Source organism: Coptis chinensis, chromosome 1 (assembly GCF_015680905.1).
Source record: "Coptis chinensis isolate HL-2020 chromosome 1, ASM1568090v1, whole genome shotgun sequence".
NCBI classification, from domain to species: Eukaryota; Viridiplantae; Streptophyta; class Magnoliopsida; order Ranunculales; family Ranunculaceae; genus Coptis; species Coptis chinensis.
The window spans coordinates 71,889,597-71,961,685 of NC_141456.1; the positions used below are offsets into that span (position 1 = coordinate 71,889,597).

Consider the following 72,089-nt stretch of genomic DNA (forward strand, 5'->3'; position numbering starts at 1 on the left):
AGGAGGCCCCATCTAAAGGGAACCCTCCTGAGCTCATTACTGTTACAACCCCACCAGTTGCTGCAATCAGGAGCTCAAATGTTGACGCTGCAATCCAACAAGTCCAACTTCCAATGGAATCTCCTCAAAGGAACAAGGCCACTTTCGCGGATAAGGTCAGAGGAGCACAACCTCAACACCTGGACGTTGAGGATCTTCCTGTTCCAGAAATAAAAGGTAACATGCCCTCAATCAAACTACCTAAGAAAGCAATTGAAAGGGGTAGACTTTACTGCAGATACTGCTTGGTGGGTAGGTTGGATACGCAAAAATCGGGATGGATGAGATCAGTCCATAGCAAAGCAGCTAAATGGAGCCCGCAAGGGTGACCGGAAAATTATCCCACTAGGAAAAGGATTCTTCATCATTCAACTTACCACTGAGTCTGATTGGAGGAATATATGGGGAGGGGGGCCATGGAGGTTTGGTGAGCAAACTCTTCGGCTCTCGAAATGGACACCAGACTTCGACATTGAAGTCCACACCAGAACAAATGCTCTCATCTGGATTAAGTTTCCGAAGTTGGGTCAGCAATACTGGGATTATGAGATCCTAATGTCTATGGGTAAAATGGTCGGCTACCCTATAGGAGTGGACAAACACACTCTTGAAAGAGATTTTGGCTACTATGCTAGCGTGCTGGTTGATGTGGATATTTCCAAACCTATACCGAATCAGATTTGGGTGGAAGAGGAGGAAGGCATTTCCTTTGTGCAGGACGTTGAAGTAGTGAAAATGCCTAAGTTTTGTGGGCATTGCAAGTCAGTGGGCCATTTGGTTGCTGAATGCAAAGTACTTCAGAGGTCTAACAGTAGGGAGGCAGCAGCAAAGGAAGCGCCAGAGCCTGCTCTTAATTCCAGGAAACAAAAAAAGAAAAATAGAAGTAAAGGAAAAAACAAGCAGCATGAAGGTACAAGCGGTACTAAAGACTCAAATGGCGAACTCATCAATACTCCAGCGGCCGCTCAGCCCAGAGATGAAAATGTTATTGAGGTAGAGAAGGAAGCTCTACAAAGTAATAGAGCAGATACAGAAGATACATATGGTGGGGTTCACACCTCCAAAAATACACAAGCATCTCACCTTGGTGATGGGAATGCAACTGACAAAGAGCAATCGGGGTCTGCTGACATGTCAGCCGAGACCATTAGGGCAACTGATGATGTCCCCCTTTTAGCTCTGGATGGGTCCCAAGGAGCCGTAAAGGTATTTTCTGGGACAACAGAAGGGTTAGGACGTGTACAAGCTGAGTCTCAGGCTCATGGCTTGGGAATCATTAGGGGCCCTGAAGCTGTCCCCCCTTCAGCTTTGGTAGTTTTCCAAGCTGCAAGAGAAAATGAATTTTCTGTCTATGCTCCCTCCGATAGCATGAACCTGGACAGAGTTGAGGCAGATCTAGCTTCTAGTCTACCCATCACACTGAATCGGTTTCGGGCTCTTGAGGAAGCAGACACTTTGTTGCAAGGAAATTGGGCGGACCAGGTCGATGAGTGGCAGGTCAGCTCAAGGAAGGGATACAAGCCTCAGTGGCAGGTCCAGGAACTAACTGCACCGAATACTAGGGCTAAGATCAACACTGCCAAACAGAAATGAATACAATATACTGGAATGTGCGGGGAGTCAGACGACAAGAACCTTGGTTTCATATTGAGGAGCTGATGTCAACTCATAACCCGGATGTTATTTGTATAGCAGAACCACTTATTAAGCCGCCTACATTGCTACCTCCAGTGATGTGTAGACAAGGCTTTTCAGCAAACTTCTTGCATAATGATACCCCTCACAGGGTAGGGAACATCTGGGTGTTTTGGAGGGAAGGGTTGGTCGTCTCTTTAGTCAGTCTTTCCCACCAACAGATCACAGTTCGTGTAAATAGTTTCCTTATATCCTTTGTTCACGCTAGCAGTTCCTATGGTCTCCGCAGAGAACTATGGCAAGATCTTTCCCAGTTGCGGATGAATAATGAGGCATGGGCGGTTATAGGAGATTTCAATATAGTCAGTTCTGTGGTAGAACGAAAAGGGGGCTGCCGACCTTGTCTTACGGCTATGAATGAGTTCAACTCTTTCATCCACTCTAATGCACTTATAGACTCAACCACTTTGGGCTATAAATTCTCATGGTGCAATAAAAGATGGGGAAGTAGGAGAATGCTCCAGAAGCTTGATAGAATGTTGGTAAATCAAGAATGGCAGCAGGGGAATGTGGGATGGCGAAGCAAAATTCTCACACGAAAGCTTTCTTATCACAGCCCTATTGTGGGCTGGAACTCTTGCATCCCCAAACCCCACAACATCCCTTTTCGGTTTAGAAAGGCTTGGACTCACCATGAGTCACTAAAGGCAGTGGTAGAAACCAGCTGGAACGAACCTCTCTATGATGTGCCCATCAGGAAAGTGGTCAAAAAATTAAAAAGACTCAAGCAAAAGTTGAAAATCTGGAGTTCTGAAATTTTTGGAAGTCAAGCTCAGCACATCAAAGTCCTTGAAGAGGAACTAGAGCAAATTATCAAAGCTCAGGAGAGTGATCCTTTAGACCCCACTTTGCACCGAGGAATTTGACAAGGCCTCGAAAATTGAGGAAGTCCGTCAAGATGTCCACAATCTCGCCAAAGAGAAATCTAGAGTATCGATGCATTAGAGGGGAATGGAATTCAGCCTACTTTCATGCCATTATTAAAATGAGACTTTTGAGATCGCAGATTACAGAAATTAAGAACCGGGAAGGTACTATTCTCAAACGGCAAGACCTCATCAAAGAATACATAGTGGAAGCCTACCAAGAGAAGTACAAGCACCAAACAGTAGAGATGGATGAGGGCCTCATGAATCTGATTCCTAAGCTGGTAAGATAGGATGACAATGCCTCACTCTCAGCCATTCCTTCTTGTGAAGAGGTCAAAGCCGCGGTCTTCTCTATGGATCCAAACAGTGCCCCGGGGCCAGATGGATTCCAAGGCATATTCTACCAGTCTTACTGGACCATTATTGGACGAGATGTTAGCTACGCTGTTATCTCCTTCTTTAGAGACAATGTTCTCCCAAAAGGCATGAATTCTAGTTTTCTTGTTCTAGTGCCTAAAGTTACAAATGCTATTGATGTAAATCATTTTCGGCCTATATGTTTAAGTAATTTTCTGTTTAAGATCATTACTAAGATTTTATCCTTGAGAATTAAATTCATTGTAGGCAAGATCATTAGCGGGAACAACTAGCTTTTATTCAAGGCGAGCAGTGCACGATTGGGAATTGCTCGGCCTCGGAGATGATCAACGAATTGGATAAGAAGACCCGGAGGAGGAAATGTGGGCATAAAGCTAGACATCACTCAAGCTTTTGACTCTCTCACGGAGTTTTGTTGGAGGTCCTCAAAAGACTTGGATTACGCGGACCAATGGTGCTCCCCGGATCTACTCTCCTCGGTGCCAACATCTCCGTTATGATAAACGGTGGACCTTGTGGATTTTTTGAAGCAGGAAGAGGGCTACGTCAGGGGGACCCTTTATCTCCCATTCTTTTTGACATAGCGGAGGATGTGCTAAGTAGAGGAATAAACATGCTTTTCCTCTACGGCAAGATCAAGCACATGACGGCAGCTGGATCTTGCCCTAGCCCTACACACATACTGTTTGCGGATGATGTGTTCCTATTCGCAAATGGCGGCATACGGGGACTTCGACATCTTAAGAGACTACTCACTGCCTATGAGAAGTCACCAGGGCAGTATTTCAACAGCTCCAAAAGCAAGCTTTTCCTAGGAGCTATGAGCAGAGAAAAGAAAGAAAGAGTAGCAGGGTTGCTTGAGTACACTGAAGGAACTCTTCCAGAAAGGTACTTGGGGGCCCCGATCTTCAAAGGGAGGGTCACTAGAGCATGCATACAGACACTGGTTGACAAAGTCAAAAGACGAAATGAAATGCGGTCAAGGGAAAGATGCTCTCTTTTCAAGGAAGGGTGGTCATTGCTCAATCCATCCTCACTAGCTTGCCAGTGTATAACATGTCGGTGTACAAGTGGCCTTCAAAGTGTATCAAAGAGTGTGAAGCAGCTATAAGAAACTTTGTGTGGTCAGGGAACCCCACGGTGAGAAAAGGTACCACCCTTAAATGGGAAAAGGTGTGCAAGCCCCTAGAGGAAGGGGGTCTCGGCTTAAGGAAATTCAAGGAGCTGAACTTAGCACTTCTCATGAAGCTTGCTTGGGTCTTCATTTCGGGAACCACAGAGTGGAGCTTGTTTATGCGTGCAAAGTTCACCATGGCATCAGGAAAGCTGCTTACCTACTTTAAAAAGTCAACTATTTGGCCAGGCATAAGATGGGCACTTGAGGAGCTGTCACCTAACTTGGGATGGATAGTTGGCCAAGGAAAGGACATCAAGCTGTGGCAAGACGACTGGGCAGGTGCTGCTCTAGTAGATAAAGTCCAGGGGGTCAACTGGAAAGTCCTCAAAGCGAAAGTATCGGACATCATTACTGAGGGAGAATGGAACATTCCAGCCCAAGTGCAACAAGTGTTTGGCCGAGCGGGCATAGACCTTCTCTCCTTGCCACCACCTTCTGGAGATGAAGAGGATGTTAGAGTCTGGAAATATGCGACAAATGGTAAATTTACAGTAAAAGCTGCTTTCGAATCAATCAGAAGTAAAGGACAAGTGGTGGCTTGGCACAAATGGGTATGGAATAAATTTGTGCATCCTAGAACTGCTAGTACCGTCTGGAAGCTCATTCACAGAGCAGTGTCGACTGATGACAGGGTAAGAAAGCAAGGCGTCCACATGGTCTCTAGATGCAGACTCTGTAGAAAAGAGGAGGAATCGGTAGCCCATATTCTTTGGGAATGTGAAGTTACTAAAGAGCTCTGGTCATGGCTGTTTGAAGCTCACAAGTTGCGCCCAGTCCTTGGTTTGGAAGGTGTCCTAGCTGCCCCCAAGTTGCTAAGCCCTATAAGAAAAGAGCTTTGGAACGCTGCTGCGGCACAGCTCATGTCCCAGATTTGGAAGACGAGGAATAGAATTTTTTTTGAGGACAAGAGCTTGAACAGAGACTACATCAAAAACGAAGTAACCAAAGGTGCTCAAGCCTCGAGCAGAATAGCTTCTGGGTATATGTTTAACTCTGCAGAAGACTTGGAAGTGCTTCACTCTTTTAACATCAAGGGCAGAGCACGTGATAGATGTATACAAGAAGTCAGGTGGAACTCACCCGGGTCAAGTCAAAAAGCAAATACTGAGATGGTTCTTCGGGCGGAAATCCCGTAATGGTGGAGCGGGGTCATCTACGAGACCACTCGCCCAGTTATCGGAACCAAGGCCTATGGGCTTGGGATTACCACCAACTTTGTAGCGGAGTGCTATGCCATTGTTATGGCAAAAACTAGCGGTGGAAAAGGGTTGGAATCATTTATGGATAGAAAGTGATTCACTAGCTGCTATCATGGCTCTTAGTAGGGACAACGCCTCCTTGGGTGCTCAAAGCAAGATGGCTTCGAGCAACCCATAAACTCTCTAGTGAGACCGTCCCCACACCTACCGAGAAGCAAATTTTGGCCCTGATGCTATTGCCAAGATGGGAGCAACTCTAAACCAAGGTGAGGAGTGGTGGAGCTCCGGCAGACCCAGTTTTGTCTCTAGACTAGAAAGTCCATACAGGACTTACTACCGGTTTAACTAAACTAGGAAGAATTTTTCCTTTTTCCTTTTTGTTACCTTTGGAAGTAAGCTGTCTACTCTCGATGTAATATTCTTTATTAGATAAATAAAATATCCCTACTTGCGTGCAAAAAAAAAATAGTGACATGCTTTTATTTATTACAATTGAATATAATGCTAGAATAGGGTTTTATTTATTGTAATTGAATGTTATACTATTATTCTCTACTTTTCTTCTAGTTGTGTAGTGTTTTAGAGTAAGGGAAGTATTCTTTGTGTTTGCCTTAAATGGTGATTCATTGAATAGCTGCCCAAGTTCACATAAAAGGGAAGAAGATACTAGTAACATGAACATAGGAACAACCTTAAGTAAAGTTATTTGTTAATGGTGTTTTGTCCAAGAGGGCATCGGCACTCGCTCGGTTGCCTAATTGTAGTCTATTTGTAAGAACAACCATGAAGTAAAATGTTATAGATCAAAAGTATTGGTGGATTATAATCTCTTAAATTCCCTCTCTTATAAATTCTTAATAGTTTAGTTTATTTTAGTTTAGTATTAGAATCTACAATATCTATAATCATAGTTTTTAATCCCTCAAATCCCTTTCCAGTCCTGTCCTTCATATAAACATACACTTAAAAGTGGAACGATACCCTACTCATCCTTTACTTATTGAGGGATAATTAGGTTTTGATACGCTTCTATTTTGTTCAACGACCATCATCTATCTACATCATCCACATCTCATCTCACACACAAAAAAAGGCAAGGTCAGCACGCTACCCAAAAGTTTCAGAAACGGACCTGCCATTGCATTTCATATCATAGTTCATTGTATAATTGCTTATCTTAAGATGATTTGATTATTATGCATGTATTAGTTTAAGTTTTAGAATGATCATTCTTGTTTAAATACTAGTGAGATGTATAGATCATTGAGACATAAATAAGGAAACAATTACTTTTATTTCTTAGTCGTTGTAGTATAAATAAAGTTTGTGAGTATCTTCTCTAAAAAACTTTCACGAGACTATAACTCGTCCACTAGGGAATTTTTAGTGGTTTAAGGCCTTATTGCATATGGTCAATGCAGTCGCACTCAGCGAAATGAGACTAGTTAAAAATACATTTTGGGCCACTTATTTTAATTTCACATATTTGCTTGTGGACAATCAAAATGTTGTTTGGGGGTGGTTTGATAAGAGCCAAAAATTGTAGTTTAAACCCTTTAATAGTATTTTTTATTTAGCCAATTATGTTATTAATAATATAGGTTTATCACTAATTACGTGCTTTTGAGTATTGCAGGCTTTGGAGTTGAATAAATGTCAATTCGTTACTAATTAGGCGCTAAAAGGAGCTAAAGTGATTGTTAGAGAAGTTCCATGAAGAAAGCCCAAGTTTAATGGAGAAAAAGCCCTCAAAAAGCCCAAGTCAACACTATTAAGTGAAAGTCAAACCGGATTAGAGAGTTGAAGAAAAGTTAACAGAACTTCAAAAGGCCATATCTTTGGACTCAGGCCTCGGAATTAGGCCCATTTTATATCAAAATGACCTACTCAGAAAGCTCTTTTCAATAGTCTAGGCATTGACTCGATCAGAGCAATATAAATTAGTGTAATCGCATACTATAGTAACACAACCAGAATTGAAAGTCTTAGATTTAACCAATTGGGTTATGGACTTGATTTATGTGTCCATAACCTAACCTAAAAGCCCATGCACGAAATTGTAACATAACCCTCTCCTATATAAAGAGGGTTAAGACTAAAACAAAGATTGGCTACTCCCACTTTAGTTTAATATAGTTTAAGGTTCTCTCTCTCTCTCTCCTTTTATAGTTTAGTTTAGATTAGAATAATTTAGTTTGTACCCTCCATTAAATCCTTCAATAAAAACCCTTAGTTTAATATTCAATTCTTGTCTCTTTAATTTAATGTCTTCAACTTATTGTTTTGATATTGTTCATCCAATGAAGCAAGGCTAAAACTTCCATTAGAGGAGGTTAAAGAAGCCATGTGAGGATGATTGCTTGTTAGAATAGTTGTTATTTAGAATAGAATTTCAAGTTCATTAGTATGAGCGTTTAAAGATAAACCTCATAATGATGAACTAGAGTTTAGAGCCACCATCAAAGAGATTTATGGTGGAGCAAAACTCTCATGCTAGTGGAACCTTGATTCGAGAGGACTTGGTATTCACTAGGGATCAATATTCGATTCGAGAGGACTTGTTTGATCATCTGGCATATGGATTTGATTATCAATGATTTTGCCAGAACGAAGAGTAGTTATGGCATTCACCTCACCTTGGTTTGGAGCATTTGTATTAGGTGCATTGGTAACTTCACAGGCAGTGTTTGCTGGCTTAGGATTTGGAACTGCTTGGCCAGGAAACACGCCTTTCTGACTCTTTTCTTGTGCTAATTGTTGAAGTGATTGTTGGATTGATGTTAAGATTTGGGATTGTTGGTTCATGTAAGCGAACAAAGTCTCACTTGTCCTATCAGTAGCGAGAGGCATAGGTTGTGCAACAGGGACTAGTCCACGATTATTGCTGAGAAGTTGTTGATTATAGCCAGAATTTGGATTAGGTTTGGAACAAAGGCTCAAGATTTGTTTTGATAGTTATTATTAGAATTACTTTGAAACTGATTTTGACTTTGTTGGTATTGTTGATTATTTCCTTGGCGGTATGGAATAAAGTTGTTGGGTTGTCAAACAGGTGGATTTGCAAAACCTGGAAGAGCCCCCATCTGTTGGTTATTTTGGCGCCAAGCAAAATTCGGATGCTGTCTCCAAGGTGCATTAGGAATGTTGAATGCACATGCCTCCTCCGATGGTTGAGTAGGGGAAGCATATAACAAGGAACAATACGCATCAGGATGGTCAGGACTAAGACAAAGAACACATGGGGAGGTGTTAACATTCATGACCTGTTGTGGGAGTTGATCATTTACTTGAACTGCAAGAGCATCTACTTTTTTAGTGAGGGTATCTATCAGATTTTTTAATTCGGGATCGTTTTTACCTCAAAAATAGATGTAGCTTTTGGAACAGTATCTTTAGATGACCTAGAAGAATCAGAGTTACCCCAATGTGTACCTCGTTTTGCTTGTTTTTCAAGAAAAGTATATGCTTCAGTAGCTCCTTTGTCCATGAAGCAACCGTCGTTCATTATATCAAGAGTTTCTTTCTGATGATCAGAAAGTCCATTAAAGAATGAACGAACAAGGACAGCTTTGTCTAGTTGGTGATGAGGACATTCTAAAAGAAGATCGATGAAAAGACTCCATGCTTTCGTAAAAGGATTCATGAGGATTTTGACGAAAAGAATTGAATTTTCCAAGCATTTCAGTAGTTTTCTTCTGAGTGTAAAATTGAAGCATGAAAGCTTGAACAAGTTTATTCCATGTGTCTATGGATTGTGGTTGTTGTCCTGCTAGCCAAATTAATGTTTTCTCTACTAAAGTGAATGGAAACAACCGCAGCAAGAGTTGTTCCTTAGAGACGGGTGGATGGTGAAATGTTGTGGCCACTTGTTGAAGCCTACGAAGATGATTGTACGGTTTTTCATGATCCAAACCATGATACACAGGTAACAAACTAAAAACATTTGGCGCAATTTGAAAATCAACGACAATGTCCTTGAGTTTGATGCAGGAAGAAGGCCCTTCCTGTAATGCTGTATAGAAGTCCGAAAGTGGCTTCTCAACTGGTGGATTTTTGTCACCATAATGAATGATAGGAATGGGGACAAGGAATCTGTTTGATTTGGATTAATAGATGAAGAACTTTGTGGCAGTGAAAACTTATGCAAATGTTTATCGTATTTTCTCCTACGATAAGTATGTTTAAATTCTTTAGTAGAACCAGACCTTAATCTCATGCAAGCATAAAATTAGATCTAATTGAAAGAAGGAACAAATTATTACCTTAATTTTATGATTATCTTCAAGCATTAGAGATGAGCAACGTAGGCCTAAGCTGCTGCTAACGTAGCAGTGAAGCAAGGAATACGTGTACATGCACTAACAGCCAGGTCACAAGAGAGATATGAGGGAGGCTTTCCATGTAAGCACAGTTCTAATTAAGTAACCTCAATCTTTCAAGTTTCCTAGACACCGTTGGAATATGATTAAGATTTATGGAATTAAAATTTATGCAAGGTCTTTTATTTTTATTTTTATTTTTTATTAAAATTTATGCAAGGGAGAAAGTATAATCAGGCAAATACGACCTACTCATACATTACTAGATACAGTAGCATGTGAAGATACTCTACTCATGCGTATAGTAATACGAATAGACAAGGTTGTATCATCAATAATTACTTCGATATGTATAGGCAAATACACATTAGTAATACGTATATGTAGGCAAATAGGTAGATATATATTACGGATACGTAAATCTACAGTAACAAGCAAATTGTAATCACTCATATGTATCTAGTTACAGTAGCATGCGAAGATACTATACGTACACAGATATATACGACTAGGCAAAGACGTAAACTATACATGCAACGTATTATACATAAACTAAAAGACAACTCTTGTATTGCATAATAGTTCGATTTATTCAATACTCATTAAGATTGCGAGTGTCATATAGAGAGCAGCTTCACCCCGTAGGGTTTAGAAACAACTTACCCAACTCAAATTTTAACCCTCGTTAGAATGTTCTCCTCTTTCATGACAAAATCGACTTATTAAACAAGACAATTTTCTAAAATGATGATTTTTGAGGGGAAAACAGTTGATTTTGACCTCGAAAATGACCTCCATTGAGCTATGACAGCATGCGCGCTGTCGAGAGCTTTCCGAATTGAGCTCACACACGTGATTCAGAGAACCGTACCCAAAGTTATGGCCAAAATACCAAAACACACTCTAATTACTATGTATAACTCAAAAGTTAAATATGCTAACATGTAATTATATTCCCTCCATATTTATATATATGCTAAACATGCAACTTATATATATATATATATATATATATATATATATATATATATATATATATATACAGTCCCGATCTTAGAAGTACGTACTTAAGTTAGTAATTAACGGACTAAACCTTACATAATATCCACGAGATTTAGTAATCTAAAAACACTGAAAAAAACCCCACCGTAATCTCTATTATTTTCTCTATTGCCCTCCCTATTTTCTCTCCCTCATTACGTCCTCTCTCCTCTCCCTCTCCCTCTCCCTCGGGGTTCGCTCTCTTTTTCTCCGCGACTTAAATCTTTTTTCTTTTCTCTCTTCTCTTCCAAAAAAAAAAAAAAACCATTCATATTCTCCTTCTAGTACTTTTTCTTCGGTAAACAAGGACAATTTCACTATTGTTTGAAGGTATTTGGTGCTACTTATGTTTCTTTAACAGTATCATATTGAAGTAGAACTAGAATATTTTGCATATAGTCTTTTTTTTTTTTTTTTTTGGAATATATTGTATTTCTAATAGTTGTAGTATGACCTGTGCTTCAGTTTAACATTCTATTGGTTTTAAATAATTTTAAATTTAAGGGAGTGGTTTGGAGTTGGTGTGTTAATTAGGTTTGTAATGTAAGATGCCAGTTGCCAAACCTTGGAGGCACCGACCGATCCGGACTTATCTCAAACCGAATTAACAGGGGTGTTTTAGATGGTTTTGGCATAGGGAGAAAGAGAGGCGTAACATAGTCTAGAATAATCAGTTGATTTGCAATTGAACCCGATGAAATGACTGCATTGTTTGGTTTGAGATAATGGGGACTAGGACTAGTAATGTAGCTAATCTGAGCAGCTTTGAGGAGAGAACGGAGTTTTGCGAGGAGGATCTGTGCTTTCATTTTTCTTGAGTTGAGAGTTCGGAGTAAAGTTAACTATAGGAGTTTGGAATGGAGGGCCTTTTACGTTGGACTTTCAAATATTATAGGCTAATGCCTTACCAAGCATCAGAAGGCTTCACAAAGGCCATCAGTTGACAAGATGTGCTCTTAGATTCCACCCTTAGAAGGAAGCTTTAAATTATATATATATGGAGATCTTATAATAGGAAAAAACACGTCCTTAACCTTGTTCTATAGAGATGGGAGAGGGGACTTGTCCTTACTTACTTGGATGCAAATGCATAGTATATACAATACTTTACAAATGCCACTAACTACACACACTACACTATTTATGCATTATCTCCATTTGTTTAGTGTACTTATTAGTAGGTACTGTACGTGCTAAAATAATAATTAATTATTATTGCATATATAGTGTTTTTTGGTAATGAGTTTAATTTATTTTTGTGTCAGGTTATAGTGAAATGGAGAATCCGGAAGTCGATGTAGAGAGTGGGAGCTTAGGTGCTGAAAATATTGAGATTTACACTCCTCAAGTATTAAACGACGTGAAGCCAAAAGTAGGTCAGGAGTTTGAATCATTGGATGATGTTTACAACTTTTACAATGAATATGCAAAAATAGCTGGATTTAGTGTACGTAGTTGGTCTCAGCAGAAGAAGGATGGTGCAGCAATAAGAAAGGAATATGTTTGTTATAAACAAGGAAAAAGTTCACTAGTAGCGGATGTTGGGAAAAAAAGACGTCGGGGTAATACAAAAGAAGATTGTAAGGCAAAAATAGCAGTAACGAAGACAAAATCTGGTGCATTTGTAGTTAGTGTATTTATTGAGGGGCATACTCACTCGTTGTCAACACCGAGTAGAGTACACTTTCTAAGATCTCACCATGGCTTTTCTACTGCCCAAAAATGTTTAACGCAACAACTTGCCATGGTTAATATACCACAGCATCAACAATTCAACTTGCTTGGTGTGCAGTCAAGTGGGATAGAAAACATTGGTTTTATACAGAGGGATTTATATAACCAGAAAAGGAACAAGCGTAATGCGGTGAAGGGCCACGATGGAGATATGTTTCATGAGTACTTAAAATTGGAACAAGCAAAGAATCCTTCTTTCACTTTTAAAATTGAGGCAGATGTTGAACAAAGGATTACTCATTGTTTTTGGATAGATGCAACCTCTAGGCGAGCATACAAGTTTTTTGGAGACGTGGTTATTTTTGATACTACGTATAAAACCAATCGATATGGATTGATTTTCGCACCATTATATGGGGTTAATAATCATGGCCGACCGTTTTATTTGCTTGTGCATTTTATGTGATGAGATCTGCGATTCACGTTTGGTTGGTCATTTCGACCAATTTTTAAAAAGCTATGCGAGCGGCGCAACGCGAAGATGATTATAACAGTCGGAGGATCCAAAGAATGACAAAAGCCATTTCTCTAGCTCTTCCAAATACTTATCACAGTATTGTAATTTTTGTTTTGTTTTATTTTTTCTTTCTTTTGGCATATTAAATATAGGTATTGTGTCACAGTACTTTACGTTGTTGGCACATATTGACAAAATTCTCGGAGAGATTAGATACAATTAAGTATATTGAGTACTACGGTGAGTTCTCAAGTTGCATATGGAGATGTGAGACAAAGGGCGAGTTTGACTCCAAATGGACTGATCTTGTTGAGAGGAGTGGTTTACATGAAAATAAATGGTTCTGATCATTGTATGCGATATTAAGTTCACAATGGGTGCCCGCATATGTGAATCATATTTTCTCTCACTGGTATGTCAAGTAGCCAACGAAATGAAAGTGCTCATTCATTCTACAAGAGGTATGTTTCCAAGGAAAATTCTTTAGTAGATTTTATGATTCAGTTTGGTAGGGGACTTATGCACCAACGCCATGAAGAATTAATGGCATATAACAAAGATATGATTGAGAAGCCTAAATTGAAAATGCCCCATAATTTTTTGGTACACATGGCTGATGTTTATACACTTGAGATATTTTTTAAATTTCAAGACGAGTTGTGGGAGAGCTTGAATTATAGATTTGAGCTTCTTGGTGACAATGACAGTTATTGTATTTATAAAGTTGAAAGGAAAATCTTGGGGAAGAAAATGGTGGAAAAGTATAGAGTGCGGGAAATTTGTTATAAAAAAGATTTGGATTTTGCTTCATGCAGTTGCAAGATGTTTGAAAGCTCGGGGGTCATTTGTAGACACGTATTGGGATATTTGAACAAAATGCATGATTTTGATAAATTGCCGAACCAATACATTTTAAAGAGATGGTGTAAAGTTGGAAAATCAGAGACAGTCATTGATGATTGTGGAATAGAGATACAAGATGATAAACTATACCTCATGAAGAGGAATGAACTTATTCAAATGTCTACCATTGTAGTTGATAAAGCTCTTAGAAGTAAAGAAGCAATTAAAGTATATACTGATGCTTTAGATGGTGCACTTGAAGAGATTAAGAAGTTAGTTGATTGTGGCACAAGTGTAGCAGCAACACGCGATAAATGTAGTATTTATGAAAATAAGAGTTCGAATTTGGAAAACAACTATAAGGAACCGAGTCAAGCAAGGGCAAAAGGGTGCGGAAAAAGGATTAAGAGGGGAAAAGAGAAAGCACTTAGGAAGGGAAAACAGAATAAAAGTAGGCGATGCAATGGTTGTAATAAGGTTGGAGTGTCTCATGACAAAAGGAATTGTCCAATGCTTAATAATGGGTAAGTAACACTACTTTATTTTTCCTTTATTTTTAATTCTAAAAGTGCATTTCACATATTTTTTATAATGTTAATTGCCTTGCAGCGAAAAAACTTCGCAAACTTCTTCATGTGACGACGAGGATGAAACTAATACAAATTCTAATAGTGACGGTAGTTCTTATTCTGGCTCGGGTAAACACCGATTTTTTGAATTGTTTTTTTACCTTTTAGTGTTGTATATCTTAGCTGTTGAATTTTTGTTTGATATTAGGTGATGGAGCTTTGCATTGATATGCATGAAGTACTCATGATGGCAGCTATGCATGAAGTACTCACAATGGCAGCTGGTGGTGGTAGATATTTCATACGAGGAACTTTAATGACACCAGATGTTAGTAGCAGATTTCAAGAAAACCGCACTAGTCGTAATAGATATTGTTATCTTTTTTTTTCAGTAATGGATGATTGCAGCACCTGCAATTTTATTTTGAGAAGCCAATGCAACTAGTCTCTTACATTTATTTCATTAAAGTCAAGGGTTGTAATTGAACGTATGTGAAGTGGTCAGTCATGTACATATTACATTTTTCTGATTCACAGATATTCTCCCTGGCTTGGTTTGGGTATATTTCCTTTTCCTGAAGAATGCTGTAATTGAATATCAATATTCACAAACATACATAGCAGTGGAATATATGTAATTTGTAGAATTTAACAGATTGAATACTTTGGCTTAGTGCGCTACTGCATTCCAAGTATGACCTGGAAATAGCTCAGCTTATTTAGGTATTTAATTTTTTCATCCATTTTTTTTTCTCTAATATGGTTTTCATTTGTTATCGATCTGATTGTGCCATCATCCTCTCTGTTTGGACTTTGGAGTGAGACCAAAAATTTTGTTAAAGTCCAGCTGTGAAGAGTTGAACATGTTGGCTCAAGTTTCTTCCGATGTTATTTTATTCAATGAAGGAAGACACGAAAAGCTGAAGTTGTACTTCCATGCAAGAGCCTGCTTCTACTACTAATTATTTCCTGAGTTGCATTAAGTTATACATTCTTAGACTTGGCAAGGCTATAAGGGTTATCTGCTTGGAAACGTTATTTTTGTTGTTTGAGGAAGCTCCATCTCGGAATACATAAATATAAGGCAAAATTAAATATACACCCAACCTTCTTCTGAACTAAATTTACAAAATCACAATAATAGGTCCTCATAGTGTATCTTTCTACTGGTATCATACTTTTTGTGACAAGGAAATAGGAATGCAACAGATACAAGCATGATAATAACAAAAATTTCAACCCGCCACATTCATTTAGGCTTAGCATGTTTAGTACATTTAGTATAAGATGATCGGGTCAACACAAAGAAAAATGAATAATTTTTACATTAAAATCATTCAAAGAGCTACTTGAGTATAAAATTAAAAGAAAATAGTATATAGATATCCCTTAGTAACGCAAAAGAGAAGGGTGTTTTTGATTCAATAGAAGGGTGGCGAAAGAGACTGCAATCCCTGTTCCTCATCAAGGAATTTATGTTAAGCACATAAAGACTGGTGAGGACGTCTTAGTCTCTAGAAGGATTGTGGCTGTGTTTCTACTAATGACTATGGCTGATTTTAGCGACCAGCTCTTTGGTTTTCAAGATATTCTGTTTGATAACGAAAATGGCCGGCTTCAGTTCTCTGGAAACAACTACTCGCTCTCGTGGCACGGAGATGGGAAACCAGGTCTTTGGATGAATTCGATATCTAGGATGGGTGCTTTGTATGCTCTGATAGCAAGAGAAGAAGAGATATTCATTGAAGAGAGGAAAAGGGCTGGTGGTGAATCAAGTGAGATAGAGATGAATAAGCTTTGACGAACTCATGAGGTGACATGTCTTTTACTGTTCGCACAGTCTCCATTGCTACTCAACTCAGAGGTTGCTTTTGCTTCAAGGAGAGAGAGAGAGAAAAAAAAAAAAAAAGTGAGGTCAAGAGGAACAAGAGGTATTGAAGTGAGAGAGGATAACGAGACATTTTTTGTTGTTTATTTAATTTGGTCGAGAGAGAAGAATAGTTACTGGAGACAGAGAAATATGAGAGAAATTTTGGAGAGAGAAATAAAAGAGAGAGAGAGAGATTACGGTGGGGTTTTTTCAATGTTTTTAGATTACTAAATCTCGTGGATATTATGTAAGGTTTAGTCCGTTAATTACTAACTTAAGTACGTACTTCTAAGATCGGGACTGTATATATATATATATAACCATGCAAAATAGTACCATGGACATGTACATATGCATTTATATGCAATTCATAGTCACTTAATCATATATAGATATTTACAGGCGTATTCACATGATTCATGCATATTTCTAACCTAATACGTAAAAAATAGTCCATGCTACGACATAACTGCATACATGTGAATCATACAATAGTCTATTAAAATTTTTGAAACCTATTAGCATCCTGCAAGCCCGCCAAAGAAAAGAAACGTGCACAGCAAGTCAAATTTTCTCACAGTAAGCTTAGTGTTTGTTGTAGCCTAGTTTCCAGGTCCTAGCATTTGGAACCTGTAAGTGCAACCAAAAGCAGCATGCGGATCAGTAGCAAAACGCTGGAGATTTCAAAAAAAAAAAAAAAAACAAAAACACAAGAAAAATAAATAAATGAAAGGATGAGAGTGGGGGGGAGCAATTCCAGTTTGCAAGCACAGGTCATTGGGTCTTTAGAATGGCAGCGGCGCTATTTGATATCTATCACTTTTCGGTATAAAGATACGAAATCTTTATTTCATTCAGAGTATACTCAAGTCCTTACTCACGTCTTCTTGCGTTTAGTTGAGTAGGGATTTGAACCAACCTAAATTATAGGACCACTTACATCTTTCTTATACTCTAAGTAGGGAAACTAGTGAGTAAGATTTATTTGGATTACTAGCTAAGTTTAGTTTTGCTATTTAAATCCTAACGGACGCTTAAACATGCGAAATACAACAAATGACGATAAAAATCTAAGATTTTCCTAAGATATTCAAAGAGAAAGAAAAAGTAGAAGATCATTCCACTCATACTACTTTCTTACCCATACAATCCACAACAAAATGACACCTATCTTTTTTCCACTATTAACACCTAATCTCATCTAACTTTATTAACTACATGCAAGGTGTCACTTTTGCACCAATTATTTGCACCTTTGTCTTGACTTGTATGATGACTCATCAAATCTTGTGGGCCCGTATAGTGGGTCCAGGTGCAGTCCAGTGGCGGTCCGGTCTTTTGGCAATTTCACAATTTTCCGCCTATGCGTAGAGTTCATCGCACTGATCGTCTGAGCGGCTCACTTGTCGCATTCGGAGTCCTAGTTCAAGAGGTAGGAGCTTCAGAAGTTTGATGCTTCTGTGTGGATTTGTTGGGCTTCAGATGGGCTTAATTGGAAATCTTATGTACACTCCCTATTCCATGTTTAAATGTTGGCTTTATCATTATTTGTATGTTAGTTGCTCCAACCTGTAAAAATACGAAAATGCGATTATTTCATGATTATTAAACACAAAATTAACCGAAATATTATGTCTCTATTGCGTTTATAGTACAGTTTTGGGTGCTTATCACCAACCACGAACTGGTGGATCGGTTCAAGCTCGTTTTCACCAAATCCAACATGCGGTAAGTTTATGTCAAGGTTATTATGAGCAACAATTGAGAGTGAATGTTAGTGGTACTAATATGGATGATATAATGTCATGAGCTCATACTATTTATTTAACTGTTGTAAATGAACCATTTAAATTTGAGCATTGTTATTGGGTTTTAATTTTAAGTCCAAAATGGAATCACTACTATCAAGCTAGAAGTGATAGTGGTTCAAAAAAAAACAGAAAACCACTTCTAGTAGTGATGTTAGTGGTGGCGTCAGTAGTGGATCAACCACTAAAAATATTGGAATAGCCAATACTTTGTTAGATGAAGAAAGTCAACCATCAAGTGAAGTGCCCGCATTAGAAAAACGCCCAAAGGGAAGGAAGTTTAAGAAAAAAGATGCTGATGAAGTTGCACACCAAATGACACAAACTCTAGAGGAATCAACTTACAACTGCAAAATATCTGCAAGAACAAACAGACCTAAAACGACAAATGTTCCTCTCAATGAAAAAGGATAAAGAAGAGGAAAGATTGAGACATGAAGCACAGGAAGAACAAGATATCATGATGCTTGATCTAAGCAAGTTTAGCGGTATTCAACTTACATTTTGGGAAGCTAAGCAACAATCTATTTATCATAAGTGGGTTGAACAAGAACAAGGTACTCATGTTGCTCTTTCTGTTCCTCATTACCCAAATTTTCCAACTCTCCTACTCCATACACTCCAGCCCCACCTAGTACATACACTCCAACCCCTCCTACTCCATACATTCCAACCCCTCCTACTCCATAGTTTGGGTCGTTTTCTTCTACTGGATCAACAAGTAGTGTTAGTCAGTGTCGTGGTAGGTGAACATGCTCTCCCAATCCATTTCTGAGGGATGAAAATAAAGAATATGAAGCCGATGATTTTTAGTTGTAACGTTTTTAATTTGAAGTAAGTTGTAACATTTTTAATTTGAAATTGTAACGTTTTTAATTTGAAGTAAGTTGTAACAATTTTAATTTAATTTAATTTAAACAATGCGCAAATTTATACCAAATTAACAACAATTGTATTCAACAAATCACAATCTTATTTAAACAAAACAAACTTGATAAAAGCACACTTAAAAAACACACTTAACAGAAAATACAGCTAATACAAATCAAACTTAAACAAACTTATTAGTTGTTCCTTTAGTTGTGGGGATGCATGCACCATAATATGCCCAATGATGTTGCACCAGATCATTCTTCAATTGTTCATTAGTAGCTCCACAACGAATACTTAATGTCATGGCTACCATGTCTTGCACAAGCTCATGTTCATTACTCTGCATCTCAACTTCATGTCGCAATCGTTCATCTAAAGGTGGTTTCCACGTTGGAAGTTGTTCATAACTCTCATTCTCAACAATCATGTTGTGAAGTATAATACATGTTTTCATTATACGAGATAGAGCTCCTCTATCCACTAACGAGCAAGCCTACTAACAATTGCAAATCTAGCCTATAAAACACCAAAACCATGTTCCACATTTTTACGAGCTGATTCTTGTGCTTTTGCAAAGTTAATATCCATGGGACTTGCTAGCTGGAGATGAGATTGTTTGAATCAGTGTAGCCCATTGTTGATATATTCCATCAACTAGGTAGTAGCCCATGTTGTAAGGATTGTTATTAACTTGATATATAAACACATGCTGGAGCTATTCCTCTGACTAAATTATCAAATAAATTAGAATTATTTAACACATTAAAATCATTGCACGATCAAGCCATTCCAAAGTAACCCATAACAAAAATATAAAAAATTTATAAATAAAACAAAACCATGGTGTTTCACTCCGACTTCTCCTGGCCTACAACTGCTTCTCAAAACCATTATCGAAAACCAACTATGCAAAATTTTCATTTTGAGAAACCCTGTCAAATAAGACTTTGAAATTCCAACTGCATTCAGAAAACATGAGGAGCAGAACACCTTATAAGGTGGAGAATGTCAATAAACAGGTAACTACATCTAGCAGTGACGCCTCAATCATTTGCCATTTTAAGAGCTGATTGACACGTGATAAGATCATGAACCATTCTCTGATAGTAAAACTCACTACCAATTTACATTAGTGAATGAACGAGAATAACACAAAATCAGCCAAAATGTTGGAATTGTGAACCGAGAAACTAGCAAACACGAATCGCTGTCAGCATTTATTCAATGTTCATAGTCATAATTATACATATACTGGGGTGGGGAGGGTGAACTTAATTCACTCATTGATGGTGTGTCGATGTGAGACCGATTCTTGTCCACTCTGACTTCTAAAAGCTCTACATCCTCAAATGACCGGAATATTGGGTGCAAATATGCATCAGCCAAGTAAGCTTTTAGGTCGAGATTGGGTTCCGCACTTCGCTCCATTGTGTCCTTCGCAATGGCTTCCTGAAAAGTAGACCAAATAATATTGCATAAATACTATAATGTGCTAGCATGATGAATGCCACCTACAATATAGACGGCAACAAATAACATGGAACATCCAAAAAGCACTGCTCAAAGCAAGACTAGTAGCATCAACAAGATACAATAGTCCTTATAAAGCCATCATCAAGCAACAGATTATCCCAAAGAATAATGGGGAAGGCAAGGCTTCTTTTGTGCAAAATGCATCCCCAAGTATGACCAAACCGTAGGTGCTTTGAGACTTAAACATGCCATTCTTTTAATGTTCAGAGAGGATTTTCCTGTGCATGAAGTATACAGTGTACCAATCAAGCTACCATGAACTGCTATTACTCAATACTTTTGACGATTTCTAGTGCACAAAATGTTGAAGTGGTTTCTGACATACAAAATTAAGGTGATATGATGTAACAAACATGCCAGACCATGCCATGAGCATTACCTCTAATGGATACTTTCTGAATGCAGGTTCAAACCGGCTCTTGCAGTATTTGTGGAACCAGATGGTTAGTATAGGCAAAACAACAAGTAAAGGAGTGGAGTTAGCAGCCTTTTTTGTGCTCAGAAGACCAAGCAGAAGAAGTTGAGATATTAACAAGCTTGCAATGATACGGCTATGAACATATGGCCAGAATGCAGCAACACTCTCATATTGTTGGTAATACACGTTTATTATCTGGGGTGAACCAAAACAGAGAAACCCACTAGCTTTAAATTCCAGGAAGGTGAAACTCAAACATATATACAATAGAATGATGTGAAGCTAGTGTTGTGAAACATATCTACTAAGAAAGTTTAAAATATAGCTGTACTTCCACAGAACGATGTATAACTAATGAGTTTGTTAAATACTTAAATGGATTGCACAGTCCAGATCTTTCAAAAGTCAGTCTAAGTAGTTCAGGTAAATAATTTTCTCTCAAGTCAGTTGTGCTGTCCAGAGAGTTCATTGTTAGGTATATAAATAGGTGATATCTGAAATCATTGTAACCAAGTTCGAAACATAGCCTATTTAGTCCCTTGTACTTCCTATTTTGTGGTTCACTTTTTCTTTTCTTTTTTTCCGAGTGGCAAGCCTGTTTTAAGTGAGATCAACAGCCAGTGATGCTAGCGGGGTTTGAACCCCACCTCTGGTATCAACACCAAAGGTTTCACCAACTAAGCTGCGATTACGGTTCACTTTTACCTAATAGATATCCCTTTTACATGATACGCATCTCCTTTATCCACCTAATTCTTGTTGTTTGTTTTTTCTATACATCCAACTGTGTCAAGTTTCTGCAGCACTAACACTTTTGTAAGAGTGTGTCTAAAAAGACTTAGAATTGTTGATTTCCTGTTAGACTTAAGCCAGGGGTCAAACATACGAGATACCATGAAATATCAAGCTTCATGATGTATTGCATGGTTAACTGTCTTTGTAATTATAAAAATTTCAGGAGAAATAATAAAAACATATTTATATTAATAATTTTAAAAAATAATAAATGAAACAAAAAAATAAATAATAAATAAAAAACCAACAACACCAGTATTAGCAAGTAACAAACCTGATGACGGTAAACAAGGTAAGCAAAGCCAAAGAAGACAAGTATGAATGGAAGAAGGATTGGAGTGACCACAGCATACACAACTCCCAGAAGGAAGTATAGCTGAAGTGTAGGGAGAGTCTCAGGGAGATCGACACTACCAGGGTCCATCGCTTTTTCTCTATCTCTTTCTGTTTTCACAATGAACATGTTTTTCAGGTGAAATATGACCAGTGGCTTAAGTCGAAGAATCTCACTTGCAATTCCAGCCCACCCATCAACCATTATATATGTAATAAAAAAAGTAGCCTTCATTGGTATTGATACTCCAATGGTTCTGGGGATCCTACAAACAAGAAGGAAAGAAGGATGTTGGAAAGAGAGTCAGTAAGAACAACTATTTAATTAGTATAAATTTTTTAGATGAGGAAAATAAGATATGTATCAGGTGGACTCTATAAATACAAACTACAAATATAGAAACAGCAGTTTAAAACAAAAAACATGTCACCAATATTAGTTGTTGATAAGAGTAACTAAGCAATGAAATAATCTTAGGATACCTTACTCACGATGTACAGATTTAGATAAAAAGAGAAGACCACTGACAAAAGCCACCAGAACCAGGTGGTTCAACACCATACGTCCACAAGCACCAGAAAGCAACAACTTAGGCAATTGACTGAAGAAATGTTAAGGAAATTAACACCAGTTTTTTTAATTATTATTTAAGTTAGTAAATAATACTTGAATGCACAACCCTCTTGGTAAGCCTAATATCAAACACGCCATACTCTTGACATAGTCAACGGAAACCTAAATGCAAACGTATCAAAACTGCTCTTAATATAAAGTCAAAAAGAGTGTGAAAATATTTATTAAAGATTGACATCCACATTCGATAACTTCATGCTTCTTGTGAGATATAAACAGGAAATAACAAGTTGCTTTATTATTTTATTTTATTTTTTTATCGATAAATATTAATATATTTATATAACCACGAATATTACATCAACACTTGAGTAATTAGCCAGAAACTAATATCTCAAGACCGAAAGAAACCCCCATCACCCCTAATACAGCCTGCAACCCCAGCAAAACAATGAAAACAAAAAGAAGACAGAATACAAACAAACTGAAAACCATAGAAGCTAATTAGACGCAAAAATTAGCAAAACCCCACAGTTGCATCCATAGTCCATGAGCATAACTTACCAACAAAATTCTAACAAGAGCATAAAAACCCACATTAAAAACCCACATTAAATCCTTCAAAAGTATACGGAAGAATCTTACTGAGTTGGTGATTGATGAAGGAAAGAATGAAGTTGCTCAAAGGCTGTTCCAGTTACTATGCTCCCTAAGAACACATTCACCAGCATAAAATAGTAAAATTTAGCTGCTGCCTTTCTTTCAAGTACAGATACTGCCAAATGCCCCTCAACTTTTGACATTATCATCAGGACTGTGGGAAGAATGTACATGAAGATTTTAAGTGCTAAGCCGGGAAGGAAACCTTGTAGGAATGACTTGACCACCTTCCTGCATGACATAGTGTGCATGGTTAATGTTGATAGAGAGGTGAATGGAAGTTGGTATTTCAAAGGACATCCAACATCTGTTGTAGGATAATGATTTTACCATCAGATTTGGATTTTAGATATAGAGAAGGTAAATTTAGTATAATAATAATCCATAAGATAACCAATTATATCCCAAAATGCTGGTTTAAATAAATCTGATCACTGATTTGGCAATTAAACAAGCCATTACAACGCTATCAATAAAATTAACCGGTGGATATGATCGACCAAAAAATGTCCAAAGACTAAAGCAATCGTCAGAAAACTCAGACTTCCATGCAACAAGTTAATATTTTTGGAATTGAATCCTCAACCCTCACAAAAGAGCAATATCATTTTGTAACTTCGTTAGATGGCATAAAAAGCCATGAATAGTTTAGGCCTCTGCCTCAGGGTCAATCAACAACACAAGACAGCCAAGAAAAATATGTGAGTCAAACCCAGAGATTCAACATTGAGAGATTATGTTTCACATACTACACCTCTAAGGGAATCCTTGACATACAATATTCTAAACCACAAAATTACATATTATTTGAGAACTCGATAACTCTGAGCCACCTTATGCAAATATTTTTTTGGTTTACAGTGTTTTTAATCAAGTTAATGTGAGACCATCTTCTGAATATTACGAGGTGACAGAATTACACTACCATTTTTAACACGTGTAAGTCTGACCATATGCATATTTCGAAACTTTTTAATTGGAATAATCCACACTTACGCATTTCGAATGTTTTTTTTCTTAAGAAAAATTTAAAATCAATATAAAGGAAAGAAATTTCTTACACTTCTATTACAGGCCTTAGGAAAGGCGCAACTCTCTCCAGACCATCAAGATTTGCAAGTGATTGAACAAAGGCAATGGGTATCATGTAAAAGAACACCAAAGCAAATACGGATATAGATATCACAAGCTTTCGGATGCTTATGGACACAAAAGGTATAGCCAGATTTTGCCAATACACATCACGAGGCTCAGGAGCCCAATCAGTTAACCACAATGTGGGATTTTTGCTCTGTTGAGTCTGTGCGCATACTGCAGCTCCCCAACGTGAATCAAATGAAACAAATGCTACAGGCATGATAGATTTGGGATCTTTCAATATTCTTTGTCGTTCGGATTCAATCTGAAACACATTATTAGAGTAAACGTACATGCTTTACAAATCTTAAGACAAAACTACAGATTTTATATGCTATGAACATGAAAAGTATCTAGAATCCTTTAAATGTAAAACTTACTCTTTTATCAAGCTCTTGCATCTTTTGTTTATAAAATTCAATCGAGTCTACCCTTGAACCCCATAGCCCTAAAAACCCTGTCTGAAATATTACATGTTATGAGCCATCAGTTAAAACATATCCTGGTCCAAAAGAAACTGAATTCTACAAATTGATTTGATTAATGAACTACCTTTCTAGTAGGCCTCTTATCTGGATGCCTTTCAAATTTGAGCTGGTTATAGTCGAACCAATTGTGGAGCCTTTCCCTTTGCCGTATAAGTTTAGCAAATTTGTTTGCATTGTAAACAGCCTGAAAGGAAGGAGAGTGAATCTCACAAATACAAGTAATAGCTACCAAACAAACCAATGCATACTAAATGTAACCCGCAAAAGCTATACACGGATTTTAGAGTAAGCCAATATAAAATATCACAAGACATTGAATGGGAAATTGCAATCAAAAGACTCTGCAACTCTGGATAAAAATAATTGTTATACCTGGTGACCAAGATAGTGGTTGGGGTGGTTAGTTTGGAAGAACTGATCCACGCTTTCTGATATTGAGTGACCGGTAACATGCGGGACATTTCTGACAACTACCTGGCAGAACAACAAACATTTCATGAATATAACAAGAAATACTCAAAAGATTGGTCACCATCTGCTATTACGCCACTATGTGCACTTTAGGTCTAACAGCCAGCTCCTCAAATATCAGTATCTTATCACTAGTCAAGTATAGCCGAGTCAATCCTACGTGAACCTACATCCAAATCTTACATTTAAGATTCTTTATGGTGCTAAGGCTGTAAAGCATCTACAGGTTGATATATGAATATAAGTTGGCATAATTACTTCTGTATTTAACTTATTGGAGAATATTAGTGCAATCTAGGGTTTACGGATCCCAATTTCCCAATATGAGGCCAAATTGAATATCCAATCAATTGGGGATCCAATCCCTACTAATTTTATCCCTTTGATTAGTCAAGTGTACGACATCAAGGTACAATTGTTAAAGATATTGTACTCCACACCTCATTATCTAAGCCTAAATGGCTTTTGGAACATCTACCAAAAGCCGTATAGGTTATTCGAAATGAAAGAAGTCAAGAGTCTTTGAGCATAAACCCAAGGAGGTGCAGAAGGCTAGAGAAGAGCTGAAGAAGTGATAGAAACTTTGTACAATTGGACTAGGGGGGATTTGTACCTTAGATATTAGATTCAATGATTTCATATATAATTGGAACAGCTTAGTGTTGTAACTTTCGTTTCTTTTTAATTGGGTTAGGTAGCCTTAGCATCTTGCTAAGGAAGTCTACCTCTTAGAGTTTGTAACACAGGACATAGTAATTAGATAAAAAGTTTATAGGAAAAAGAAAAACAAATAAGTAAATAAATAAATAACATAAACAAAAAATGCAAAAAAATAAGTAATTAGATGAAAAGTATTAAACCATTCTTCACGCTGTCTATGTAATAATAAAAGAGAAAATTCAGAACCTCTTTATTGACTTCACTCTTAACACGAACATCTGGTCTGTCTATGAGAATGGATCCAGTAGTTAAGACCTCAGAGTGAATGGCATGGTATTTGAGACGGTGTATAGAGCAAATATGATTGATTCTGAGATTGTTAGATCTGTGGTGTGCGCTACCGTATATGTCACATGGAATGAAAGCAATTGGAGGTTCAAGCATAATGAACTTTTTTATGCTTGGTAAAGAACATTTGTGTCATGTGGTGGGTAATGACATACTGAAGAACATGAAGGTATCCCGGTAAAATTTTGTCAAGGGGTCACCTGAAACTGATGAAAAGATTATCATTGCTGTGTAAGGACTTTGCGTACTTGGGAGAGTGCGACTCAGAGTACTGCCATGATAAATTTGGATGGCTCATTGAACAGTTTGGCTGCAGGCTTTGGGGGATTGATTAGAGTCTATAACTGCCAGGTGTTATTGATTTTGCTGATGGCAATAAGAGAATTCTTTCCTATTTCAGTAAATGAAGAGAACTGAACCATGACTGTAAGCTGAAGGCTTACTAGGGATCAGGCGTGCTATTGTAGCATCGGACTCAATGAGAGGTGCGATGGTACTGTCAGAGTCTTCTAGCTTCTATTAGATTTCATGTCTAAATCTGAAGAAATCAGAAGTGAAACACACAGCGAACGTAACAGAGTGCTGACGTTGTAGCTAAATCTTGTAATCGGAATTTTGAATTCGTACAATATATATATTTTTTTTTTTGCTTGGTAAGATTTGAATATACTGATATCAAAAAACAAGTACAAGTGTGGGGATATAAGAAAGACCAGGAGGTATTCCTATTTCCAATTGCAAGGTCAATCAAATCGAAAGTAATTTAGATGAGGCACCTCCCATTTATAGCCATGGCGGTTTGCCCTCATACAAAATAGCGCTATTCTCATCAATTGACGTACCCATATTAGCTGCAAGGTCTGCCGAGAAGTTGGCTTCCCGCCAAGTATGGGTAATTCTGCACATTGTCATCTTGCTTCTAGCTTGTCTCCATCTTTTAAGTTGCCATGGAAAGTTCCCTGCTTCAAAAACCACTACTGCTGCCCTAGAATCTGACTCCCCCAAAAGATGATGCCAGCCTTTCTGTAGTATATTCAAAGATTCAGCCATATAGTTAGTTGAGATGCCCACGTTCCTACTATACACAAGCAAGAACAGCCCAATTGAATTCCTAAACACAACACCAGCACCAGCAACTCCTGGATTTCCCTTGGACGCGCCATAGGTGTTTGCTTTGACCACATTATTTTCGGGAGGGATCCATGTACAGCTTCTAATCCTTGGCGCTGCTCTCAACCTTGGTTCGGTGCCCAGATCCTAACCAATGCCATGCCTGCCTGAACGTTATGCTGTCATCACATGACTAAGTGACTTCTAACGGCTTTCCTGCAGAAATCCATTGAGACATTTGATCTCATCAAAGTGCAACTTATTCTTGTGTTTCCAGAGTCACAATACAACTCACAACAGCACAGCACCACATATCCTTCAAAAGAGGTTCAAATGTTTGCCCACTATATATGCTTCCATGAAGTTGTGGAATTGATACCTTATCTTGAAGAAATGAGTCAGCCAAGTCCAGAAATGTTGGGCAAAGGTGCATTTCCAAAGGATATGATCCAAGTCCTCATCATCCATTCTACATACCGAACACCTAGCTGCTAGGTGTACACCTTTCTTCTTGACTAGCTCCTGAGTTTCCGCACAATTATGATTTAACTTCCAAAGGCTGACACTTGAGGATGTATGCACTTACTCCAATTCAGCTTACACCAATTCAGTTTAGGCATCTTCCTTCTTATTTCCTCAAAAGATTTGACCGAGAACGTGCCCTTGAGGTCTGGCTTCCATATCAGCTCATCTTTCTCACCACTGTTAGGTTTAGGTAATGCAGCAATACTCACATCATGTTCAGCTAAAAGCAGCTCCAAATCAGGTGGTACCACGTATTCAGAACCCTGTATGACCATGTTAAGAGTTGCCGAGCATCCCATCAACTGAAAAGCAGTCAAATTAAGGATTTGTTGCAGGGACTGTCCATTAATGCATCGGTCTCCATAAATCAATTTTCAGTCCATTACCAACAATCCAATGAGTTCTTGGCTTCACTTCTTCCATTGCTTGCTTGATTCCAGTCCATGTGGATGTAGGCCTGTAGTAAGTAATAATTGCCCTCTCCTGATTAAGATACTTACACTTCACAAAAGTTGCAAAGTCACCTTCGCCATTGATTATATTCCACGCCACCTTCATAAGCATTGCTTTGTTCATCTCTCTGACCTTTCTAATTCCCAATCCAACTTCACATAGCTTTTCCCATTTTACGGTGACACTTTTTCTCACATTAGGGTCACCTGACCATAAGAAGTTTCTAATCATCTTCTCCTCCACTTTAATAACTGACATCGGCCATTTGTAGATTGCCATATTGTGTGAGGGAATACTACACAAAACAGCATTGATCATAACACATCTCCCTTGAAGAGAAAGCAACCTCCCCCTCCAGCTGGATACTTTCCTCTGAATCTTCTCTAATAGTGGCGCAAGACACTCTTGTAACTAGGGCAGGGAATCAGATCGGATTGACCTGAAACCCGACCCAGCCGAATCCCATTCAGGTCAGGTACAGGTCACGAAACATGTCTGATTCTATTATTCGGGTCGGGTACAGGTTACAACTTTTCACCCAGTCGGGTTCGGGTTCGGATAGTGGAAAAATAACAAATTATCCAATTAAATCCGATTAACTATGAGATAAATATGAATCTTCAAATAATTCCAAGATTTTTAGGCCATGTCATTAAACAAGATTCATCATTTAAACAAGATCTTGGAATTATGTTTTCTTTTTCAGCTCATTAACCATCTCCGATGCTAAGCGAATATTGGCTTGTGCATTCCTCCCAGCAATAAAACCACTTTGTTCCTTACTTACAAGCTTACCTATAATTCCTTACAGTTCAACTTCATTACTCTTCTCTAATGCAGCTTCTTGCCTTACAGTTCCAACCATCCTCTCAGGACAAGGATCTGCAGCATTGATGGCATTACTAGGTTCACCACTCTCTTCTCCATCAACTGGTTCAGAGATATGACCCTCTTCATGTCCTTCAGTTTCCGTGCCCCGTTCATCAATACCCTCTAACACGACTACTTCATTAGCTTGTGTTAGTGGTTCTACACTCACATGCAATGCAATCTGCACCTCAGTACTTGTGGACGCCTGGTCTACCTGTCCTTCTACTTGACTTTTATTCTCTTTCCTCCATTTCTTCTTTTGATTTTTAGACAAACCCGCCAGAGCTTGCTCATCAGTTTTTCCTTTGTTTTTCTCAGTAACTCGCAACCGTATGCCCCACACCTTTACAATGGGAGCAAAATTCTGGTGTTTTTCCTAGATGCACTTTCTGCCAGAAGGCGACACCATGCTTCTTAGACTCTACCCAAATCTTATCTGGAACATTTTTGGACATATCGATGTTGACAAGAACACTGGCATAGAAACCCAATTCTCTTCTAGCTGTTGTCTCATCAACATGCATTGGTCGACCCAAAGCTTTTCCCATTGCTAGTAAATTTTTAACCTCCTAGTACTCCAAACTAAGCCCAGGGAACCGCACCAACACCAACGCATGAGACTGTGATTCCTATTCGGTAGAAAATTTTGGAGTCCACTTGACAAGTCTCAGGGGTTGTTGATCAAACACCCATGTGCTCTGTTCCCAAACGTGTTGTAATCTTCTATCTTCTCAAATCGAAACATTACATAACCCTTACCTAGTGGTGTTGCCATCCAACTGCCCACTGGATGCCATTTCTCTGTCACTAGAGCTCTGACTTTCTCAATATTAATCTTTTTAAAATTTAATCTACCTACTAACGAGAGCATACAGAATTTAATTCCCTTTTCTACCTCTTCTTCAATAAGTTGGATACTCACCTTGCTTTCCAGGAATCGGCAAGGTTGACGTGTCGATATTCCTGCCATATTTGGGCTTTGCTGCTGCTGCTGCATACGATTTCTTTGCTTGTCCACCAATAGTTTCTGTTGTTGTTGTCTAAGCAACACCAACAACTTCACCATCTTTCGAAACAGCACTATGTGATACGTCTAAAATCCCCAAAGGCAAATACAGTTTGTCTGAGCCATGACTGTCCTTTTCCTCCAAAATTACTGGCAAATTTGGCCACAAAACACAGTCAACCACCGGTCAGGGAAGGTTGGGGTATTCAAACCATCCCTAAAGAGGGAAAGAAAACCCCCGGCCCCTATATCAGATCATATCTATACCGCGAACTAAAAATTGTGCTAAAAAGAAGTGTAAAGAATAAGCTGTCCTTACAAAAAAACTGTGTAAAATAAGTTCTCAATCGCTCTCAGAATGGCACATGCCACTCTCACAATCACACATGCCACTTCCCCTAAAGTCATCCAAATCTCAAAGCATCACCTCACTAGTAGGCTTAGTAGCATATCTGTTGTTGAAGCTCTAACGCTCTGCTGTTGTGAGTAAGATGTAATAGTACATGGAGGGAATGCACCTATTGAAAGTGAATTTCTTGCTAATTTAATTGCACCAAAGGGTTTTTACCTTTTCTGATTAAACGGGATTTTTCTTTTTTTATTAAGTTTAGGGATAAATCAGACCCCTTCCCTGTTTCACTAAAGTAGACCAAGAAGCTTGCAATCCTCCTAAGAGTGTGATCATCAGAGGGAGTTCAATTACGAAAGAAACGTTTACAAAGCCTTCTATAAGATGGAGGTTCAATAAAAACTGTAGTTCACAAGAACAAACCAATCCATCTGCGATCCACAATTCCAAATCCAATGCACTTCGAGCCTAAAACTCTTCACAACTAAACCAAATTTGCCACAAAGCACCATCACCAAAGATGAAATGGAGAAGCCGGTCCAAGCCCTGAACCCATGAGTGAAATGGTGGGAGAACCCAGACGATTCTCAAGGCTTTAGTACAATGGGTTCCTTTAATTTGACTTATGTAGCACTGTGTTTCCTATGAGGTCATGCTGCTATGCAACAATTTCACTTTCTTAGAACTGGGAAAACTTTCACATCTTGTTTTTCCTATTTGGTGTGCTCTTTATTTAACGTCAATAAACATTTTTTATTATTGATCGCATGTGCTATGTTATTTATATAAGAGAAAAATCTTTCTCGGGAGAATTTCCCAATTAATTCTGATTAATCTCCAACAAACTAGGCGTAGTCGCTAATTGCTCCTGGACCGACTAGACACCAATTCCTGATTTAACTTCACAGACATGCAGATGAGCATTCTAGGTTGAAAAGAAAATAACTCAAGATTTCCCCTCAAATTCTTGAGTTGTTTATAAATTTTAAACCTACTAAAGCTACGAGTAATATGTCATTAGATTTTTTTTTATTAGATATTGAACTCATTTACAGAATTATAAACATTAAGACGGAGCATTAAGCATATAAGACATCTACAAAATATGTAGTTGCAGGTGCCAGCTACGTTAGTTGATGGTAACACAAAAGAATAATAATAAATAAATAAAGATAAAATAAAAATAAACTAGCTTAGGTGATAAAATTTCGTGAAACTATTATAAATCTTGCCTACCAAACAGAAAAGAAAAAAAAGTGCAGAAGGTAATGTATAGCAATGTAATGTCAACTGGTTCCAATGCATATGTGTTTAGGAGAATAGGATTTTGCTGTTCAGAAAGGGCCAGCCGTGGGACTTGTCATGTGCATTGCCCCTACTTCAAGTATGATTATTCTTTGGAAGCTCACGCTAAATATAAGGATTTGACTAATTCGATACAATCTTAATAATTTAGGCATATACGTTTCTCCACGTTAGGGCTAACCGGCTAACCATAAATCGATAATCCTTGGTTCACCAAATTAGATACAAACAGCACTTGCAAACATAGTACACAAATAACAGTATCTATATGTTACATGCATGGACACGGCATATTTTGAAAATAATCCACGTCGGATACGTATCCACGTGTCAATGTTGGAGACATTGTATGTGATATAACTCAATGTTTTGATATTTGACCGCGTCAGACACTTCGTATCCGTGTTGGATATGGACACACATATCCATGCCAATGTAACTTAGAAACAGTATAATCTCTACGAATTACGTATTTCAGCAATCAATTTAGATTAATTTTTGCAACTGAGTGTGTAGGGTTATAATTGCTCTCTATTTCAACTAGTACTGATCCAAAATAAAAAGGGACATCTGGTAAAGATGGTCTTCGATTGTCTTTCCCCATATTTCTACGTTTTCCTTTTCCTCACAGCTCCTTGCTTCTCGTTATTGGGGAAACAATGTAGAGATCTCTTCTGTCAGTATATTGTGGGAAGCATGTTACTTACAACCTTACCTATGTTGCCATCCATGTGTACAAATTTTGATGGCTCTATATCCAGAAGGATGCATATTTTCTCTCTGCCGCAATTTCTATCAAAAGGATCAAATAAATCATGAAACTGTAACATTGTAGACTAATATATTATATTCTGCGACCTTGGCAATCAAGGACAATCGGAATGACTTCTACTGGACAAATTTGATTTTCAAACAAATATGAGGTTACAAAATCGAATTTCAAAACTGATCTAAGTTTAGGGAAGAAACCCTATTTTTGCAAATGCAGCCTGAAATAAACTACGATCTTTCATCATTTTCTGACGATCTAGTCACCATTAGACTCAATCAACTGCAAGTCTCTACCACACTAGGACCATCAGCACTACTCCCAACCTATGACAACATCACCTTTGCACCTTCACATACTGTTTCCTCTGGCAGCACCACTAAGTCTTATAGAAAAAAGAGTGCAATCAATAACTATTTTAAATTTCCCCTTCTGTAACCAAGTGCAATCAATAACAGAGTCACCAAGTAGTGCAACCCGTTTACAGCACAATTAAGTTTTACAGCAAAAATCATGCAATCTATAACTATTTCAATTTTTCCCTTCTGTATCCAAGTGCCATCAATCACAGAGTCACCAAGTAGTGCAACCCTTTTATCTTTCTTTCTGTTTTTTTCAAATAGAAAAGTAATAAACAAGAAAAACAAACAAACAGAAAGACAAATACACAAACAACCAAAAAAACACAAACCAACAAAAAATGAAAACAAACAAACAAAACAAAACCAAGTAGTGCAACCTATTCTGTTCCGAAGTAGTACGTACTTGAAGTATTGAACTTTATATATAATAAATGGTTAACGAAAAATGGTAATGTGATCTGAGGCCTTCTAATCGGACCTTACGCTGTCAGAAGCATAAGGGGGGCGGTAGACCAGTTTCAGCCCGCCTGGGTGGCACCTTTGACCAGTCCACAGACAGTTTGACCCAAAAACAGAAACCTATGTTTAACTGTAACATAAACTACATGTCTATGTCTCAGAAAATATACTCCTTGCAGTTTGTTTACTTATGTGAATATAATTTCATAGTAATAAATGATAATTCATAAACATTTAAACACTAAAAGTGGAGTGTCATACACATTACGTAGCGATAAATCAGGCAACTTTGCATAGCTTTCATAGCTCAGTTGGGTTTCTTTTTTGGGCTTCTTTTTTAGTTTTAATCTGTTGGGCTTTTATTTTTTTAATTTGCTTTTAGTTTTAAACACCTTTCCCGCCTTACAAACCACACAGCCTTACAAAAGGCAGTGCCACTGCTGATGGGCAGGTCATGACTGGACTTTGCAGCAGGCGAGGCGTTGGTGTTGAAAACCTGCCAAGGCGGAGCCCAGGCAGCGCCTTTGACGTTATACTGGCCTTGATTCTGGATAAGATGGAGAGACACATGTGTAACGTGTATTTCGATAAGTAGTATATCAAAGTCTCCAGAGAGTAGCTTATAAAATCATCTTCTATTGATGCTCACCGTAAATTGATCCACACGCCGCTGTTGTGAGGCCAAATAATGTAGCCTCATAAATGCTACTTTATCATACTCCTTATAGAGCACAAAGCAGGTCCAGATAGTTAACAAGTACGCCATAGATATGTGAGCCCAAAACCTGAAATTCAATCAAAGGAATGATCCTCTTAAATAAAGTTGCCCAACTTGCAAATACATGACAAGAGAAGAGTATCGAGTCTTATTAATATCAACTCATTGACAGAATGTAGTATTGCATGATCCTAAGATTTTCACACCGTTAAACATTACAAATGGGATGAAGTATGACGACTCCATTTGATGTAACTTAAAAACTGAAAAAATAAGCCAGGAATGAAGATTCCACCAAAACAGAAAACAGTAATGGAGAATGATTTGTTTTCTTGAAGCATAGTATATATATATATATATATCACAGACACACAGTTCAAGATAATCCAATACTTACTTTTGAGATTGAGGACGCACATTCGAAATAGACAACTTATCAATGTCACTGACAACCAACTCTTTTCTAAGGAAAAATAGTGTTCCTCCGGATACGTTAACTGGGACAAGAACTACGAGAGCCAGAATTGTCACTGGCAGAAAAATCTTCAAGCTGTAAAGGAAAAAAAAAACACTGGGATTAGGCATGGCTTATAGACTGTCAACAGAAGTAAGCACTAAATATTTCAATACCAGATGGTGCAACTAGAGATTCAGCATGAGGAGTTGGACATACGTACTTAGACAAACCAGTTCAAATACTAAGGACGGATCCCCAACAGAAAACTTAAAAGAACACTTGTTCAGATTAATTAGGGATCTACTTAGAATTAAGGGTATAAGTTACTTGTTTTTGTTTCATGCCATTGCAATTTTTCGTGTTTGGAATTGGGTGGGGGGGTTCCCCTGCCTGCTATAACTAACAGATACATGTGCAACCTCCATTTATATCCTCCTCCAGTGCATACAATAGTCACACATAAAAGAGTGTAAGCAAAGTTGTTTTACACTCTGCATCTCTATTTGGTTCTCCAAATACATGCACAAACAAAGTTATGAAAATCAAGTTTCAACTAGTCTGACTATTTAAAAATCAGCTCAACTTATGACGACAAAAGGAAAAATTAAGCATGGGGCTACTTATCTTAAAACATTAATCAATTTGCTAAATCCAAAGAAGAAAGGAATATCACAAATTACAAACATTATTTAAGAATAAACCTTTTGTAAACACACAAATACATAGTATTATAGTATGGCCAGCTTAATATTCTCTTTCTTTTACTGCATAATATTGACTGCTCTTCTCTACTTCTTAATGTATAAAACAAAATGAAAAAAGAAGATGCAGTTTTTGGCATACCCAAGTAAGTAGACCCGGAGAAAAACAGCAGAGTCAAGACCAGCATGAACAATGAGTTCAGATTCAGACATTTGAAGAGCTTGGGGCATCCAATTAAGGAAAGTAAGATAAGTCTTGAAGTTGAGATTAACAAATTTACCGAAAATGTTTCTACCAGAAGAATGTGTAGGACTAGTTCTTGAACCAGTGATGTACCACTTTGGGAAGTAGACTCTGTCATTAATGGGTTGGAGTCTTAGGAATGCAAAAGCTAGTAAGAATGCAAAGGCTGTTAATATGTTTATGAATGCTGATACACCTATATCTTCGAGAGTAGCCATTTATTCTTCTTCTTCTTCTCTTACACTATAATAAAGTCTATAATAATAATAATAATAATAATGGTGTGTATTGTGTGAGAGAGAGAGAGAGAGAGACAGACGGAAAGAAGAAGGGATAACAAGTAAAGTGAAGAGAGAAGGAAAGAATATTTCAGTGGAAAGTTTTCTTTGTTGGTCCCACCAGCACCACTGTCAGTGTAGAGAGCGTGCCATAAAATTGTTTTTTTAAGGTAAAAATAAGAGCATGTCTTCAGTGCGCGTGATGTATGGCTAATTGGCTACGCACAATTTCTGACCACATATTTTCCAACCCGTAACCGGTAACCGAAGTGTCCACCTAAGGATAGCGTTGGCATTTCACATATTTTTATTCATCCCCAATTTATCGTATTTTCTATTCTTCTCAATTAGATTACGCGCCCAAATCTTCTCACCCCTTTCACCTCTTCTTAAATTCATGGTCAATCATTTACTTCTTTCACTCTAAAAATTCTGTGAGGAAGTAGAAGCAAAAAAAAATGACAAAGAACCAACAACACTACACGGCTTGAATACGCTCAACATTGAGGTTAGTTTATCATCCAATCACCGGGTCGATTTAATCTTTCCTCTTCTCTTTAAGGTACATTAGAATTTTTCATATTTAGGTCGTTTGTACTAAAAAAAAAGTTTTCTTTATTTAGGTAGGCGCTCCTATGACGAATCGAATAAGGCTCGATGATGACGAAGAGTTTCTTAGAAGTCTATGTTTCGAAAGTTTTGGGTATGATGAAAGTGATTCTCTAGATGTGGAATCAACTATTTTCCTGATGGAGAATGAAAATATTGACAGTAGTGATAGCGATGCTGAAGAGTCTGATACATATAGGGCTTATATAGAAGACAAAGCAACATTTTTATCTATGCAGTTCAAGACCTCGGACGAGGCCTACACTATTTATAATGAGTATGCCAAATCACCGGTTAATCCGTAAGATGTTTATAGAATTCATCCAAATGGAGTTGCTATTAAACGGAGATTTGTCTGTTCATCCCAAGGTCGGTCAACGACATGCAGATAAACTCCAATCGATGACACCCAAAAGAACACCCAGACAGGCCACTAGGTTCAATTGTAAAGCCTGCATTGTTGTTGTTTTTTATTCTGAAGCAAAGTTTTCGACTGTGAAAGAGTTTATTAGGGAACACACACATCCACTTGTACGGTATCCGAGTTCAATGTTTCTTCGGTCATATAGAAATGTGAGTCGAGAAGCGTTGGAATTTGCTACGTGCCTAAATGATGTCGGTGTTCGTAAATGCTAAGTGATGGGTTACTATGCACATATAGCTAGAGGTTTCCTTAATGTTGGTTTTACGAAAAAAAAACTTGTATAACAAAATGGAAAAAGAGAGGAGAAGTTGCTGTATTGATGGCGACGCCAACACACTACTTGCCAACTTAGAGGACAAGGTGAAGTTAGATCCTTTATTTCATTACAACTATGAGTTAAATGCGAGTGGCAGGGTTAGGCTGTTTTGTTTTGGATTCCACCTCCCTCCCCGGATTACCATAGCTTTGGTGGTGTGTTGTTGTTTGATTCAACGCATGTGAGCAATCGATTAGATGCCGATCGTTGTGTTTCTTTGGAATCAACAACCACCTACGCACTATAGTTTTGGTTTTGCTCGATCATAAGTAAGTGCGGCGACACTTATAAGTGGGTATTGAAATCATTTATTGACGAATGTGTGGTGAACACCCTAAATCGATCATTACCGATGGTGACGCAAATGATTCGTAAAGCTTTGAAATCTATTCTTCCAGATTCGAACACCGGCCGTGCTCTTTGGCACGTATTGAAAAATTGCATCACCAATGTCAAAATCCCCTGGATTTGCAAATGAGTTCACTCTATTATGTTTATGAAATGTTCTCGGGGAGAGTTCAAGAAAGGTGGAGATGACTAGTGGAAAAATACGAAGTTAGTCATAACACATGGGTGATGAAGGTACAGAAGAAACGGGCAAGGTGGGCAGAATCGTATCTTCATGGTGAGTTCTTTGGCGGTTGCAGAAGCAACCAACGTCGCGAGTCTATTAACTCTGTTATAAGACATCATGTTAAGCTCGGGATGCGGCTGTTTGAGCTATTTGGGAAAATGGAATTGGCAGTTGCAAATATCCGTCACCGAGAGCACGAAGAAGAGGTAAGGACTGCAACGATGAAGCCTTTCATTGGTAGCCACTTGATTGAATATGCAAAGCAGGTAGAATCCATCTATACTCGAGCTGCTTTTCTTGCTTTTATGAAGCGATTCTGGGAGGAATCGATGTACAATTGTAGAAGATAAACGTGATGTGGGTGACAATATTCGTGTATACACCATCACCGTAGATCCGAACAGCAAAAAGACGAGTGTGGAATACAACCTTTTAGAGCAGGATGCTAGATGTTCATGTGGGCTATTTCAGTCGTTTGGATTTCTATGTAGACATATCATTTTAGTTTACAAACACGAGGACCTTCGTAAAATACCCCAGAGCTGTTTTTTAAGGAGATAGACACGAGTTGCTAAATCTGTCATTCCAAATAACGATCCAAGTTTTTCTTCGCGGGCTGCTTCCATTATTTGTCACAGTGAGCTTATAGGGAAATGCAAGAAGATATGTTTATGGGCCTCTCAAACAGCCAAAAATAGTGAAGTTTTTAAATCCATGTTATCATCTTTTTCTAGAGCTTCCGGGCAAATCCAAGTTCCCTTTGAAATGCCTTATATTCCACCAGAAAGTGGTACAATGGATGGCATTCCGTCTTTTAAAGGCACCGCCGAGGTCTGCCTTTCACCCCACCTAAAACCGCCCATCGTCCATTTGTTAATGATCCACCACACATAAAATCGAAGGGTAGGCCGCATAAACGTAGTAGATTGAAAGGTCAGAATGAGACAAGAAAAAAGAAGTGTGGCCACTGTGGTATCGTCGGGCACACAAGGCCCACATGTCCACTTTTGCATCCAAACAATGGGGGTAAGTTTCTTATACCATTGCCATATTTCACTTGTCTGTTAACATTAAATAGTTACAAAAGTTTGTTGATTCTGATTTGTATTCGTCAATATCTTTCTTGTGGTGCACCTTTGTTTTCTAGTGTCTAAGTGCTAAAGCGCTTAACTATGTCGAAATGCGTCTTCGCGAGGGAGTTGCCGATGTGAGTGAGGATGATGATGGGTTAAATAGAGATACTGGATGTAAGTGATAATTTTGTGCGTTATCTTCTTTTTATAAACGCAAGAAAATGTTTCTTGTTTGTTATTTTCATGGGGTTCAAAATAATGTTGCTTGTTTGGTGTGCGTAGTGGAAGTTGGTAATGAAGCAGGAGGATCTCGAAAGACCAAGGAATGTAGCAAGTGTCGATCTATGGAGCACACAAAGTGTAGGTGTCCTAATTTGGAAGGTATGACACAATTTTTACCGACGTAATTTTTCTAGTAGGGAGTAAACTAAACTTAGATTGTACCATTAGAGTGACTATTTTTCTCCTGTTGAACTTATAGCGTTTCCCATGGATGAGGTTGGGAGGAAGGTTTCGGAGAAATTCAATGTTGGAAAGTTTTATAGTGACGACGGGAGAGTCTTTTTCCATATTACGGATGGTTGACGTTAGGAAAGAGGAGTACAATCTTTGCTAAGCTTTTCGGCGATTGTTGCTAATCTTCTAACAAGATTTTGGTAAGCATTTTTGTAATATCGCACAATGGTGAAGATTTCAAGATTGGCTTCTAAATTATTTTGTAGCGGTATCTATGGTGTTATTTTTTTATTTTCTTTGGTTTAATCAATGAAATAGAGCAATATTCTATACGCTATATTGACAAGCATTGTTTGTATATTCTGTTGTTTCTTATTGTTGGGATGTTGGGGTTGTCCCTCACCACGAGACAAGACCATCAGCAGACATATGTCAGTTCATAAATGGATTTGTTTGTTCTTACAGCGCCGAACAGAGGAATATGCCATAAATAGTAACATAACATTCTGGTATGACAAATATAGTGTCATATCTATCTGTGATTGTAGTATACTACCAAACATATATATATTATAAAAAGTCACATAACATTCGAGTATGACATATATAGTGTCATATATATCAGTGAGTATCTAAAATTATATGACATAACTCCTAAGAGGTCGGAAGATATAAAATTATTGTGAATATACCTGCTGGTTCCTCCTCATATGATGAGGACTTGCCTGATTAGTACTAATTACAGTAATGAGATTAAGAAACCAATTCTTGATTGTAATGCGTGGGGAGAAAGGGACTATGAACATCTCATTATTCATAGCTACCGAACTATGAACAATTCTACTTTCCGGTATGTTTTTGTATACTGTACGTACTACGGACAATCAATGTTCATAGTCATGAGCTATGAATATTCTTTGTTCATACCACAATTCGACTATGACTATGAACAATGATTGTTCATAGTTCGGTAGCTATGAACAGTGATTGTTCATAGTTCGGTAGCTATGAACAGTGATTGTTCATAGTTCGGTAGCTATGAACACTCAATGCTATGAACAATGAGTGTTGAACTATAAACAATGAGTGTTCATACCACAATTGACTATGAACAATGATTGTTCATAGTCATGAGCTATGAACATTCTTTGTTCATACCACAATTGGACTATGAACATAACAGAAGGTTTGAGCGCTTGCAGAGGAATATGTCATATGTTAACATAACATTCTAGTATGACAAATATAATGTTATATCTATTTGTGATTCTTATGATATACTACCAAACGAATATATTATAAAAACTGACATAACATTCGAGTATGACATATATAGTATCATATCTATCAGCAATTCACATAACATTTGAGTATGACATATAATATCATATATATCAGTGATTGTAGCGCTTATGACATACTACCAATCAGATAAAACTCATACTAGCATATATTATAAAAAAAGTAACATAATATTCGAGTATGACATATATCTAATTGTGATTGCTACGCTTATGAGACCCAACGTATAAAACTCTTATTGACATAGCTTATAAAAAGTGACATAACATTTGAGTATGACATATAGTCATATATATCAGTGATTGTAGCGCTTATGACATACTACTACCAAACGTATAAAACTCTTATTGACATACTATCTTCTTAAACAATTGTTTTATTGTACCATCCATAAAGTATGATATACTTTCTGTTTATAGAACATGAGTACGATATACCATAAAGTATGATATACTACATCCTATATGACATTTTTTATAACATATATCCATGCTTTTTACAATGCAATACCGGGTAGTAGGTCACGTACTCTGTACTCTATGAAATATTAACTTATGAGTAATACTCGTCACACCCTGATTGTCTCTCTACACACGGCAAATTTATTCAAAAAAAACTGGTGCTGCTCTCGCCACACCCCATTTTTTGTTAATATGACCATTATAACCTTAAATAACTCTCAACTCTCTCCACACCCCATTTTTTGTTAATATGACCATTATAACCTTAAAAAACTCTCTCCACACCCCATTGTAATTCAAACGAGCTCTTCACCATACTTACTATTCCACGAACACTCCTACCACTCATGCTCTCTGAAATTTCTCCCCCTCCCTCTGTTGTTCTCTTAGGTTAGTCTTGAGTTACCCACAAAATTGTTGTTATTCCCACCAAATTTTCACTTTAAGAATGGACTCATGTGCTGGAAGCAACGTTCAAGATAAATTCTCCCGCCAAAATCAAAATGATAACTTTGATTAGTGGTAAAAGTGACATGGAGTCAGCTTTAACACTACTGCAATCAAATTATTATTCCGATGATGAACTTTACAACAATGTTGAAATTAGCTATCCCGATATGACCGAATCATTTACAGCAATTGAGGTAATAATGTAATTTGAAAGATTGTATTTTTTATTTATTTTATCAATAACTTAGCAAAAAACAATTTTCGTCAATAGTATCTAAGATCAAGGGTTTACGCAGGTCTTCGAAGATCGTCACTCGTTGATCCGATGGTGTTCGACAGTTGGTATGACAGTTGGAGTTGTGGTTGTGATATCAAGGTCTGATAATTCGGGACTTGGGCGAAGACCTAGAGTTTTCTTGAGTTGCGAAAGGAGTGGAAAATTTAGACCATCCGTAAAGCCGAAAATATTGAACAAAAACCAAAGAATATAGGCAATCCAGTTCAAAAAAATGTGTGGTCATCCCATTTGTGTTGAAAGGGGAATTACTTAAACGAAGTGGGATGGATACCGAGTGTTATATGTGGAACTCATAATCATACTATTGGGGAGCATCTTATAGGTCGTGCATTCATCGGAAGATTAAAAGCTGAAGAAAAATTGATTGTTCAGGATTTGTCTTTGAGTGGTGTTAAACCGCGGAAATTTTACCCTCTTGAAGCAGAGATGACAATAATTTGTCAAACAAAAGCACTTTATACAATTATCGTCACAAGAATCAGTTGGTTCGGTTGAGTGGAAGAAACCAAATGCAAGAATTTCTAAGAAATTTAGAAGAATTTGGGTACACAAAGTTTCATAGGGATAATCCAGTAACAGGTGAATGTAGAGATTGTTGTTTGCACATCCCCAATCAATTCATTTGGCAAAGTGTTTTCCCGAGGTCATTGTCATGGATTGCACGTACAAGACGAATGTCTTCAAGATGCCATTGTTTAAAGTTGTTGGGTTCACATCCACGATGAAGACATTCTGTATTGCTTTTGGGTATTTGGAGATTGAGAAAGAAGGTTCTTACCTATGGGTTTTGAAGAGGTTGCGTGATATTCTGGACTACAAAGCTACTTCTGTAAAGATAATTACGACTGATTGTGAGTTGACACTTATGAATGCGATAGCTATAGTGTTTCTGAAGTTGCACACTCTTGTGTCGAAGTTCACATCGAGGAACATCGAGACAAAGGCCAAAAAAACATTTGAGAAATTTGTTAAGTATGAACAATTTATGTTTATGTTCGAAACAGTGATAACAGCTCGTACTGAAGTTGAGTACTTGGAACACCTACGTTGTTTTAAACTTGAGTACGGAGGTCATTATGGTGTTGTGGAATACATAGAAGACTAGTGGCTTTCAAAGTACAAAGAAAGGTTTGTCTCGGCTTGGATAGATCTCCATATGCATTTTGGTACTTCGAGCAGTAATCGAATTGAAAGTATGCATTCCTCTTTGAAGAGGCATTTGCGTTCTAGCAATAATGGTAACTTCTGCCGAAACTTTAATTTGATTAATAATCTCTCGACAAACCAAGTGACAAATTGAAAGTTCTTTTAATAGGAGCTTGAATCTCTGGGATCATCGTTACAAACAAAACACATATGTGCAACTTAGAGGGTACATTTCTAGAGATGCATTGGATTTGATAGCAAAAGAGCTAATAAGGTCTGTTAGAGTTGGGACAGATGAAATTCGTTGTCGTTGTGTTTACAAGAGTATGTATGGGCTTCCTTGTGCGCATGAGTTATGTGAAATTGTTCTAATTGGTAGGGGAAGCATCCCCTTATCTTTGATACACCCTAGGTGGAGATAGCTTAGTAGCACTCCGATTGATCTTCCTAATGGGTCCTTTAATATTCAGCCCGAGCTTGCACAGATTCAGAAGAAGTTTCAGTCGCTCTCAGATGAACAAAAGGTTTTGATGCTGAAAAAGTGTGTAGAACTAGGTGATCCAAAGGCAACTTTCAGGCGAGAGCCTCGAGTCAACACTAATGTGAGGGGTAGGCCACCTGGAATAAAAATTGGTGTGAAGACTTGTAAAGATAAAAAGGGACACAAAGAGAGAGCCTTCAGCTTTCGAGTATGCACAAACAGTTGAGGAACAAATTGTAACTCAAGAAAGCAAGAATAGTAAAGCCAAGAAGTTGGTACCATGCAAAAGAAAACCAAGAAGAACTCATATTCAAGTGTTTGTAGATTTACCTGAAATTGGGTCTAATTGGGATGATGAGCTACGTGACTTAAATTCATTGATACGAGACTTCATTGTGGATTGGCAAGATGTTGAACCGAATGGACATTGTGGATTTAGCGCGATTGCACGATGCTTAGGGTCTAATGGAGGTGATGCATGGATTACTGTGAGGGCTCTTATGTTGACAGAGTTGATTTCCCATGAGGCAGATTATACTTCAATGATGGGTGGAGAAGAACGAAAAGAAGCGATCAAGACAAATCTACGATGTACAGTTCCATATACGATGAACCCCAAAGAATGGTTTGAACTTCCTTCAATGGGATTTTTAGCCACTAATACTTTTCAGTGTGTCCTTGTCGTCATTGGAGAGAAAGAATGCATGTCATACTTTCCTTTGTGGACTGCTCCTGATCCAACTCGTGTCCAGATAGCGGCAATAGGCCACATTGGAGGAGGCACACATTTTGTGAAACTCGTGCTTGAAGATGATAGTCCTATTCCGCCACTTGCTCCCGGGTGGGAGTCATTTGCATGGACAGAAGCTTGGGATTGGGCAACTATAATGGAACCAAGGATCGTGAAGTGGTATAAAAGGGTTCCTAAAAAATGTTATGGATTTAGACCTTTCGTAACTATCCTTGTAATTGGCGGGGTTTTTGGCTTTAATATCTATTTTGTGTATATGTATATATCTTGTCATAAATTGCGAATGTATTAGAATATGTCGAAAATGGTATTAACTAGTTTTTGTTAAGTGATCTGTAAATATCATTAAAATGCAAGAATATGGTAAGTGCTTTGTCGGTTTAAGGTAGGAACCAAAGGTGTCGAGCTTCAAAGGTGAGCTTTATCACTTGTGTTGTGACAAAGAACACCACCGCCTTTTACAAAGACAAAGTGAACGAGGGACCCGATGGGTTCTAGAACAAGCTATCTTAATTAATAATAAGAATTCAGGATCGGCGAACTAGCAAGGATATTCCCCATCATACAAGAAATGCAAAGAGATTTTTTTTTTCTCTTGTAAACATAAGTCGAGTATGTTTATGATGCTCGCAGTGTACTCTGAATCTCGCTTTTATAGCTAATTTTGTCACTTGTTTGAACTTGCATTAATTTAGTGAATTGGCAATGGAACGAAAGCAACCCGAGTCCAATACACATCTTAATCTCGACAAATGTTTCTTAATCACGCTTTGCACAAACTTTTGTTTTTCAAACATTCTCTTATAACATTTTTATAAAGTTTAGGATATCATATGTAGCAATGACTTCATGGAGATTACAATTATCATTAAACCCTAACTATCAATGTTCTAAACCGTCATTTTAAACATGCATCCACGAACACGAGGGAGGATCAAGCACCCAAACCCGAAAGAAAATGTAACGAAGTGCCACCAATTCCCATTGTTGACAACTCCTCCACTAGAAATTTCATTGCCAACCATCGTGAGGCTTAGAGTAGGTTCATCTCTCTTTCATTTTGATTTAGTTATGACATTTTTAATGCTTGTTGAATGTTCTTAGAATTTGTTGTTCTCTGCCAAAAATTTAATGGTCGGTATATTTTAAATATATTTTATGGCTATACCCTTTATCTTATCTTCAATGCTACTCTATTGTCCTCCATACTACATAGTGGAATTTAAGTGTTCATACTCCTAGTGGCTCAAACAGGGGGGGTATCTCAAATTGACCCATGAACATTCAGTGTTCATACTCCTAGTGGACTATTTACACCTAATGTTCATACTTTGTTGGACTATGAACATTCAGTGTTCATAGTTGACGCAGTACAGTTTGCCAATGCATATGTCAATGAACTTGGCATATGATGCATATGTCAATAATTAACTGGAAAAGCGGGCAACAAAGTCGGAAAGACATGGACGCGGCCATATTTGATTGGAAATGTCAAAATAAGCATAACCCACGGCGAAGCATCCATCGTTTAGGCCTTCAAAATCATGTTTTTGCCGTTTTAGGAAAGTTTTGTTTTTTCTATATCTTTTGATAGGAGAGTCCGTTTTTGATTTGGTTAGTTGGGTTAGTTCTATTTTGATTAGTAGTTTCTTAATATGTGGTTATCCAAAAACTTTCCATTTTTGGAAAATTTCGAGTTTTATGGTAATTAGGGTATTCCGCCTATACAAAAGCTGGTAGTCCGTATTAGGGTTTTCCGTTTTGGTTAGAGTTAATAATATTAAAAGTTACTTCTCTTGTTTCCATTGTTTGGTATTCCTTGTGTGTGAATCCACAAACCTTGAAGCCATTAATCCCTGGTATTTTACAAGAAATCAACAGGCTTTAGTGTAGGTTGTGAAAATCTGCAACTTATAAGTTCTTCTCTACATCAATAATCCTATTGGACTACTTAAAAATGAATGTTTATACTCTTGTTTGACTATGAACATTCAGTGTTCATACCATTGAATTATGAACAGTGAATGTTCATACTCTTGTTGGACTATGAACAGTGAATGTTGCAAAAACCCTTACCTGCACAAACCTCGAAAACTGACAAAACCTTTCGCATTCCCATGACAGCAATGATAACTCGCCCACAAACCGCCGCACATTTTTCAAAACCTAATTAAACAAACCAGCTGTCCAACACGTGTTCCAAAACTTTATTTTACCCTTCCTTTTTTCCACAACAGCTGTCCAAAGAACGGATAAAAGGGGGCTGTGTAAGTACCCTCCGTTATACACCCAGTACACATGTCCACACATCAGGTCGTGTTCCACCAGTTCGTACCAAGTCATCAGGTCGTTGTCCCCTAAACACCAAACCTCTACAATTGATTAGGCTATTTCATTATGACTGCTATTTGATTAGGACTGCTACAAACAAAAAAATTGATTATGTTCTCATTTAGTCATTAACATATATCGTACCACTCTCTTCATTGATTGCTCCCCGACCGATATTCGTGCTCGACTAGTTAGAGAGTCCAGAATGACAACCCTCCTCTGTTCAGGTGCAAAGACGATGAACACTAGGAGTATGAACACCTGAATGTTCATAGTCCACTAGAGTATGGACACCGAATATTCATAGTTCAACAAGAGTAAGAACATTCGATTCATAGTCCACTAGGAGTATGAACACCGAATGTTCATAGTCCAACCGCGATGATGCTTGACAACGAAAATATTTGTTTAAACTTTTAAGTATCGATAATGTACTTCCCAAATGCAATTATAATTACGGATCCTTATATTTAAGAGTAAACATTACCGCATGTTACATTTTGGTTTCAAAACTTGGAGTGGTGGGTAAATTTTAAGTGAGACATCAGATTGTATGTATGCGACAATGTAGTGTAGGCTGGTTATGAAGCTATTTTATCGCAGCTACCATTTCATAGCCGTTGACTCGGTTGAGGGAAAGCAACAGCTATTCTCATGGATGATTTGTACTACGTGAAGGAATGCTACACTTGAAGAACTAGGACGTGATACTATCTCTCAATACAATTTGGGAAAAACTCAAAACCAATTGTATATGCAGATCAAATATTTATTTTTTCTGCGATAATGTAGTTTTCCCTCGCGGAGACAATGTAGTTTACCTGTGAGACAATGTAGTATAAGGTCTATTCTATGTGCAACTAACTCACATTTATCTTATATTATACTGTTGTAATTTTTATCCTTATATTTAAGAATTCTATCTTGTTGATACTGAACATTGCCAGAAGTCCTAATAAGACTATATTGGCAAGTATAACCGGTCAAACACCAACCCACGAACTAGTAATTGTACCAACTAACAATAAAGAGCAGCCAACAATAAATAGGATAAGAGCACAAGAACCTGATGATAAGAAGCTTCTTTCTTTAGACATTTTCTTTTTAGACGAAAATCGAGAATGGTCAAACACGCCATTTTGTAAAACCATCGAGGTGGTGGCGTGGGATAGATCGGTAAGGAGGGGGTATATCGAAAGGATTGAAAGTAAAATATCTGTTTCCTATGTTGAAAGTCATTGGCAAAATCTTCTTTTCCAAAACCTCAACAATCAAATTTGGGTGGGTAACCAAATGAGTTTTCTCACCGCCTTCCACATCAACTGAATTCATATCAAGGAGAAAACCAAATGGAGACTTTTTGAAATGTTTGGTTTCATCTTTGTCGAATGTGGAAAACAGTTGCTTCAATTTTCATTTGGAAATGTTGGTTGAAAAGTTGACTTCAACTCATTTGGTTACCCACCCAAATTTGATTGTTGAGGTTTTGGAAAAGAAGATTTTGCCAATGACTTTCAACATAGGAAACAGATATTTGACTTTCAATCCTTCCGATGTGGCCCTCCTTACCGGTCTATCCATAGAGCCACCACCCTCGGTTTTACAAAATGGACGGTTTTGACCCTTCCGATTTTCGCCTAAGGTATTTTCAGCCGGAGGGAAGACGCCGACTCGCTTGGGGGCCGTTATATGTCAATCGAAGTTTGCTTGCAAGGAAAAAAAGCTAAGAGAGTTTCAGACGTAGTGATCCGAACACTGCGGACGACATCCACCGACTTAACCGCTTTGTTTGTGCTCGGGGCTTTCCTCTTGCCAAGCGGTTCGGCGCGTTGATGTCAAACATATTGATATTGCAGCTGATTTGAAGAAGTTTGACAAATTCCCTTGGGGGTATCTGACGTTTGAAGGCATTCGTGGTGGTGTTGAGGCTCTACATACAGATATGGAGAAGCACTTTTAGGTTCAACCGGAAAACCCAACACTAGCATTCGAGTGTTGGGTTTTCCTTCATGTGCCCACTTTGAATGTCCACCGGGTGGATGGGGAGATATTCCCCTGGTTTCGAAGTTGGGTGGGTTTCCACGAAAAACCACCCGGGGAGAACTTGGGAGACCAAATTAAACAACCCCAAGAAACTGACTGTGTTGGGTAAGTTACATATTCCTCCAACGGTGCAAGCAGAGGGAGTCTACAGAAAGGCGCTAAAGGTTTATAAGTCTTGCTACTTTGAATTTGAATATTTGATGGATGGTTGTTCTGTTATTTTTATTCTTGAATTGTCTTTGAATTTCATGGTTTGTTACTGAGAAGAACCCGATGATAAGAAGCTTGGACATTTTCTTTGAAACGAAGAAGCGAGAATGAGGTTAATTTTTGTGTTGCACTTTTTATTGATATTGAGAATTTCAAGATCGACAAAGCTTGTCATCCGTGATCTCGTGAATTGCGTCGTCATAAACCAGGCTGCAAAGTTGTTCTTAGAGAGCAATCTCATAATACTGGAAGTGGTCATGTAGAGCAACGAACTGTGGTAATGTGTACTGTGATGTGTCTTCATATTGCCACAATGTAGTTATGAGTGAACCTAATGTTTTGTGCTCCTGTACTGGTAGAATTTAAATCGGGTGCCTGCTAAGGAAGTGAGGAAGGTGCCTACTAAAACAGGAATAAATTTGGTCCTGGATGATGAAGAAAATGTGGTGATTTTATGTGTTATTGAATGTATTTTATTATTTGCATTACAAAAATGCAAGATGAATAAAATTTTCCCTTGGATTCAGCCCTTGCAGGAATTACTAGAACGTCGTGCGAAAAGAAGAAAATGTTCTGTAGAAGATCGACAACCATTGGTAATTAATTATGTACTCTTGTACTCCGGCCCATCCCTTAAATGTTTTTTTGGAAGCTGATATAGTGTCTTGGTAAATTTATATGTACCTTCATATTTGTAGTTAATTAAAGGATGCGGGCCTTGTGCTAAAAGAAGGGGCAATGATGAGAATAGTAGTGATAATGATTTTTTCAGCCTCCAAAGAGGAGGGCAATAGCACCTTGTGAGAATAAATTAACTAAGAGTGGAAAAATGCATAAGGCCACCAACCAACAACCACAACAAACCTTCAACTAAGAACAGTCCCAAAGAACAACGTAGCGATCCAACACTTGTGACAACATCCACCGACTTACCATGGCCCAAAGCAGCTAATTCTTCATCTACTAACTTGATCACTCGCTGCATTTGTGGGAGGAGTCACAATGCCTCTCCTTCGCTTCGGGCCTCTCTTTGTCAGCTTTGTCCGATATTTTGATTCCTCAAGAATCAGCACCTCATACAAAGACTGCATATTACGATGATACGCTGATTTCTTTCTTGAAAGTTCATGTTAACTAATGTAATGTTAGTGTTAGAGATATGTAACTTAAGTTGTCATATGCAGAAATGGTATCGTTCGGCTCTATGAACAGAAGGTTTTGAACTAAGGTTCATATGTTCATATGAACAGAAGGTTTTGAGTAGTCTGCAGATGTATGTTGTAAGAAGTGACATAAGATGTAAGTATGACAGTTATAATGTAAAATATATCGTAAGTTGTACCCAGTATATAAGGGATTATTGAGAGTGAATGAAATACGAGAGAGAGTCTCTTTAGAGTAAAAAATCTATCTCCTTGTCTCTACCATTAACCTAATAGTTCAGACCATTTCCACTTCGATTTGTCTGAGCCATATGAAACCTAAAATAAAAAGTTTTTATAACTCTATGAGGTACCAATCAACCACCCTACCTCTACTAAAGCTCTATAAAGCTGTACAAATGCTCCAAAATAAAATTATTTCCATAATGATATATGGACTCATGATATATTACTTAATTAAATAATAAAGCTCTACAAACTACTGCTTTTTTCGACTTCTAGTTCCAGATGAAAGTAGCTTACCGGAAAGACGTTTTTAGGTAGTGGTGTTTCGTTCGAAGGAGGAGGCTAGACAGGCGGTGGTGGTTGGTGGGAAGGGACTGGGGTTTGTATAGTTGGAGTGAGACAATTTTGTGTTCGAGAAGTTTGGTGACGTGGTGGAGACTAGAGAAAGAGAGGAGTGAAATTTCAGTGATTTCAGGGGAAAGAAATTTTGCAAAATATCAAGTGTTAGAGGGTCAGGGGGAATCTGCGTTGGTTAATGGAAGAAAATTAACCCGAATTTTTTGATTCTTGATTTAATCCTAGGAGTTCGGAAGATCTAAAATTAGGCTAAAATTATTGTGAATATACCTGCTGGTTCCACCTCGTAGGATGAGGACTTGCCTGATTAGTTCTAATGACAGGAATGAGATTAAGAAACTAATTCTTGATTGTAATGCGGGGAGAAAGGGAGTTTGAAATCGAAAACATACCGGAAGTTAACTACTGAACAGTGATTGTTCACAGCCGTAACTATGAACACTCATTGTTCATAGCTATGAACAATAGCTAATGCTATGAACAATGAGTGTTCATAGTCCATATTGTAATGCATTTAAGAACAATCAATGTTCATAGTCATGAGCTATTAATATTCTTTGTTCATACCACAATTGGACTATGAACATTGATTATAGGCTGCTCTTGATTATATACTATTTGATTTCAAAAGCCAATTTATTTTTCATTCGAATATATTGATTCACTTAACTTCGACTTGTATGCTTATTAATTAGATATGGCAATGCAATGGACAAATGAGATGGACAGTGTTCTTATCGATACATTCCATAGCAAGCTTCTTCTAGGTGATAAGAATGAGAATAGATTTCTTCCAATACCAAAAGAGCGTGAAAAGGATCGACTTGACTATTAGTCATGTAACTTAGCAAATGAAGACCTTAATTACGATGGATAACACGCAATATTGTTAGTGTAACTTTACAGCAAGGGTTTGAATGGAGTTATGACGAACAAAATATCATAACTAGCAATGAGGTTTGGGATCAAGCAATAGAACAAAATCCTATTATGGGAAAGTACAGCTTTAAAATCTCAACTTGGTAGGGCTTTTCTTAATTCGGGCACCTTTGATCCCATATATTATTTTGTAAACTATGATATGGAATTGATTCGGGATATAAATAGCAATAACGTAAGCCAGATTTACCCCTAATTAAATGCAATTGCTAACTTAAATAATTACACCTACTTAAATTATTGCACCCATACATTACTAGTTTACTACTACACTAGTAAGTAAAATTTATGGGTAAATCTATGGTGCGCAGGGTGTATGTCATCTGGGCCACTCACATCTCGCGCACTGAAGACATGCTCTTTAATTAGCATATTAATCATTAATTAATGGTAAATCTATGGTGCGCAGGGTTTAAGCCAAACCCGCAGATTCCTACTTCAAATGTGCCTTACATATTCTTGTTCCACCTAGTTACTCTGACATTTGGGCCCGCTCTTTTGTGCATCTTCCACAGCATGGGTCTCGTTTTTTGCAATTACGCCTCTTCGTGGTCGCTACACTCGTATAGTATCTTGTTTCTGCAGTGACGGTCGTACTTGTTTGTCCACATTAGATGGCTCTTGCATTAGAGATAGTAGTTGCTGCTGCAGTAGCTGTTCTTGCGCTTCAGATCCTGGTACATACCGACGCCCATGATAAATCTCTGAACAATTGCATATCAACTTTACGACTATAGAAGCAATGTATGTTAGGCCTTTGATCGATCTATCAAAAAATATTAAAAAAACAAAAAGCGTCTGAACCAATCAAACCAAACTACCAGCAAACCATAAGGCAGCTTGGTATGGTAGATTAAAGAGTTTTCAAAGTCTGTTATGCTAAAGTAACAGATGAATGCATACAATTATACAAGCACTTCAACTTTGGTAGTGTCAATTCTTACACAGGAGAAACAGAAAAATCATAAATTGACAAAAAAGGGTTAAAAACCCTCATAACCTAATTGTGTTTCAATATAGTTCACCTGATTGTGTTCCCTCATAAGCTCCATTTACCCCTGCTTTTCTAACTTGTTTCCGATCGTAAGTATGTCCAAAACGATGGTACTCAACAGTGATGTTGTTGTTAGGCATAATCAATTCTGCATGGATTTGGAATACACGTCAGGAAATCTACCAATATGGATGCCCGGGAAGTTTGATGTAGCATATAATAGCCCTAAGTAGTTAGTACTAAAGATAACAGTCATTTAGGATGATTTATATAGGGTTTTTTAGACAAAAAATTACCTGGAGTAACGCCATCAGAAACATGACCCGCTCGTCGGCGAAGGCAAATCTTGTTGGGGAGAGCTACTTTAACCGCAGATAATTGTTTCTCTCTGCGCGGTCTTTTTTGGTTTCTTGTTCATTGGGCCATCTAAATATGAATGAACAAAATAAAACACACAGTGAAAAATTACTTTACATGACAATACGACCACGGGAAAAGTTGAATGATAAGATAAACGTGATCAATATATAGTCGACTTACCTATAACACAATCCATCTGGTTGTGAACCCGAGCCACAAAAAAGAGCTGGAGTTTGTGGAGTACAACAAGGTGAATTTTGACTTTGATTACAAAGTCCGACCGTTGTCTCAAAGACGGGAGGCTTAACATGACAGCTTCAAGCTGCTTGGCCTTCTATAAACCATTTCTTCATGGGAACATCTATAAGCACACAAATCATATATATTAAATGCTATGAATATGATTTCACAACGTATATGTGATTCAATGCGCCTTTAATAAAAATTTGAACAATCTTGTCTATATTATTAATTATTAATTTAGCACAATGTCTAACGGGAATGGTTGCACATCACGAAGAAAATGGTGCTAATAATATATCTTTAACCATCACCTCGTATGAAGGGCGGCAAAAGTTATTTGATGCAACATTTCTTAACTACTTTTTGGTGATAGAGTCGGCCCTAGGAATATACGATGTTCCATTATGGTTCCGGCATTATTTAACGACAAATATCGAGATTGAGCACAAGTGCAATAATGCAATGACAGCAAAGGTAACCCCTTTACCTTTATCCTCGATCACATTCACCCTCGCACCACCTCCGTTATTGTTGTCTACACATAAATTCGTTATTTAATGCACATACGGAACAAATTTATAAGTCAAATATTCGAAATTACGCACAATAAAATTACTATAGCAAATTAGTTAATATAATATAATAATAGAGAAATGCTAGCGAGCTACCCCTCGTTGGCTCTTTCGCATAGAATGGTCATACCCCGTAAGAATACAAGAAAACTTAAGTTGGTGTATACATGGGAAGTTCACATTTAATACGCAAGAAAAAGTATTCTCTCTGTTCCCTCTCTATTTTTCAACCTTTTTTAAGAATATTGTGCCGTCACAGAGTTGCCTCCTAATCCTCATGTTTTCACCAAAGTACATTGTTTCAGTGGATGATTTTTGATGACCAAAGTACATGAAGATTAAGGACTTATGTCAAATATACAAATTAAAGTACTTCAAATTTTACAAACAAACCCATTCATGTATCATTCTATAATTTTTATTGTAGACCATGTGGGAAGTACTTTAGATGAGATTGTTTGCTGGCACAGTTTCCTTCATTTAGATCAGTGTAATCAAGTTAGATTGTGCACCCGTTAGCATTGCATCAGTACCAACACAAACACTTCCCATCAACTTTGTTCCTCTTCGCGCCTAGCATTAAAGGCCACGTCCATTCACAAACTTCTCACAACCGAGGGTCCTTCTTGCTGAAAATCTGATGCCCCTCGCACTGTCTTTGCACCTGCTTGTGTTTCCTTGACAATTGTGGAATTAGGCAATGGAGCTGGATGCCTCAGAACATCAGTATATATATGTGAAAAACAATAAAATACAATTAAGAACACTAGATTGTCTTTAGTTATATTGTCAAATATATTGATGTCCTCTAATATACCAAATAACAAATTGAACTATTTAAGTAAAGAACAAATTCACATAACCGACTCTCAAATGGTAGAAGAAATATAGATATAGGGAAGGGATCGGTTTACTCACCACAGGTTTACTCACTTTCATTACTCTAAATAAATGCGTGTCGGATCAATTAATCTAATGGCTAGTTTTTTGCTTAGGTGGACAGCCATGTACTTTGTTCAGAAGGAATATGGCTTTGAGCTTGAGTCGAGAACTCAAGAGCCGAAACTAGTAATGAGTATAGTAAAAGTCCCACCACTTTTCACTCTCCGGCTACCTTCTCCTAGCTTTTCAAGAATCTTGGCTTGGGGTAAATCCTCAGTGCACTGGAACGTATCAGATTCGCAGTCCTCCCATGGTTCGTCCTCCTCAGACTCCCCCTCTTGATTCATCAAGGTATCATGATCATCCACCACTACCTTCCCTTTAGCCTTTTTTGCATTCGCTTTGTCCTCCTCCGTCTCACTATTACTCTCCTCATCACTTGTGAGAAGATCGATGACAGTAACCATTTTTACCTTTGTTTCTTGAAAAGATCCTATTTTACCTGTGAAAGCCAAGATTTTAAAATTCCGCTCATCCTTTCTATAGTCCACCACCGAGATTTTGTCATCTTCCGTTGCATTCTCTCTTTTCACCCTGGTTTCCAGAAGAGCGCGCCTGATCGCTGTTTCATTATTTCTCCGCTTCCATCTCGTATTTTCTTCAATCTGATTACCATCACCCAGAGGGAAAGCGCATTGGAGATCCTTGATTTCCGAATTTCTCACCATGATTATTTGAAAATCAAGATCAAAGCTCAGAAACGAAGTGAATTTTCTCTTTTCTGGTTCAGGATAATATAAAGAAACGCATTGTTGGTGCATTGAAAATGGAACAAAATGACTTGAGATGAGTGCCTGGCTATCTTTTCTTTTTTGGGATTGCTTCTCTTTTTGTTCATTCAAGATCCTTAATGTTGTTAAACTGCGTAAGTTATTAGAGGAGGTTATAAAGCGGATGCAACTAATTTTGCTTGTAATTGTTGTAGGGCAGAGATATGTCAGTGGAGTATGACACTTCTTCTGACATATGTGGAAATTATACGTACTGTTCGGTACTATGGAGCCGAACGGAGAACAAAATTGTTGTGCTCTGCTGATATTTCATTCGAAGTGTCCAAAAGTTTGTACTTGATCTTAGTCCAGTAAATGAAGATTCAAAAGTTCGAAATACAAACAAAAGAGGATAAACAAATTTGGTTACAGATTAATTGTCAGGGATCATATAGCATAGGTATAATTGTTTGAACCACTCACCGTTTTGATCAGATACATCATACATGTTACTCTTCCATTTAACTACCGTACAAACTGTTGCCAGTGTGGATCACATATGTTGAAATTCTTCTATTCCGCGCTAAAGAGTTGAACAGAGCCAAATGTGAGATTGGAGTTTGGGGTATGACACTGTTGGTGCCATACACGTACCAATGTGTCTGTTCGGCATGCAGTAGAGTTCCGAATATGAAAAGTCAATGTATTATGTCACGGGAGTGACATAACCTTTGACGTATGACATAAATTATGTTATAGTCCCCTTTGCGACCGCCGCAAATATGACGATATATGCGGTTTTTAGCAAACCGATATTGATATTTTACTTAATTATTGCCTCAGATGGCGATAGTTCATGACTATGAACATTGATTGTTCATAGTATGCGTCTGATATGGACTATGAACACTCGTTGTTCATAGCTATTAGCTATGAACAATGAGTGTTCATAACTTACCTAACTAAGAACAATCACTGTTCATAGTCCATTTGGAATATGAATAAAGAATGTTCATAGCTCATGACTATGAACAATCATTGTTCATAGTCCAATTGTGGTATGAACAAAGAATATTCATAGGGCTTGTCATCGAGCTACCCAAGTACCCGAGTCGAGTTTTGCTATACTGAAGCTCGACTCACACATGCAGAAGCTTGATGATAAATGTAAAAATAATAGAATCCTAAATATTAATGCTACAAGAACACTAATACGTAATCCTACCGTTCTTACGTTTAGATCAATTCTTCTTACTCTCAAAACAAAATCATGCAATACAACGAGTAAGGATTCGTTCCACTCTTAAACCTTCAAGACTTAAATAGAATTCAATTTATCAAACACAAGGAACAGTGAGAGTGATGTGTTTGGTGTGAAATTTCTATACTACCATTCTCAACACAAGAACAATAATAACAATAAGACATAATTAAATTAAACTGAATTTAAAACTAAGATTGTGAATAAAGATAATTAACTTTATTGATCTAATAAAAAATAACAATGATATTCAATGATTTAAATAACTAAGCTAAAACAAAGAATGAAACTAATTAATGGAATGAAAACTAAGTAATTAACTAATCTAGATCTAACTTTTTCTAACCCTAAACTCCATTAACATTAGCTTCCTAACCTAACTGCCATTAACAAAGAGTCAAGCTTTTGTTTTTATCCTTCCAGATCCAAAAATCGTGCATGGGCTTGGAGCCATATTTTGGGCCGGAAAATCGGGCCCAAAACCCAATTTCTTTAGTCCAAAATGGGCTCCTCAGCTGCAGTTGGCTTCGACAGATGTTTCATCCACTTCTGCTCCTCTGATTGGGTCAAGGCTTGGTCCATTGGAAAGCTCTTTCCGAGCCGGTCGTTTTGACATAAGGTAGGCCCAATTCCAAGGTCTGAGTCCAAAGATATGGTCTTCGAAGTTCTCATTGCCTTTTGTGCAATCAAGATTTTACGCGGGACTTTGACTTTTCATCTTTTGACCAGTGCTTTACAAAGGCTTTGTCTTCTTGAATCTTGGCCTTTAATCACCGAACTCCTTAGTAACCAACCATTGCTCATTTATCTCATCAAAGTGGCACATTCCTGCACATAATTGACTTTGAAGCCCGAATACATAAAAACACGTGTCGGATTAACTCTTACTTATTACTCACATAATTGGTCTAAAAGTATGACTGCTAAGGGGTTAAAACTACAGTTTTGGGCTCTTATCAACCACCCCCCAAACAGCATTTTGCTTGTCCTCAAGCAAAGATGAGAAATTAGAATAAGTGACCAAAAATGGAGTTCTATCTACTCTCTTTCTTTTAAGCGATTGCATTGACCATATGCAACAAGGCCTTAAACCACTAGGAATTCCCTAGTGGACGAAGTTATAGCCTCGTGAGAGTTTTCAAATGAAGGTACTCACAAACTTCATCTATACTACAACGACTAAGAAATAAAACTATTGTTTTCTCATTCATGTCTCAACTATCTATACATCTCACTAGCAAATACATAAGAATAACCCAAATAAACCCTAAGCTAATATATGCATAATAATCAATCATCTAAAATAAACATATAACAATGAGTAATACTATGAAATGTAATAGCAGGTCCGTTTCTGAAAAACTCCGAATAAGCCCCTTAAGTAGGTCCTCACATAAATGTCAAGACAAAACCACTGATTTTTCCACTCAAGTTTATACTCCAAAGTGTGCGGTGGGCACACTTTACCTTTTACAATCTCAATGACAAACAGAAGTTCTGAGTCGATCAAACACATCCGCCACTTACTATCACACTAACCTATTCCTAATTGAGCTAGAGGTCTTTATTAGGTGTCATGGGATTAGGAGATGGTTTCGAAGGAAGGAAATGGATATACAAAAGGACAAGTCCGAGATAATAGAGTCTTCATATTATGTAACTTAGAGAAAACCTTGTTATTTTCTTTTGCTTTTATACTTTGTTTCCATCCTTAGCCATATTTTTCTTTTTCTTTTTTGGCTTTTGACTCCCTTTTATTCTATTTTTGGAGTTTTTATTTATTTCTATTTTTCTTTTTTCTTTTCTTTTCTTTTGATGGAAACTTCTTTTCTTTTTTCTCAAGCAACTAACTAATTTTTGTTTACACGTGTTTTTCTCTTCTTCTTTCTTCACTCATTCTATTCTCGGACTTATTCTAGATTGGGTAAGTTGAATTTTTTTTTATTTTGTTTTGTTTTTGTAACAGGTCAAAGGAATTGTGGTTTATGGAAGGCTAAAGAAAGGCTCGAGGGGCTTACTAGCGGAACATAATTCATAGGTTTGAATTTCTGGCTATATCGATCCAAAGAGGGCCTAAATTCTCGCTTTTAGATATGGTTTAGTGATCAAGCAAGTGGACGGTGATATCTCTATCCGATTTTACTTCTCCCTTTGTGCCATTTCTCAAATGTTTCGCTTCATATAAGGCTTTTAGGGCTATATTCTCACAGGATTTTTGTGTAATAAGTACTCTAGCCTAGATTTCAGAAACTTATCGCTAACAATCATAGATACTCATGTAATATATTTATAGATAGATGCAAAGATTATTACCTACATATTAACCTAAGTTTCTAACAATTATTCCGATGCAAAAGCTACGCGGAGACTTCTAGATTGTTAAGAGCATAGAAAAGAAAACAATACCAATATTCCTAAGTGTATAGCATAAACTTATTTATTTATATTTTTGAAAATTTTAACTTGAAACAAATGCATATTATACATATCTATATCCTAACAGATGCCTTAATTACACGTGTTTCTATGCCCCCAACAAGAAGCATGCTTTGTCCTCAAAGCATTTAAATAAAGAGGGTAGAAAAATACCATGGAAATGCGGAAATTCTGAACATATGCAAAACAAGGTTAGAACATACTAATATAGGAAATAAAAACCGACGCGAACTCTATAAGAGTTCCACCCATTATGGGGTTAATGTAATTAAATTGCTTGGGACATAAGCGCATTACACAACCAAACTAAAAACTTACCTCCACTCCAATAAGCATTCGCCATCCTCCTCTTCTATAAAGAAGTGAGGTTCCTTTGCATCCCCGCCATGCCATTATAATTTGCCAAGCTTGCCGCCATTTATCATCTACGGATCCTAACCTCGTTAAAGCCCACTTGGTCGGATGGGTGTAAGGTGCAACCTGATGAGGTTGTATCCTCCACCCTTTGCCAAGTCATTGCACGGAAAGATCGAATAATAGAATTGGTGGTCTCACAATGTCGACCCCAACCTAGTCCGTGAAACGGGCACAAAAAAGGGGAAGAAACATAGTATAATACGGCAAACTAATATAGGCATAAGAAGATACTTATGCCTCATGCTATGGGCTCATGCTAAACTAGACATTAAGGTCTTAGGAAGGTCATATAGCAGCGCTCTCAGCTAAAGCAAGGAAAACATCGCAAGTGGCATCATTCGCAGAAGAAAAAATGCCACTCCCCTAATATGTTTAGCATGATAAAGAACATTACCGTATCACATTAAGGGACAAGCTACCAAGGGCTACGCTATATGTCCCTTGGTCCTCTACACGGAAAATGCCGGACCCATAAGCCTCATGCAAAAGTCATAAGTGTAGACATGCATATTATCTACCCAATAGCATCATGGGTCTTGTATTTCAGCGGCATGGCAAGTCCAAGAACAAATGCTAGCAAGAACCATAAGCGGTCCCCTACTACGTGTGTGATCACCTCAAAAACCAAGCACCATAAGTAGTGCTTTGAAACAAATCTTTGAAAGACTGTTCGGTATTATTGTAGGAGATGTCATCTCAAAACTACGCCTGAACAAACAACCTGCAAATCACTTCGAACAACCCGCTGAAAACTGGAATTTTTCTGTCCCACGGAAGTCGAGATGAAAAGGCCTCGATAAATTGAAACCCGAGTTTAGATGAAAAAGAAAGTAAAACTTGGAGTGGATGGTGCGGATGATGGTGGAATGTATTGTGGGTTTGTTAGTGTAGAAAGAAAGGAGTTTTATAGGTTTTAATTGTTAAAACGAATCGGTAAGTTGCCAAAAAGTTTTAAGGCAATTTCCTAAACAATAAAATTTCCAAACCCGAAAACGGAAAACAACTCATATTCTTGATTCTAAAACAACCCTAGTATCTTTTATACGGATTTAGACTAGTAACTTCTAAACTCTCTTATATTTCATCCTACCACCACATCTAATTATAGGTATGCCAATTACGACAATATTCTCAACCTTCACTCCAAAACAAACTCTAAAATGGAGGATCTTCTACAAATCATGATAGAATAAATAATACCACCCCCAAACAATTCGAAAAGGTAGGATTAACAATAAAATCTATGCACAATTTGAAAAGAACCACATTATATTAAAATTGAAATTCAAACAACATTTAACTACCAAATTCAAAGTTAACTACGAATTTAACAACGTAACATCCTATCTACTAAAAATAATAAAAACAACATCAAAACGACAAACAAGAAGAAATCTAACTACTCTTCAAGGGAGGAGGTGGGGTAAGAATAGAATTTGAGTGATCAAGAATGGAAAAACCAAACACTTCACCCCCAAACAAATTTTTGAAAACAGTTTGTAAAAATTTGTTTTAAAACGTATCTTTTAAAGTCGATTCCCTAGACTTAAAGTGATATATATGTATTTACATGCAGTTTCCCATATATCAATAATCTAAAAAAAGTTGTGGGTCTTTCCACAAATAATTAACATGGAATGCACCATCAAACGTAATTAAGCACCAAGATTTCCTATGATGTAGCTTAGTGGAATGAGAGTAAAGCCTTATAGATCTAAAACCTAATCGAAAGCATACAGTTTTTCTTTGTCCCTCCACGGGCGGAATGCCAAGTAAATGAACATGAGAAAATTGATGGTTGTGGGAGATACGTAGGATGTGGATAATTTTGAGAAGGGGAAAAATGGAAAAAATGAAAAGTGTCCCAAGTGGCTTGTCCTTGGGTGTTACTTCTTCACTAGTTGGTTTTAGATAGTTATGAAGCATGGAGAAAACACCAAGGTCAAGTACAAACTCAATGGTTCTTTGAAAAGGTAGAGGGCGAGGAACATTCGCGGATGGAAGGTGAATGAGTGACATGAGGATGTGAGGTGGGTGAATGGTGTTCAACTAGTGTTCTTAGGTCTATATCATCGAGGGCTTTGAGATATGCAAGACATTCCTCAATAGGTGGGTAAGAAGAATCACCGGGATAGAGGGCTTAAAAATTCTTCTTCCGGCCATGTGGCGCCAAGAGATGAATGGATGTCAATAGGAGAGAACTCAAGGAGTCGAAGGAAATCTTCCTCGATGTTATCTACGCCTAGGAGTAGAAATTATGATCCTTGTCTTCTTCCATAAGAGGGGTATCTACTAGTGTGGGGACTAAAGTGTCACCGCGACTAATGTGAGGTACAAAACTCTCAATGGACTTCACTTCTCCTTCTATAGGCAAACCTAGTTGTCCCCTCGCTTTTGTCTAAACATGTTAACTTCTACGTAAAGATTTCCAAAAGAAAGAGTCATCGAGCCATCCCGACAATTGATTTGGGCATTGGCCGCCAAGAAAGGACGCCCTAAGATGATGGGAATGGAATCATGAGCAACTTCTCGTGGTCGAGAATAACAAAGTCGGCAGGATAGTAAAAATCCTGAACTTTAACAAGAATATTTTCAACTACACCCTCGGGATACTTAATAGAACGATCGGGCTAACCGCAAAAGTCATTTTGGTTGGTTGAAGTATTGTTAGACCCAGTTTGTTGTTTATATAAATAAAAAGGGGAGTAAGTTAACACTCAGCCCCCGTGTCTAATAAAGCAAATTGTTATGAAGGTATCACCTAAGGTGCATTGTACAAGAGGGATCTACCAGGGTCCTTGTACTTAACAATTCCGCTATGTTCGGATAAAGAGGGATATTGTTCAGTTAAGAATGCTTCGTGGGGTATGTTGGTTTTCCTTTCTTGGTGCACAACTCTTTTAGAAACTTAGCTGTCCAGTAGACTTTTATAGCTTCTAGAAAAGGTAGGTTTATAGTCAAATTTTTAAACACTTCCCTAATCTCATCAAAATTCTCGCCCTTTTAAACACAACTTGTCTTTTGGGGATATGGTGCTTTATCGCTATTTTTAGCGTAAGGATAAAAAAGTTTTATTAGTCTTTGCTTTATCTCTAGCCGCTTTCCAACTAGGGTGTCCATATTGGAACCTCTACAGTAGGGTCTTCACTTTCTATTATTGGGTCTTGTAATGTTTTCCCTTTTGGTTGTGGTTTAACCGGTACTTCTACAGTTGGTGGTCTTCGGTTTCTATTATAGTATTTGGTATGGTATCATTTTTAGTTTGCGGGTAATCTTTAGGCATAGTCACTTGGTTATCAACTACTACCTCGAACGGCGAAGGGTAGTGATCACCAGAGGTCCCCTTTGGTTTATATTACCATTACCATAAATATTGTTTATTTCAAAGGCGTGTTTGTCGACTTAGGATTAGGCAATCGCTGACTTGGAAACACGCCGGGTTTGGTTATTATTTTGGTTAGAAGACATGTCAATAACCTTTTGGCACAAAGACTGCATCATTTGCATTGTTTGTTTCATCATATTAGAGTTTTGATCATGCCGATCTTTCATCAAGTTGGAGTTTTGTTGTATAATTTGATTTTGTTTCTCCAACAAGGTCACTACTACTTTGTCCGTAGATGGTCAGATTGAATTAAAGCTTGTTGAACATTCATGTCTTGATGTTGATAGTTCTGGTTATGGGTACTAAACCTCTATTCCGGTCACCTAAGTTCCCTTGTCCTTGATGTTGAAAGTTAACCGGGTTGAAGTGTGATGGTTGTGGTGGTGTTTGTGCATAGACAAGAGGACAATAGAAGTCGGAATGCTCAAGACTACAAATGCATATTACAACGAAAGTAGAGTTAATGTTCATGACCGGAGTGGGTTGTTGTTGAGCAACGTAGATGGCATCTACCTTTTAGTGAGGGCATCGATAAGAGTTTTAAGCTCGGGATCATGTTTAACCTCACGAGAAGAAGGAGAGGAGCCGGGAGGAATCGCTACCTCCCCAATTGTTGTTCCTCTTAGATTGATCTTCTAAGAATGTATAAGCCTCCAAGGCTCCTTTACTAAGAAAACTACCCCCCATACATGATATCTAGAACCTCCTTATGATAATGTGAAATCCCCTTGAAGAAAGAAAGAAACAAAGCGTGTCTTTTCGCAAGATTATGATGCGGGCATTCAATGAGAAGATCGCTGAAACGATTCCGTGCCTCCGAAAAGGATTCATGAGGATTCCGGGTCAAGAAATGAATCTTGTGAAGAATTTCATCCGTCTTTAGTGGTGGGTAAAATTGTTCCATGAACAATTGAACAAGTTGAGCCCATGAGTCCACGAGTTTGGCGCTTGGGCAGTTAACCAAGACGCCGCCTTTGTCGGGTTTGGGTGAAAGGAAACACCCTAAGTTTAACTTGATCCGGACTTACGCTAGGATGATGGAATGTAGTGAGAACTTGGTCTATCCTACGATGTGCTGGTAAGGCTTCTCGTGGTCTAAACCATGAAAACCGGTAACAAGTTAAATATATTAGGGGGATTCAAAATCCCCACTAGGTCCGCAAAGAACGATGCACCCACTTAGGGCCATCGCTTAGGGCTTTATAAAAATCGAGAGAGGAGTCTCTTGTTCTTTAGCCATTGATGCAGGTGTAGTGTGTGAAATTCTAGATAGGCGTGTTATATTTATTTCTACTTAAAAACAAGCCTGATTATACTAGAATTAAAACTCCTCCTCGACGTAAGAGGCGAGGAGTGGAAGAAGGAGTACCGAATGCCTCCTTGCTACGCCGCGTTTGAATAAGCGTCTTGTATATCGCGATTTCGAGTGTATTTAACAAGTTAGAAACACTAAATAACTTTAAGGAATAAAAATTTGCATTTTTCTGTGAAAATTGGGCTGTTCACACTGAATTTTCCTTTGAGGGCGCGAGTGGGCGCGAGTTGGGCGCGAGTGCCCTCTGTTTTGTCGAATGTCCAGTGTTTTGGGCGCGGGTCGCGCTCAGTTTGGGCGCGGGTCGCGCTCCAGGGTTTTCAAGTTTTAGGCCTTTTATCGTACTCCAAAAAATCTGAAATTTTTACAGTAATTTGCTAAGACGTCTATCAAGTATCCTGTAAAATTTCAGATCAATCGGAGCTGTGAAAGTCCCTCTACAGCCCTTCAAAGTTTGCGAAATGGTTTTCGGACACAATACAAACAACCGAATGGTTAACCCATCAAAAAAAATCCAAAAATTGCCAAATTTTTACTGGAGACTCCTGACAGATCCTACTTGTTGATGTAAAAACTTTAGAGCAATTGGAGTTCTACAACCTCTCCTTATTGGCTGGTGTTTCAGATATTAAGTGTTTGCAACACTGCAGAAACACACTGGAAACACTCTACTATTTAGGAGGTCAAAACAAATAAAAAACTCATCAAATTTTTACTACAAACTCCTTAGTTAGGATAGATACTCCTGTAAAAATTATAGAATTTTTAGAACTCCCTAAGTAACCTTACTCGTCTGTTTTTCAAGAACATACGGTGTGAAAACTGAAATGCAGCACTGTAAAGATCGTATTTTTTCACAAGGTAAAACAACTTTGAAAAATCTGAAAATATTCCAGTAAATCAACAACACATTAAATAATATGTATGAAAATTTTCAGAATTTTCGAAAATTTAGAAATACCTTCACCGCAGTGTTTTTCTCTGTGAATCCGCAGCCCCTATGCCCTGAAATAGTGAAACAGCCTGAAAATTCAAGAAATAAGAATGAAAAAATTAAAAAAAGTGGGTGGGTAGAGAATGGGGGATTGCCCCTTGGATTCAAGCAATTGAATTCTTGTCTTGAACGAGATTAAGATGGCAGCGGCGCCATTTGATAACCGTAAAAATAATAGAATCCTAAATATTAATGCTACAAGAACACTAATACGTAATCCTACCGTTCTTACGTTTAGATCAATTCTTCTTACTCTCAAAACAAAATCATGCAATACAACGAGTAAGGATTCGTTCCACTCTTAAACCTTCAAGACTTAAATAGAATTCAATTTATCAAACACAAGGAACAGTGAGAGTGATGTGTTTGGTGTGAAATTTCTATACTACCATTCTCAACACAAGAACAATAATAACAATAAGACATAATTAAATTAAACTGAATTTAAAACTAAGATTGTGAATAAAGATAATTAACTTTATTGATCTAATAAAAAATAACAATGATATTCAATGATTTAAATAACTAAGCTAAAACAAAGAATGAAACTAATTAATGGAATGAAAACTAAGTAATTAACTAATCTAGATCTAACTTTTTCTAACCCTAAACTCCATTAACATTAGCTTCCTAACCTAACTGCCATTAACAAAGAGTCAAACTTTTGTTTTTATCCTTCCAGATCCAAAAATCGTGCATGGGCTTGGAGCCATGTTTTGGGCCGGAAAATCGGGCCCAAAACCCAATTTCTTTAGTCCAAAATGGGCTCCTCAGCTGCAGTTGTCTTCGACAGATGTTTCATCCATTTCTGCTTCTCTGATTGGGTCAAGGCTTGATCCATTGGAAAGCTCTTTCCGAGCCGGTCGTTTTGACATAAGGTAGGCCCAATTCCAAGGTCTGAGTCCAAAGATATGGTCTTCGGAAGTTCTCATTGCCTTTGTGCAATCAAGCTGCGTGGACTTTGACTTTTCATCTTTTGACCAGGCTTTACAAAGGCTTTGTCTTCTTGAATCTTGGCCTTTAATCACCTAACTCCTTAGTAACCAACCATTGCTCATTTATCTCATCAAAGTGGCACATTCCCCGCATATAATTGACTTTGAAGCCCTCGAAATACATAAAACACGAATCGTGTATTAACTCTTACTTATTACTCACATAATTGGTCTAAAAGTATGACTGCTAAGGGGTTAAAACTACAGTTTTGGGCTCTTATCACTTGACTCAAATTAGACTTCGAGCTTAACATTGAAGCTGAAGCTCGACTCGTCCAGTGCTACTAATAGCTTGAGCTCAACTCGGCTCGACTCGTTTTGCACTTGGAGCTCGATGACATACTTCTCCAATTCCATCTTTTCCTTCTTAGATTGCCTCGCTCATAGTCTACTCGATAGAAGGGTATGTAATTGAATAAGCCAAAATAATCCAACACAAGCCAAAAGTTCAAAACCACAACAAATTGGAGTAAACTGACTAGAGTTGCTCAAAATTGATGGAAATTTTCTGACATACTCGAGTTTCCTTAGTTTACAAGGAAAATTTCTGACAAACTTAAGGAAATTAATTTCCTCAATTAATTTAACTAAGGAAAAAGGAAAAGGGAGTAAACCGACTTGAGTTTCAAATAGAGTACACGGGAAGAACTAGTCTTACATACAATTTTGAGTACATGTGCATCCATTTATATTGAGTTTTGAAAATTTTGACAGAGTCATTTTTAGGGTAACGATGGGTTCCGCAGTCAAAGTGGTTTTCTTCTGTCTTGACTCCCTCTTCAGTGCATCTTCAAGCCATTCAAATCCCTTGCAGCTCTTGCATTTCAAGTACTTCTTTCCAACATTTAATCCATTCTCGGTAGTTTTTACAGTCCTCCTTCCCTTACAATCATTTTGAATGCAATGACAGTCTACCTATGGGCACTCTGCCATCCAATGGCCTGCTTGACCACACTTAAAGCATTCATTTGTTGATGAGCTTGATCCAATCCCAGAATTTTTTTCACAAACAGCTTCATCCAACCATTGCAGATAACTTCTACATGTCGAATGCTGGCACTTCAAATACTTCATTCCCCGATTATTTTTTGTTTGTGATATGCCCAACAATCGGATACCATCACATGCAACTTCCTTACAAGGAGAGCACATAAATTGGCACTCAATAACTGAGTGTTCAAGTTGATCACACAACTGACATTCAACCTGCGGTCAACAACTCAAACATATACTAATTCAGGAGAGTTGAAACAACAAAGTTTTCACATCAATGAAAGCTCAAGAAAAGTGCAAAAAGAGAGATAAAAGGTCAGTACGTCAGGTTTTAAGTAGTGTAGTACGTGCGTCATGAAACTGGAATATGGTGGCGAGGAAAGACAGGAACTTATTGCCTACCAATATGCTGTCTTGGTGTGTTGGGTCTGCTTCTATTATGAGTTTTGTACTAGAGAGACCAATGACTAGTGTCCAACTTTCATTACCTCCACTACTTCCACACGACACCTCAGATCCAACACCAGCATTAGCACCATCACTGCCACTACCACCATGCCCACCACATTCCCAGCAAATACTCGTATTAGATATGCGATAGCTCAAATTCTTATACTACAGAGTATCCAGACTCACCAACAAAAAGAATAAAAAGAGGAGAGGGAAGCAGCATTGATAGCAACTCAAATGAACAAGTGTGCAGCATTATTAAACAAAGCAAAGTCTATCATATTTCCGAGACTATTTCTTCAGACGTTGATTTCGTACTTAAAAAAAAAAGAGTACAAGAATTCCACATTTCAAAATCAGATGAGTTGCAAAATTATCTATATGTGCATATAGACTCAATAAAATGTTCAAAATTTATCATAAATTACCTTCATTATTGCAAAATTAGAGCTCACGATTTGATTGTTTGCACCTTGATTCAAATCTTTCAGTAGCAGTAATGGGTGGTCGTATTTGGAAGATGCTAAAATCAATATCAATTTGGTAGGTATGCATTCGCACCATGAAGAGTCAGACTCGTGTTTGGAAGATGCAAAAATCAAGGTTTGAAGCTGTTCTGGATGGGCTACATCTGGAGGAATGGGTACAAGATTGTATAGAGCCTAAACCGGATGCAAGGTTGGACACAATAGCTGAACCTGAGGGTAACTAAGAACCCTTTACAAAACTAGGGTGACTCAAGACAGAGAGGGCTCAAACTTTTTCACGTTTCTTGTTTAAAGTGTGTGCAACAACGAGAAGGCAATTTGTAGGGAAAAAAAAAAAAAAAAAGGCTAAATCTATGGTGCTATGAGATGTATGGTGTGCCATCACACCTTTGATCAAGACTTGTTTGGTGAAATACACCCTCACCTCTCGTGTGTGAGTGGCCCAGATGTGAGGGCTACGCGATACATCTTCGCGCATGGATTTTAGCCAAAAAAAAAGAGAAGTTTCAAGAGAAGGCTCTCAAGAGCATAGTACAAAATATCGGGATAGAGCAATATATCGACTTCTGATTTATGGATATGTATCGTGGATATATCCCTCTATGTGGGGATATTTTACATTGGGGTATCTGTAAATATCCTGGATATATCGACAAATATCCACAAATATCCACAAATATCAAGGATAATTTTTAAAATATGGTTTTGTGCATCAGTGCATGTAAAAGAAAAACTCACTGAACCTAGGGAAATTGCTAGTTAATAAATAATTTCCAATGTTGCCTGGTTAATGTAATTATAATTATGTAAACACATAATTGGAAGTTCTTTTGTGTTTTGTTAATTATTGCAATTATTTAAGTATCAGTAAGATTGTAAGAAGCTAAAAGCGTAACAGTTAATAAGACAACAGTGGCAAACTAACATAAGTTAACCACCCCTTTTAATGAAACTGGAAAAAGACTAACACAACAAACCAGATACCAAATTACCAGCTATACCATTTTTCCTGGCATGATTCTCAAAAGCCTATGATACACTGCTACCAATTACAGCTTCAGTCACTCAAATACAATTAATATGTTGATCTCCCCGAAGTCTCACAACCCTCGATCATCACATCTTTACATGCTCTTGATGAGTCACAATGGATAATGACATCCATTTTTTGAATTGCCCCTTCGACTCGCACTTTCTTGTGACATGTGCAGCAGGTATACAAAACCTTCAGTAATCTTCAATCAATTTGGCTTGGCCCAATTAGAGGAGTAGAAGTGGACGAAAAGTCTGTCGAAGTCAATTGCAGCTGAAGAGGCCTTTTTGGACTGAAAGTATTGGGTTTTTTGGCCCGATTCTCTCGGCCCAAACATGGATCCAAGCCCATACACGATTTTTGGATCTGAACATATAAAAACCAAAGCTTAGCTCTTTGTTAAGGGTAGATAGTTAGGTTAGGAAGCTAATGTTAATGGAGTTTAGGGTTAGAAAAAGATAGATCTAGATCTAGTTTTGAGTTTTATCCCATTAATTAATTAGTTTTCATACCTTGTTTTAATATAGATTATTGAATCATTGTTACTTTTCATTAGATTAATAAAGTTAGTTGTTTTTGATAATCTAGCTTCATTTTCCATTAAACATCTATTGCAATTCATTGATTTAGTATTTGTCACTATTAGTTTAAATCAATTCTTACATGAGTAGTTTCCTTTTAAATTCGAACAAGCAAAGTTCAACCCTTTATACCATGTCTTATTTGATTTGCTTGGGAAATGATAGTATAATGATATTAGAAATTTCACATCACACATTACTCTCACATTGTTCTTTGTGTCGAGTAGTTGAATTCTAATTAGGTTTTGAGGGTTTAAGAGTGGAACGAATCCTGACTCTCTTATATTACTTCGTTATTGAGAGTAGGAATATTGATATAAACACGTATTTACGTAAATTGATTATTTGTGTTTACGCATAGATAGTTAGAATACGTAAAATCACTTTTATCAAATGGCGCCGCTGCCATCTTAATCTCGTTCAAGACAAGAATTCAATTGCTTGAATCCAAGGGGCAATCCCCCATTCTCTACCCACCCACCCTTTTAATTTTTCATTCTTATTTCTTGAATTTTCGAACCGCTTTCGCTTCGGCATAGGGGCTGCGGATTCACAGAGAAAAACACTGCGGTGAAGGTATTTATAAATTTTCGAAAATTCTGAAACTTTTCATACATAATATATAATGTGTTGTTGATTTACTGGAATATTTTCAGATTTTTCAAAGTTGGTTTACCTTGTGAAAAAAATACGATCTTTACAGTGCTGCATTTCAGTTTTCACACCGTATGTTCTTGAAAAACAGACGAGTAAGGTTACTTAGGGAGTTCTAAAAATTCTATAATTTTTACAGGAATATTTATCCTAAGTCAGGAGTTTGTAGTAAAAATTTGATGAGTTTTTGATTTGTTTTGACCTCCTAAATAGTAGAGTGTTTCCAGTGTGTTTCTGCAGTGTTGCAAACACTTAATATCTGGAACACCAGCCAATAAGGAGAGGTTGTAGAACTCCAATTGCTCTAAATGTTTTACAGAAACAGGTAGGATCTGTCAAGAGTCTCCAGTAAATATTTGGAAATTGTTGGCTTTGTTTTGATGGGTTAACCATTCGGTTGTTTGTATTGTGTCCGAAAATTGTTTTGCAAACTTTGCAGGGCAGTAGAGGGACTTTCATATCTGCGATTGATCTAAAATTTTACATGCTACTTGATAAGAGAAAAATGAGTAGTCTACCTACGAAATGAACTATGAATTCACAACGTAAGTAAACTAGAACTATTCTTTTACGTGGTTGATTATCAAAGCTTCTACTCTCAATGCAATGAGATATAGTGGAGTAGAAGTTCGTTCCACTCCTAGTGCTCTAGCATTGATGTTTTCTAATCTAACTAGTTGTTTTTAAGTCTATGAGAGTTTTACGAAGGGAATTATACTACGATGCATCTACCCACAAGATGCAACTAGTCGGTTATCAGAATACTAAGGGAATGCTACGTTGATTCTATGATAAGGAGTTGTTAGGGGGATTGATTCCACCTTAACTCAACTTAATCCACTAACGACGAATCGTCAGAATCCGAATGAACTGCTTTGCAGAACAATTGGTTATTCCTAATCCCTAATTATACATGGCATTTCTACCAATTCATAACTAACATGTGAACAATTAAACCCATTCTCATGGTGAACTAATCATTTCTAGAGTGGAATAGAAAATAATTTAACTCTACGATAATCGGAATCAAGCTTTCATCAAGGCTTCACAACCCCCTCTAATGGAGGTTTTAGCCTTGAATCATTCCGCAATCATTTCCATTTAGATTAAAACTAAACATAATATAAAGCATTGAAATTTACTTAATTTAACAATAATGAAATCTAATTTAATGACTAAATTGAAATAAGGACAGGAATTGAAATTAGATCTAGAATTGGAAATGACAAAAATTGCAATGGATAGAAATACTACTTTATTGATCTAATCCAATGAAGAACAAGATTCAAGGTTTAATCTAATGAATGAATTAGATATTGAAACTACACTTAATCAAAAACAATTAAATAAAACTAGATCTAGAAGCTATTTTAATGGCTACTTTCTATTCTAAGCTATCTACTATTATCTAACTACTATTGACTGCCATTAACACTGAGTTAAGCTTTTGTTCTTATACATTCAGATCCAAAAATCGTGCATGGGCTTGGAGCCATGTTTTGGGCCAGAGAATCAGGCCCAAAACCCAATTCTTTCAGTCCAAAAAGGCCTCTTCAGCTGCAGTTGTCTTCCACAGACTTTTCGTCCACTTCTGCTCCTCTGATTGGGTCAAGGCTTGGACCATTGCAAAGCTCTTTCCGAGCCGGTCGTTTTGACATAAGGTAGGCCTAATTCCGAGGTTTGAGTCCAAAGATATGGCATTCGAAGTTCTCACGACTTTTGCTCTTTTATCTCGCTAAAGTGGCACATTTCTCGCACATAATGGA

At 37.6% G+C, this 72,089-nt stretch overlaps 1 protein-coding gene across 4 annotated transcripts; it reads right to left on the reverse strand.

The window, feature by feature from the left end:
- Positions 1-19,955: 19,955 nt before the first annotated feature.
- Positions 19,956-35,987, reverse strand: LOC147525114 (early-responsive to dehydration stress protein (ERD4)). Of its 4 annotated transcripts, none has more exons than XM_086605420.1 (11): positions 35,515-35,959; positions 34,612-34,764; positions 34,146-34,281; positions 25,182-25,283; positions 24,874-24,993; positions 24,702-24,782; positions 24,246-24,586; positions 23,170-23,415; positions 21,892-22,216; positions 20,784-21,017; positions 19,956-20,320 (listed from the first exon to the last, which is right to left on the reverse strand). In XM_086605420.1, exons 1-11 carry the CDS (start codon positions 35,832-35,834, stop codon positions 20,093-20,095), a joined length of 2,286 nt encoding a protein of 761 aa, XP_086461546.1. In that variant the 5' UTR covers positions 35,835-35,959; the 3' UTR covers positions 19,956-20,092. The 4 variants fall into 4 exon arrangements, with proteins under 4 accessions (XP_086461546.1, XP_086461560.1, XP_086461551.1 ...); XM_086605434.1 differs by lacking the exon at positions 35,515-35,959 and adding an exon at positions 34,845-35,063; XM_086605425.1 differs by lacking the exon at positions 20,784-21,017 and having other exon boundaries at positions 35,515-35,987.
- Positions 35,988-72,089: the final 36,102 nt, after the last annotated feature.

What these genes read in the sequence shown, in the direction of transcription:
- LOC147525114 (XM_086605420.1), bottom strand. Translation starts at nt 35,834, where the DNA reads ATGGCTACTCTCGAAGATATAGGTGTATCAGCATTCATAAACATATTA. An exon ending in CTCCGGGTCTACTTACTTGG is followed by an intron (nt 34,765 to 35,514) that starts GTATGCCAAAAA and finishes TTTCCTTTACAG; the next exon opens with CTTGAAGATTTTTCTGCCAG. An exon ending in CTAAGGCCTGTAATAGAAGT is followed by an intron (nt 23,416 to 24,245) that starts GTAAGAAATTTC and finishes TATGTCATGCAG; the next exon opens with GAAGGTGGTCAAGTCATTCC.